Source organism: Triticum aestivum, chromosome 6B (genome assembly GCF_018294505.1).
Source record: "Triticum aestivum cultivar Chinese Spring chromosome 6B, IWGSC CS RefSeq v2.1, whole genome shotgun sequence".
Taxonomy (NCBI): Eukaryota; Viridiplantae; Streptophyta; class Magnoliopsida; order Poales; family Poaceae; genus Triticum; species Triticum aestivum.
Window position 1 is genome coordinate 295753104 of NC_057810.1, and position 72089 is coordinate 295825192.

The 72089-nt window shown below is 44.2% G+C and overlaps 2 protein-coding genes across 4 annotated transcripts; both read right to left on the bottom strand.

Moving 5' to 3' along the window:
* Nucleotides 1-37202: 37202 nt before the first annotated feature.
* On the bottom strand, nt 37203-41705 carry LOC123136995 (uncharacterized). The gene is made up of 3 exons (XM_044556525.1): nt 41505-41705; nt 38386-38755; nt 37203-38295 (listed from the first exon to the last, which is right to left on the bottom strand). Exons 2-3 carry the CDS (start codon nt 38455-38457, stop codon nt 37537-37539), a joined length of 831 nt encoding a protein of 276 aa, XP_044412460.1. The 5' UTR covers nt 38458-38755; nt 41505-41705; the 3' UTR covers nt 37203-37536.
* LOC123136994 (putative GPI-anchor transamidase) lies at nt 41150-52922 on the bottom strand. 3 transcript variants are annotated; one of them, XR_006467621.1, is made up of 11 exons: nt 52661-52922; nt 51630-51671; nt 51386-51530; nt 50581-50807; nt 50429-50486; nt 45773-45850; nt 45581-45669; nt 44746-44827; nt 44481-44660; nt 44169-44412; nt 41150-43271 (listed from the first exon to the last, which is right to left on the bottom strand). XR_006467621.1 is itself a non-coding variant. In XM_044556523.1 (10 exons), exons 1-10 carry the CDS (start codon nt 52858-52860, stop codon nt 44275-44277), a joined length of 1239 nt encoding a protein of 412 aa, XP_044412458.1. In that variant the 5' UTR covers nt 52861-52922; the 3' UTR covers nt 43788-44274. The 3 variants fall into 3 exon arrangements, 1 of the variants encoding a protein (XP_044412458.1); XR_006467622.1 differs by lacking the exon at nt 45773-45850; XM_044556523.1 differs by lacking the exon at nt 41150-43271 and having other exon boundaries at nt 43788-44412.
* Nucleotides 52923-72089: the final 19167 nt, after the last annotated feature.

Below are 72089 nucleotides of genomic sequence, written 5' to 3' on the forward strand. Positions count from 1 at the left end.
GGAAATATTTTCCAAATGAAATTCAAATATTTTCAACACCCCTTGTCATTTAAATAAATGGAAGAAGTCATGTCATCTTCTCTCCAGGGTTTTGTGGTGAAAAGAATTTGAATTCACGGAGATCACGAATGCAAAATGAAAGTTGGGAAAGTCCTTTTATTCCCTCTCATTTAACTTTCAAAAAGTTTCGAATTCACTCATTTTCAGTCAATCAATAAAACAATCAATCCAAAACTATCTATTTATTATAACATTTCAAAATTTAGAATTTTGGGATGTTACAAAACTACCACCCTTAAAATGAATCTCGTCCTCGAGATTCGGAGAGGCTAGCAAGAAATAGGTTAGGGTAGGGGTCTTCTAAAAAATCCATCGATCGGCTCCAGGGTCTTGGGTGCTACCACCCTTAGAAGCATGGTTACGGTTCCATCAAAACTCATATACTCCATCCTTATTGTTGACAGTATCGGTCTTCCCAGATCGTAAGGATAATTCCTTCTCTGGCTCTTCCGGTAGTGGCATAACCTTTTCCTCAATTCTTTTGTAGTTTCATCCTGGTAAGGTTATTCCGAGACTGGGTCTTCTTAGCTGACGGGTCTGGCGCCAATACTAAACAGCTAACGATATCTCATGGTGGTCAACCATTTATGGTTTCTCCTGCAGGAAATGGTTCTGGGTTGAACCTCACCGTATAACCTACGGTTGGCAAAAGCTGCCTTGTACAATGGAAAAAATACCTACACCATTCTAAGGTTTAAACAAGGTTTTGATCGTCGTCTCTCTACTATAGGTAAGTCACTCAGATTTACCATCCCACATAGCAAAGCGAAATAATAAGAGTAAGTCGGTATGGTGATCAATCCATCCCGCACCCAAATCATTACCTTGTATATGGTTTAGCGAATCTCGCAGTCTAACACTCGGTCATTCTCACAAGCATTGCAGAATTTCTCTTGTCGACGAACCAAGTTCGGATGAATCCATTGATTCTGCAAGCCAAACCAACATCTATCGGTCCTTCACAACTCTCAGGTTTTGCGTAAACTCCTATAAAATCATCGGTGATAATATCGTAACTTCTTCCAGGGTTTTTCCTTCAGCAAGAGTGTGCTTGCTTCTTAGCAGGTCCTGGAGCCTGTGGGTTATGGCCCATCTCATCACTTAAAATCCTTGAACACATCATCTGGGCAACTGATCATTATCCCAACATCCAACTTCCTGGCATACTTAAAATCCATCCAATTGTACTTTCCCTTTCCTTCTATTGTACCAAACTAAGACGTGATTAGTCCGACTCATCAGAGAGTCACCATTGCTCCATGTTACCAACATCATCTCTCCTTTATATCCAATGATACTTCTTCCCTTCTTACTCTTGGGGGTATCCAACATATCGAGATAAAACTCATACTTGTTTAGTCCGAAATCCACTATGTGGAATATCATTATCCTTTCCAAGGTCAAGCGTCCTTACAGGGGAATATTGGCCATCTCTGCATGGGACTTCTTCAACTGGGAAACGTGAAACACATCATGAACTCCTGACAGTCCTTCGGGTGACTCCAACTTGTTGGCCACTTCTCCCATACGCTCCAAAACTCGGTATGGTCCTACAAGTCTTGGGGCTAACTTTCCCTTAACTCCAAATCGTTTAAATCCTCGCAGAGGGGACACATGAAGGCATGCTCTGTCTCCAATTTCATAGACTACCTCCTTGCGTTTTTTTGAGTCTGCATAACTCTTCTGCCTGGACTGAGCTACCTTCAGTCTATCTCGAATCAACTTAACATTCTCTTCTGAATCCTTGATCACATATGATCCAAACAACTGACGGTCTCCAACGTCATCCCACACACTCTTGGGGTATCAACCATATCGAGACAAAACTCGTATTCATTTTGTCTGAAATCCATTCAGTGGAGTATCCTTATCTTTTCCAGGGGTCAACGGTTCTTACAGGGTACTACCACCCTTAAAATGTTCCAATATTCCATAGACCATATTTCTCATATCCTCGAAATTGGTCAACATCTTTCCTCATAGGATAACTCATAAATTCCAAAGCAGTACCAACACTGCTAACTTAATTGATTCTTAAAGTATTACAATCTATCTCTTTTCCATTACATGTCTCAACTCAACCCCTCAATATATAAAAGAAAAAGCTCTCACTTCTACTACTCCATTTCTTCTGTTACAAATTCAACTATTTATCACTAGTCTCCTTCTCCTTTGGACAATCTCTGGCAAAGTGCCCTGCTATGTTACAATGGAAACATATTACTTCTGACAAGTTTCGAGGTTTCCTTGTGATTATATAGCCTCCTTGGGTCCTTGGCTTCCTTTTTGGGCAAGTGTTGATGTAGTGCCCTGACTCCTTGCATTTGTAACAGGTGACATGACTCAGGTCCTTCCTGGAATCCAATCTATTCCTCTTCCTGGACTTTTCCGTTCCAATCAGGGCTTCTATTTCCTGTGGGTCATACTCTACTTCCTCTGTCAGGAATTCTACTAGATCTCCATTCAGACAATCTTGGGAGATGTGTCCTTCTTCTCCACATGAATAGCATGACTTGGTGCGGGCTTTAATTTTGTTTCCTTTGTGTGTGTCCTCGACATCTTCCTTCATTACCGGTTCTTCTAAAATTTCCATAAGGGCTCATTTCATTGCTTCTTTCTTCTGCTGGATGGTTCTTTGTACCATGGGGTAATTGTGACACTGAGCAGGGTAGTGGGTAGTTCCTTCACACAAGAAACAAGTAATCTGCCTAGTTGGGCATTTTTCAGCTAGGTGACTTCCTTCACAATTAGGGCATTCATCCTTGTGCTCCTTTATGGTTGTGTCCTATTTCTCCACAGAGCTTGCATGCACAAAATTTCTTCATAACCTTTCCATAAGGCTTCAACTCCTGGGACAAAAACCGAGACTTTGGCAAAAGTCAACTTAAATTCTTCTCAAGTGGTTACTCTTTGCCATCCATTGATGGTTTGGTACATCCCCCACCAAGTAGCAGCAACTATTTCAAAGCACTAAAGAGCATGCTGGGTCATATCCTTTCCGACTACAGGGTTATTCTTCATGTGATCCTCCATGTTCTGAATCCATTGATCCATCTTCAATTGACTCATTGGTCCAGAAAATACGAGCTCATCTCCATTCATCCTCTATTGGGTCCAAGGGTATTGGGGTGGGATAAGAGAGATAGAGAGGGATGCACACAGTACAAACAAAAGTTTTGAAAGACAGATTTTATTGTGGCTGTCGGAAAAACAACAAACAAATGACAGCTCACAATCGTCGCATCTAACGCAGGTATATAATAGGGGTTTGGGCTTCTAATGGTCAATAAATCTTCAAAGTCATCAAACTCTTCAAGTCTTGTTCATGTCTCCAATGGCTTCTTCCGGTCATGCTTGTCCTTCTCAAGTTCTTTTGCCAGATCATCTCTGTTGTCGCAAAGTCTATCATGACGTCCTTTAATATTTCTGGAGTTGCGTTCCAAACTTCTGGGTTTCAATATCCTTGGCATGCACCATGATCCTACTGTCTTTCAGTTTTTGACAAATCTCCGGTATCTCGAGGTTTAGCTCCTCCTGCTTGGCTATTTTAATCTTCTGGGACCTGACGAACTGCTTCCTTGTAAAATACGACTTCTTGTAGGTCCATCTTAACTTCTTGATGTAATTCTCCAGTTCCTGGTGATACACCAGCTAAGGTTAAAACTGCATCTTGTTGATAGGTGCTCCATCAGCCTTCTACCATCCAATCATTCCATGCATATGCATGCTTAACTCAGCACAGTGGCAATAGTATATGTGGGTGATAACCTCATGGATAGCCGTGTTTCTGCTCTTGTCATTTCCATGAGCTATCATTCCATAGTTGATATCTCCTGCCTTAGGGTTTTCCTGACAAAACTTTGAGTTTCTAACTCTCCGTGTTCCGGTCTTTCTCCGATACACCTTGATCTCGGGTATTGACAACTTCCTTAGTCTGTCAAATTCCATAAGCGTAACCTTCCTAGGTCATAAAAATCTGGGAATTCTTCAGAGCATTTAAATTCTCCTAGTCTTCGGAGTCTTCAACTGTTGTAGTTTCCATTATCATAATGTATGGTAAAATTCTCTTCATTCTAAATGGTCTTAGTTGCCCGATATCTTGTCCTTTTTGGAGTGGTCTCATCAGTCGAATCTTCGTGATCAAAAGGGAAAAGGGGTATGGTCTCACTAATAGGGGATATTTGAATAAGCTCAGAAGAGAAGAGAGGTAAAAGTTTCTTTTGAAAAGAAAGTTGTAGAGAAAAATCTTTCCTATGGGCTTGTCAGTTTCTAGGGTCATGTCCTACAGCCAACATGTGCTCTGATACCATCTTGTAGCGACCCGACCTGAATGGGTCAAGTCTCTGTGCTTACGTGTCATCCCTGGGTCGGTATGCTGACACACACAGTACTCGAGGATTTATAACAGAGGTAAATCACATGTATTAAGTAACGTAAATACTATTACCTCAATCCAAAATTGCGGAAGCAACAAGGTTGTGGATTCCCATCAACACCAACGGCAAAGTTGAGTGTAGAAATCGTAACCCTAACGTATCACTTACTCGTCGTCTGAAAAGTCTGCAACATGAAAAGCTGCAGCCCGAAAACGGGTCAGCACATGGAATATGATGGCAATGTAACACATAGAGAGTAATGAAAGAATAAGCTATACTACATGCATATATGGCTGGTGGAAAAGCTCTATGGTTACAGTTTTGCATAAAGCCAATTTTTCCCTACTGCAAAGGAATAAATTTATTTAACTAACATGGTGGTTGTTAAACATTGAGAATGGTTGACAGCATCCTCAATCCCAATTAAAAGTACTCATTTAAACCCCACAACATTAATTCAAAGTAACTTGATGAGATTCATGTGATATCCAAGTACTAGATACTCAAGACGTCCATAACCGGGGACACGGCTAACCATGATTAGTTTATACACTCTGCAGAGGTTTGCACACTTTTCCCCACAAGACTCGATCGCCTCCGTTTGGTTTCTCGCACTACATGGTGTTTGAGAGACGGATGACCGAGACATAGTCTTTCAGAAGCGCTAGCACCTTACATGTGGGTAGACCGTACCAACCTACAACCCCCACATCTGCTAGTCTACCCGTAAGAGTTTGCACAACTTAATCAACTATGCCAGAGCCCATAATGGCTTGTGGCTGCACACGGAAGTTTCTAGTTTGAATAATCTCATGATCCCTTTGAGCCTGGGTGGCGGTCCGAAGAAATACAGGCAAGTCCTGATAGAAACCAGGTGCCTCAATCCACCCAGATGTGTGTTTAAGTTGCCACCTTAAATAAACCATTAATTCAACAATCTCACATCAGTCATGGATACACTCACCCAATCCACGTCTACTAGCATAGCATGGCATAATAAGCAAATGTAGAAGTAACTCCCAAGGGTTTGATAATAAAACAAGTAATAGGTACTACCTCAATCTAGTTCCCAAAACCCACAATTTAATTAGATCCTAATCATGCAAGTGTTTGAGGATAGATCTAATGCATAAAAACTGGGTAGTAGAAAAAGTATGATCAAAGTGTTACTTGCCTGCAATGTTGATGAAGATGATTTGCACTCAAAACTCTTGATAGTTCTACTCGTCACACTCCGGTCAATCTATCGTAATCAAGCAATAGTAACCACACATAAGCAATCACTCAAAAGATCGGAGAGAACGAAGAAAACAATTCGAAAACATCAAAACCAAGCAAATAACTTTTGCAACATAAAACAATTTCTAACAGTCCCAAAATTATATGAATTAGGCCTTATCAGAAGGTTTAGGTCAAGAGCTTCGATTTGCAAAAAGAATCAACAAAATCGGAGTTACGAAACTCAAGTTATGATCAAACGAAGTTCAAATTCAAATCTGACGTAATTCAAATTTTAAACTTTCAAAAACATGTTTGAGTTGGATTACTGGAAAGAGGGGATCGTAACGAAGAAACTGGCATTGGTTTCACTGAATTTGGACTAACAGTTCAAAAGTTGTGGGCGTTTGAAGTAAAAGGACTAATCTGTAAGAAAAACCATCACAGGTAGGTCCCTGGCCGAAATTAAAAAGAAATAAGAAAGTTCTATCGAGCGAACGCTCGCTACAGCAACAAAACTAGCGAATCTGTTCACAATTAAAACCTAAACGAACGGGCGTTCGTTAATCAGCCGAAACGAAAAAAAACAAGACTGAATCGAGATCGTCGGATCTCGATCCGACGGCGGGGATCGGGGCTAGGGTTTACCCAAACTCCGGTGAGGTCGGGCAGACGGCGGTGGCTCGGGTCCGGCCGGGAAGCGGCTCCGGTCACCAAGGAGGGCGGCGAAGGGGTCGGGGAGGGGCGGCGCTGGGCGGCGGGGTCGATGGTGGCACTGGCGGCGGTCGGCGGCGGCGGTGGGGTGCGGGGCAGGGACGGCGGAGCTGCGGCGGCGACGGCAAACGGCGCGGCGACGGCGGCTCTGGCGAGGGGCGGCGGCGGCGGCGAAAACGGGACCCAGGGCCCCGGGTGCGGCTTTTATGGAGGAGGGGAGGCGCGGTGGCGTGGGGAAGGGGGCGGCAGGTGGCGGGGCGGCGCCGGACTGCGGGAGGAGTCCCGGTCGGGGACGACGGGCGAGGCGGCGCGGAGCTGGGCCTTGGCCTGGCTTCGGCTGGGCCGGCCCAGTTCGGCGGAAGGAGTTTTTTTTTAAACACACACAAACAAACTAAGAACAAACGAAAATAAAATATATTATATAGGCATATAATATATCAAAATTTTCAGAAAAACGATTTCCTACAGCATGAACATTATTCTAGCATCATATAAAATACACACAAATTCAAATAAAACAAAGAGTGCTTCTGCCCTAGTAAAATCCAACAAAAATCATTTTAAAAATACCAAAAGTAATTCAAATTCATTTATCTCCATTTTTCTGATTGAGGGAATCATGTTACCCTATTTTCCATATATTTTATTTTTTGGAGAAAAATAATTTGAATAAAACTCAATAACTCCAAATTGAAAATAAATTCAAAAGAACTTTGAATTTAATTCTTTGAAACTCCCAACTCATATTTCATACGTTTTGAAGAAGTCATTTTTTCTTTGCTCGTGAAAATCATTGGGTTGCATAAAGTTCCAGAATTGGAAATATTTTCCAAATGAAATTCAAATATTTTCAACACCCCTTGTCATTTAAATAAATGGAAGAAGTCATGTCATCTTCTCTCCAGGGTTTTGTGGTGAAAAGAATTTGAATTCACGGAGATCACGAATGCAAAATGAAAGTTGGGGAAAGTCCTTTTATTCCCTCTCATTTAACTTTCAAAATGTTTCGAATTCACTCACTTTCAGTCAATCAATCAAACAATCAATCCAAAACTATCTATTTATTATAACATTCCAAAATTTAGAATTTTGGGATGTTACAATAAGATATTCAAAAGCATGATGTCCAAACAAGAAGATGGCATTGCGATAGAGTAGAATGACTATACTTGAATTTGAAAACATGTTATCCCAAAAAATAGGAAGGCATGACATATTTACATGCATGATCAGCAGGCTAAGCACATGGCATTGCAACAGAGTAGATGCACTCCAGGACATTATATGCATGTTGTACCCATATCACGGGCCAAGTTAGAGCAAGGACCTTGTGGGGTGAAGAGGATTCATCATCTTTCTACAAGTCTTCTGAAGAACTGCCTTTACATGTTCCATCATATTGGGTATCATTGACATCAAGTTTGTTGGCCGTTACATTGCTCCGTGATGTTCTTGTGGATATATCAGTGTGTGCAATTATATCTAACATGCATGGAAGACAACTAATAGTTAGATCTATGTAACGAGTGCATGTAGGAGACGGCATAAATAGTAGGACTGGGTTAACTAGCAGCAACATGTCTCAAGAACTAAAGGGGAAACATAGATGAAAGCTACAAAATATGTATCATTTGTACTCGAGATTAACTAGATCGCACACAAAAGTATTAATGAACAACATAGGTAATACTAGAAGTGGTATAATACTATAATCACCAGCCTATGGGATAGCATTGGCTGATGGATGATAACTATGGAACAACGTTACCTAAAGAACAAGTCTCTTTGCTGAACTATGTGATACGTCTCCGTCGTATCTATAATTTTTGATTGTTTCATGCCAATATTATTCAACTTTTACACACTTTTGGCAACTTTTTATATGATTTATTTGGACTAACTTACTTATCCAGTGCCCAGTGCCAGTTCCTGTTTGTTGCATGTTTTAGTATCGCAGAAAGTCCATATCAAACAAAGTCCAAACATGATGAAACTCTACGGAGTATTATTTTGGGATATTTGTGAATTTTAGGAGGTGTAATCAACGTAAACGGAGGCCCGAGTCCACCACAAGCACCAGGGCGCGCCACCAGGCCTAGGAGCGCCCTGGTGTATTGTGCCCTCCTCGAACGTCGGTTGGAGCTATACTTTGGGCGCAAGGAAGCTTATATCCGGGAAAAAATCATGGAAAAAGATCAGCGCAATTGGAGTTACGGATCTCCGGGGATTTAAGAAACCATGAAGGGCCGGATCTGGGGAGCGCGAAATAGAAGAGAACAAAGAGGGAGATCCAATCTCGGAGGCGCTCCTGCCCCTCCGATGCCATGGAGACCATGGACCAGAGGGGGAACTCTCCTCCCATCTAGGGGGAGGCCAAGTAAGATGAAGAAGGAGGGGGCTCTCTCCCCCTCTCTCCCGGTGACGCCGGAGTGCCACTGGGGCTAGGATTGTGACGACAATCTACATCAACAATCTTTCTACTGTCAACACCAACTTTCTCCCCCTCTATGCGGCGGTGTAACATTTCTTCCCCCCGCTGTAATCTCTACTTAAACATGGTGCTCAACTCCATATATTATTTCTCAACGATCTATGGTTATCCTATGATGTTTGAGTAGATCCGTTTTGTCCTATGGGTTAATCGTGATCTTGGTTGGTATGATTGTATATTTTATTTATAGTGATGTCCTACGGTGCCCTCCGTTCTCGCGCAAACATGAGGGGCCCCTGCTGTAGGGTGTTGCAATATGTTCATGGTTTGCTTATTGTCTGTGTTGCAGGGGTGACAGCAGCCTAAATGCGGATAAGTGGGTTATGGCGTATGGGAGTAAAGAAGACTTGATACTTAATGCTATGGTTGGGTTTCACGACCTTAATGATCTTTAGTAGTTGGGGATGCTTGCTAGAGTTCCAATCATAAGTGCATAAGATCCAAGTAGAGAAAGTATGTTAGCTCATGCCTCTCCCTCATATAAAATTGCAAGTATGATTACCGGTACTTGTTATCGATTGCCTAGGGACAAATGACTTTCTTGTTGACAAAAGCTATCCACTTTTACTACCTTGCATTTTATTCATAGTATTATTCTCGCAAAGTACTCGTAGTTTTAATCTTGCAAAATAGTTTCATACTTGTTTTAGGTAAAGCAAATGTCAAGTGTGTGTAGAGTTGTATCCATGGTCGATAGAACTTGAGGGAATATTTGTTCTGCCTTTAGCTCCTTGTTGGGTTCAACACTCTTATTTATCGAACAAGGCTACAAATGATCCCCTATACTTGTGGGTTATCAAGACCTTTTTCCGGCGCCGTTGCCAGGGAGCAATAGCGTGGGGTGAATATTCTCGTGTGTGCTTGTTTTCTTTATCACTAAGTAATTTTTATTTTTCAGTTCTAAGTTGTTCTCTATCTTTAGCTATGGATATGGAACACGAAACACCAAAAAAAATTAGTTGTACTTGCTACTCATGGAGATGGGGAACCTCCTAAAACCCTTGATGCTCGTTATCATAAAAATATTATGCACTACTTTGATAATCCTGAGAAAACCCCATTCAACTTGATAATGGGAGTAATGTTGGATCAACGTGAATACTTTAGGGATTATCGTTTGACAAAAGGGAAACTTTTATGGGATCAAATTTATATGTTGCATTGGTTTGCTCGGGAGCTATGCTTGAGATATGATTATACTTGTTCCTCTAGGATGAATGCTTCACATCTTCCCTTTTCATGTGAATTTAATGATAGTGAAACCTTGGCTTCTTATGCCAATGGTATATATGATTACTATGATGTGGAACGAATAGAAGAATTTGTTGCTTTTAATGGTGCTTATGAAATTGAATCTTTGTTTGAAAAGTTTGAAGATTTTGATGATTCAGTTTATAGACCTGAAAATTTTGCCATCCTTAAATATTGCTATGATAACTATAAATACAATTCTGATATTGATGTTTTCATTGAGAAAGTCTCCTCTATCCAAGAAGAGACTAATGTTTTGCAGGAGTCTATGGAAGGAGTTGATGAAACTGTGAGCTCATTGGATGAAAAAGATGATTAGGAGAGCAAAGAACAAAAGGAGGAAGAGCGGATTAGCTAGCCATGCCCACCTTCTAATGAGAGTAACTCTTCAACTCATACATTCTTTAATGTCCCTTCGTTCTTACCGAAGGATGAATGCTATGATAATTGCTATAATCCCGTTAATTCGTTTGAAATATCCCTTTTTGATGATGCTTGCTATGCTTGTGGCCAAGATGCCAATATGAATTATGCTATTGGGGATGAACTTGATATTGTTCCTTATGTTAAACATGAAATTGTTGCTATTGCACCCACACATGATAGTCCTATTATCTTTTTGGATTCTCCAAACTACACTATATCGGAGAAGTTTGCTCTTATTAAGGATCATATTGATGGGTTGCCTTTTATCATTGCACGTGATAATTTTGATGAATATAATATGCATGTGCTTGCTGCTCCTACTTGCAATTATCATGAGAGAGGAACTACTTCTCCACCTCTCTATGTTTCCAACACGATAAAATTGCAAGAAACTACTTATGATATGTATTGGCCTTTACTTGATGTGCATGAATTGTTATTGTATGACATGCCAATGCATAGGAAGAGAGTTAGACTTCGTCATTGCATGATATATGTTGCTTTGTGCTCACTACTAAATGCCAAATCATTGTTAATTAAAATTAGCTTTGATATACCTTGCGATCCGGGTGGATTCATTACTTGAGCACTTTATGCCTAGCTTAATGGCTTTAAAGAAAGCATGCCAGGGAGACAACCCGGAAGTTTTAGAGAGTCATTTATTTATGTTGAGTGCTTTTATAAAGTTTAAAATCAAAAAAATATAGAGGGGAACTTAAAAACTTTTTCAGAAAGAGAAGAGATTGAAAGGTGATGCATTGCAGAAGTAAGGGTCGACCTTGAACACTTGTGTTCATGCTCATGGAAACAATGTAGAATTTTTCATGAAGATTCTCACAAACATAATTATCCCTTGTACAATTCCATTGTATTATAAAAATAATGTCCCAAGATTTGCCTTTAGGATGAGTAGATTGCTTGTTGGTACGTGTAGTGCAAAAATAGAAACTTTGGCTGTAGCGCGCGATTTTACATTTTTACTGGAACATCAAACTTTCTGAAACTTTTTGCAAAGTCTTTCTATACAAATTGTTTATGTTTCATAATTTTTTAATAATTTTTGGAGTACCATAAGTATGGTAGATGTTCACATTACTACAGACTGTTCTGTTTAAGACAGATTCAGTTTTTGATGCATTGTTTTGCTTGTTTTGATGAAACTATCTATTTTTATCGGTGGTATGAGCCATGGAAAGTTATATTACAGTAGCTACAATGCAAAAAAATATGAATTGGTTTGCAACAGTACTTAGAGTAGTGGTTTGCTTTATTATAGTAACGGATCTTACCGAGGTTTCTGTTGAGTTTTGTGTGGATGAAGTGATCAAAGATCGAGGAGGTCTAGATATGTGGAGAAGGAGGAGAGGCAGCTCAAGCTTGGGGATGCCCAAGGCACCCCAAGTAAATATTAAAGGAGACTCAAGTGTCTAAGCTTGGGGATGCCCCGGAAGGCATCCCATCTTTCTTCAACAAGTATCGGTATGTTTTCGTCTTTGTTTCATTCATGTGATGTGCAAATCTTGGAGCGTCTTTTGCATTTAATTTTCATTTTTATTTTATGCGCCATGCTGGTATGAGATAGTCCATGGTTGATTTATAAAATTCTCATTGCACTTCACTTATATCTTTTGAGTATGGCTTTATAGAATGCTTCATGTGCTTCACTTATATCATTTGAAGTTTGGATTGCCTGTTTCTCTTCACATAGAAAACCGATGTTCGTAGAATGCTCTTTTGCTTCACTTATATTTGTTAGAACACAATTTTTTATAAAGAATTAAACTTGCATGCTTCACTTATATCTATTTAGAGAGACAAATGGAATTGGTCAATTGCATGGTTAGTCATAAAATCCTATATAAAACTTATGGATCACTGAATATGATATGTTTGATTCCTTGCAATAGTTTTGCGATATAGATATGGAATATGTGGGAAGTACTAGTAAACGGTTGTGGTTAGTAAGAATATTTGTGTTAAGGTTTGTGATTCCCGAAGCATGCATGTATAGTCTCTCGTTACGCTGGGAAGTTGGAGCACAATTTATCCTTGATGGTATATCTTTGTGTGATGGTCAGGGGCGCGTGATGGTTAACTCGTACCAACCAACCCCCCCCCCCTAGGGGCATGCGTAGTATTACTTTGCTTCGAGGGCTAATAAATTTTTGCAATAAGTATATGAGTTCTTTATGACTAATGTGAGTCCATGGATTATACACACTCTTACCTTTCCACAATTTGCTAATGTCTATGGTACCGTGCATTTCCCTTTCTCACCTCGAGACTTGGTGCAAACTTCGCAGGTGCATCCAAACCCCGTGATATGATACGCTCTATCACACATAAGCCTTATTATTTCTTCCTCAAAACAGCCACCATACCTACCTATTATGGCTTTTCCATTATGATACGCTCATGTATTGCGTGAGGGTTGAAAAAGCTGAAGCGCGTTAAAAAGTATGAACCAATTTCTTGGCTGACACCAGGATCGTACATGATTTATACTTTGTGTTAGGAAGACAGAGCATGACGAGATTATCTGATTTTGTAGGGATAATGTTCTTTGGCATTGATATTTTGAAAGACATGATTGTTTATTGGGATGCCTGAGTATTGATGTCTTTATGTCAAATTATAGACTATTGCTTTGAATCACTTATGTCTTAATATTCGTGCCATGACTAGATATATGATCAAGTTTATGCTAGGTAGCATTCCACGTCATAAGTTATCTTTTTTATCATTTACCTACTCGAGGACGAGCTGGAATTAAGCTTGGGGATGCTAATACGTCTCCGTCGTATCCATAATTTTTAATTGTTTCATTCCAATATTATTCAACTTTTACATACTTTTGGAAACTTTTTATATGATTTATTTGGACCAACTTACTTATCCAGTGCCTAGTGCCAGTTCCTGTTTGTTGCATGTTTTTGTATCATAGAAAATCCATATCAAATGAAGTCCAAACGTGATGAAACTCTATGGAGAATTATTTTGGAATATTCATTGGTACGTGTCGGTGCTAGGCAAACGGTTTTTAACCCCTTTCCATGACGGCATTTGGAACCGTCGCCAAGTGAGTGTGGGTGATAGGGGGGTCCTTCCCACACGATATAGAAACCGTCAGGGATAGGCCCTCCTGGCACACAAGCTGGGGCAAAATGAGCTCATGTGCGATTGGGCGAGGCATCGAAACCCAATTGTTCCGTTGGTATGTACGTCCCACACGGTGAATCCCAGAAAAACATTCCGTTCGTATGTATATCACACATAGTCAATCCAAGGAGAACGCTTCCATTCTCATGTACATCCCACACAGTGAATCCAGGGAAATCGTTTCCGTTCGTATGTACTTCCCACACAGTCACTCCAGGGAAAACGTTTCCGTTCGTATGTACATCCCACACTGTCAATTCAGGGAAAACGTTTCCGTTCGTATGTACATCCCACATAGGTTTATGTATAGGCTCGTGTGTGATACGTGTAACTATCACACACGCTCTGCCTTGGTTAACCATTTGCTTTTATCAACTACTCACACACGATTTGATGAAGAAAACCATGTGGCATCGAGCTATCCATCACAAGCGCTTTTACTTCTAGAACCGTTTGCAAAGTTCCATGACCCATTTAGCAGGTTTATTAGTTTACAATTAATAATTCTAGTATTACGCAAATTCACATTTCATATCGAACAGCTGTTTGCCAACTTCATATCAGACACATAGATATATTTTAATATCACAGTATGATAGCTACCGGAAAACAACACAGTACAACATATAGATAGTTCAACTTCATAAGAACAATATTAGAACAATATATTAATTTCCCTAATCGAGATCATCCAGGCTCGCCTTATCCACCTCTATTTTCAGTTCAGTAAGTGCCTCCTCCTTCGCAAACACCATCTTAGCAAAGTCTGATTTAAAAAATCTGAGCTCATTCTCCACCTTCCTCTTTTTATCCCGCATCTTCAAATATTCTTCAATGTTGACAACACTTCCTCTAAGCCTACCTCTATTCTCTTTCTGATACATGCTCCAGAGCTTTGCTAGGCACATCTTCAAAGACCGTGGCCACTCTTGATCAACCCACTCCAAGTAAGAACACTTCCATTCATCCTATAATATTTAAAACTAGATTAGTAACAATTGTAGGGAAAATGGGTTTATAGCAACATAGAAAATCACCAATACTTATTTTGAAAAACTAAAGAAACAAGTTAATTATGACATATCTTCTCAAAAAGATCAATGTGCAAATGAATTAATTGCTACCGAGACAACAACCAAATCTGAAACATCAGAAGCTATAATTAACTACAACAACGCTACAAGTTCTTACTCATGTACTATAAATAACAAATTGAACATTTTAAGAGGAAGGTAAATATAACTGCAACAGCATAGTGACAGTGTTTGGATGACAGCAAATTGATACTAACGGGTGTGTACATGCACAAATTTAGTAACACGGAACTAATAGCACCAAGGCGTCCACTATGTATGCCAAAACCGGTGTAAAGACAACTGTTGCTACATCTCGCATCGCTGCCCTGCACTAGCGAGCCGATGTTGCGGAAAAAGACCCGAACTCCAGAGCACCTAGTTGCTCCGAGCCCAGTTCCTTCGTGCCATAAAGATTTAGTATTTTACTGCTTGGCTGCTTGGATGTGTGGACAAGTTGGCTCCACAAACTGCTGAAGTGGTGCCAAATAATTTTCTAATAGCACCTCTGATGAGATGGCAACATTTTTAGATACTAGGTACAAACTATGACACTGTCTGAATCACATCTAACAAATGATTTGTAACAACAAAAGAGGGTCTAACCTTCTCTGCAGATGCCAAAAACTTCCTCCCACTGTCCACAGATTCAAACGCAACTAGCTTCAGCCACCCGCTCCATTTGTTGCAACTGATGGTCCTAGGGAACTACAAGAGGAAGAAATGACTTAAATCGACTGCCGGGGGAAAATCCATCATTCCAAGTCATAGCCCAAGAGAGAGAAGAGAGGCATACCCGGGTGGTGAAGGAGTCATCGTCGAAGGAGGAACCGCTGGAGAGGTCTTTGGAGAAGACCATGGCAACCCCAGCGGTAGGATGCGAGACGGCAAGAGCGAGGAAGTAAGCGAGGAAGTGGCTATAGCTTAGGAAGGAAGGAAGGAAGGAAGGGGGAAATAGGGGAAATGTGACTTGTGGTCAAGGAGAAAAAGGGGGGAGGGTAGACGTTTCGGCGGTAGGCCAAAAATTTCTAAATGTGGAGGGAAACTTTGCGCGCGGTGCCGTCAGACACCATTCACTTTGAACGATAGTGTGCATCGCAAACGGTTTTCTGCTTAACGCGCATGGGATGAGTTTGATAATTGAAATTTTGGTGGAAATTTCCCTGCGTACGTCATTGCATAATTTAACATCGCTTGCTAATTTGGGCACACAAAAGAGCATACAACACACATACCAGACTTACTAAATCGAGCAATTTTAGTAATTAAACAGAGACAGTTCACCTAAACATTGCTCTAACAAAAGACCAGCACTAAAAACAAAGCCTAAGTACGAATAATTTTAACAAATCCGCCTCCGCGCCGGCCTATGCATCGTCTTTGTGAGATGAGATGTCAATGACTTGTCCTAGCGACATGCCACCGTTGGTGGACTCCGCGTCCCCCTGCTAAAGTTGACAGCGTCCTCGTCCTCGTCCTCATCCTCGGCGCCGCCCTCAAGGTTGTAGTATTCGTAGTAGTGGCTGCGCCAGAGCTCGCGTTGGTACTCCACCACCGATTCCTCGACGGAGAGACTCTTCTCTACCTCGACCTGGCCACGCGCAACTCCTCCTCCCGGGGCTCCTCGATCTTCGCCACCTCCTGCATATCCAGCTCCCTCTTGATGACCTCATGAGGAAGCAAGTGATCCACGACCACCGCCGCCTTTTTGGACGTGGGTTGCATGCTGGATTCCGAGGTGGCCTGGAATATCTTGGCGTGGATGGCCTCGACCCGGGCCAGGGCGACATCAGCGACACAGACAGCAGCTCAAGCGCTCCCGGCGTTTGTAGCCGCCATCGCAGCAGCTGCTGCAGCCGTCTCGGCTGCTGCAGCTGCCCTGTCAGTTGCCGCAGACGCCCTCTCGGCGGAAGTGGCCGCGCGCAATGCGGATGCAGCGACACTATCGGCATAGGCGGCGGCGCTCGGGGGAAGGGGGGACGCGGCCATCGTACGGGCCTTCGTGAAGCGTTTCCACGGCATCATATTTGCAAGAAGGGGGTGTGAGAATGGGGATCGGTATTTGTGGATTCGGGGATTGCTGGCACTGGAGCAGACGAGCCGACAAAGCTTAAGGAGGAAGACTTAAATAGACCCAGAAATTTTCGTCGCAAACGATTCCTACGAAACAAGTGTGTGTGATGTTGTAGATATTTTTTATTAGCTGTGAAAGACGAATTCGAGTAAAGTGGCAACAGATGGTGTTTTAAATGTACGAGAAAATTTGTAGTACTAATACAATTTTCATGTCAAATTTTGGAAAATTTCAGGGGTCATTTGACCTTTTAAGACATTTAAGTGATTTTCTAGCCATTTTTTAATGACCGTAATTGAAATTTGAACTACATGTACATGCAGCAGCTAATCAAAATGGTTTGAAAAGTCATATTTTGTGTACTTGTGTGCGATTTAACTCCACGTGCAGTAAATTGGAAGGAATTTTCAAACATATTGGTCTAATGGCTATGACACAATTAAGCATGGAGTGCCATGGCATTTAAATTCCAAAAAAATAAAAACATGAAACATTACTTGATGTAATGTCATACCACCAAGATGATGTGGTACAAAAATTGCCTGTTTGATGAAAGTATGGACACACACCCCTCACAAACCGGAGCAACTCACTAGAAGGCTCATGGTTCCGAGAGGGAACAATGCATCTTTGATGATGGATGACAGATAGCTTCCTCTTACGGCCTTCAAAAAATTTCTATGTATAATGTGCACTGATACTAACTGTCATGTGAAATTTGGAAAATTTCAAGGGTCATTTGACCTTTTGAAGACATTTAAGTGATTTTCTAGCCATTGAATGACCGTAATTCAAATTTGAACTAGATGTACATGCAACGGCTAACCATAACGGTTTGAAAAATCATGTTTGTGTACTTGTGTGCGAGTTAATTCCATGTGCAGTAAATTAGAAGGAATTTTCAAACATATTGGTCTCACAGCATGGACACATGCATGCAGTGCCATGGCATTTTAATCCCAAAAAATTAAAAAAATGATCAGGAAAACATGAAACCTTGCTTGATGTAATGTCACGCCACCAAGATGATGTGGTACAAAAATTGGCCTATTTTATGAAAGTTTGGACACATACACCCCTCACAAACCGGAGCAACTCACTAGAAGACTCGTGGTTCCGAGAGGGAACAATGCATGTTTGATGACGAATGGCAGATAGCTTCCTCTTACGGCCTTCAAAAATTGTCTACGTTTAATGTGCACTGATACTAATTGTCATGTGAAAATTTGGAAATTTTAGGGGTCATTTGACCTTTTGAAGACATTTAAGTGATTTTCTAGCCATTTAATGACCGTAATTCAAATTTGAACTACATCTACATGCAACGGCTAACCATAACGGTTCGAAAAATCATGTTTGTATACTTGTGTGCGAGTTAATTCCATGTGCAGTAAATTAGAAGGAATTTTCAAACATATTGGTCTCATCACATGGACACATGCATGGAGTGCCATGGCATTTTAGTTCCAAAAAATTAAAAAATGACCAGGAAAACATGAAACCTTGCTTGATGTAATGTCATGCCACCTAGATGATGTGGTACAAAAATTGGCATGTTTGATGAAAGTTTGGACACACACCCCTCACAAACCAGAGCAACTCACTAGAAGGCTCGTGGTTCCGAGAGGGAACAATGCATGTTTGGTGATGAATGGCAGATAGCTTCCTCTTACGGCCTTCAATAATTTTCTACGTGTAATTGCACTGATACAAACTATCATGTGAAAAATTGGAAAATTTCAAGGGTCATTTGACCTTTTGAAGACATTTAAGTGATTTCCTAGCCATTTAATGACCGTAATTCAAATTTGAACTAGATATACATGCAACTGCTAACCATAACGGTTTGAAAAACCATCTATGTGTATTTGTGTGCGACTTAGTTCCATGTGCAGTAAATTAGAAGGAATTTTCAAACATATTGGTCTCACTGCATGGACACATGCATGGAGTGCCATGGCATTTTAATCCCGAAAAATTAAAAAATGATCAGGAAAACATGAAACCTTGCTTGATGTAATGTCATGCAACCAAGATGATGTGGTACAAAAATTGGCCTGTTTGATGAAAGTTTGGACACACAGACCCCTCACAAACCAGAGCAACTCACTAGAAGGCTCGTGGTTCCGAGAAGGAACAATGCATCTTTGATGACGAATGGCAGATAGCTTCCTCTTACGGCCTTCAAAATTTTTCTACGTGTAATGTGCACTGATACTAATTGTCATGTGAAAAATTGGAAATTTCAGGGGTCATTTGACCTTTTGAAGACATTTAAGTGATTTTCTTGCCATTTAATGACCGTAATTCAAATTTGAACTACATCTACATGCAACGGCTAACCATAACAGTTTGAAAAATCATCTTTGTATACTTGTGTGCGAGTTAATTCCATGTGCAGTAAATTAGAAGGAATTTTCAAACATATTGGTCTCATCGCATGGGCACATGCATGGAGTGCCATGGCATTTTAATTCCAAAAAATAAAAAAATGATCAGGAAATCATGAAACCTTGCTTGATGTAATGTCATGCCACCTAGATGAGGTGGTACAAAAATTGGCCTATTTGATGAATGTTTGGACACACACACCCGTCACAAACCGGAGCAACTCACTAGAAGTCTCGTGGTTCCGAGAGGGAACAATGCATGTTTGATGATGAACGGCAGATAGCTTCCTCTTACGGCCTTCAAACATTTTCTACGTGTAATGTGCACTGATACAAACTGTTATGTGAAACTTTGGAAAATTTCAAGGGTCATTTGACCTTTTGAAGACATTTAAGTGATTTCCTAGCCATTTAATGACCGTAATTCAAATTTGAACTAGATGTACATGCAACAGCTAACCATAACAGTTTGAAAAATCATCTTTGTGTACTTGTGTGCGAGTTAGTTCCATGTGCAGTAAATTAGAAGGAATTTTTAAACATATTGGTCTCACGGCATGGACACATGCATTGAGTGCCATGGCATTTTAATTCCAAAAAATTAATAAATGATCAGGAAAACATGAAACTTTGCTTGATGTAATGTCATGCAACCAAGATGATGTGGTACAAAAATTGGCCTGTTTGACGAAAGTTTGGACACACACCCCTCACAAAGCGGAGCAACTCACTATAAGGCTCGTGGTTCTGAGAGGGAATAATGCATATTTGATGACAAACAGCAGATAGCTTCCTCTTACGGCCTTCAAATTGTTTCTACATGTAATGTGCACTGATACAAACTGTCATGTGAAAATTTGGAAAATTTCATAGGTCATTTGACCTTTTGAAGACATTCAAGTGATTTCCTAGTCATTTAATGATCATAATTCAAATATGAACTAGAAGTACGCGCAACGGCTAACCATAACGGTTTGAAAAATCATATTTGTGTACTTGTGTGCGAGTTAATTCCGTGTGCTGTAAATTAGAAGGAATTTTCAAACATATTGGTCTCATGGCATGGACACATGCATGGAGTGCCATGACATTTTAATTCCAAAAAATTTAAAAATGATTAGGAAAACATGAAACCTTGCTTCATGTAATGTCATGCCACCAAGATGATGTGGTACAAAAATTGGCATGTTTGACGAAAGTTTAGACACACACACCCCTTACAAACTGGAGCAACTCGCTAGAAGGCTCGTGGTTTCAAGAGGGAATAATGCATGTTTGATGATGAACAGCAGATAGCTTCCTCTTACAACCTTTAAAAAATTTCTACGTGTAATGTGCACTGATACAAACTGTCATGTGAAAATTTGGAAAATTTTAGGGATCAGTTGACCTTTTTAAGAAATTTTCTAGCCATTTAATGACCATCATTCAAATTTGAACTGGATGTACATGCAACGGCTAGCCATAACGGTTTGAAAAATCATTTTTGTGTATTTGTGTGCGAGTTAATTCTATGTGCAGTAAATTAGAAGGAATTTTCAAACATATTGGTCTCACAGCATGGACACATGCATGGAGTGCCATGGCATTTTAATTCCAAAAAATTAAAAAATGATCAGAAAAACATGAAGCCTTGCTTGATGTAATGTCATGCCACCAAGATGATGTGGTAGAAAAATTGGCCTGTTTGACGAAAGTTTGGAAACACACCCCTCACAAACTGGAGCAACTCACTAGAAGGCTCGTGGTTCCGGGAAGGGAACAATGCATGTTTGATGACGAACGGTAGATAGCTTCCTCTTACGACCTTCAATTTTTTTCTATGTGTAACATGCACTAATATAACTGTCATGTGAAAATTTGGAAAATTTCAGGGGTCATTTGACCTTTTGAAGACATTTAAGTGATTTTCTAGCCATTTAATGACCGTAATTCAAATTTGAACTACATCTACATGCAATGGCTAACCATAACGGTTTGAAAAATCATATTTATGTACTTGTGTGCGAGTTAAAAAATTATCAGACGATGTAAATATCTGGTGTTCAAAAAAGAAAATGTAAAATCTGGCAAGACAACCAGCCCCACACGATTGGCACTCTATTTCGCGCCTCGAGGTTTGGAAGGTGAGTGTCGGGCTTTATTAAGCAGACACGGTTCTGCATTGGGAACCGTCAGCTATTATGTTCACACACGGATTTTGTTGCGGGAATCGTGTGTAATTCACACTACAGTACTCGTAAATTCTGGTGACAGACGTGTGTATTGTTCCAGTCGATCTGGATTCCGGCCGCCAATAAACAGTACCTTGCTCACGTCGTCCCACCTGCATTCTCATCTAGATCCTCCCCTTGCTCTCTCTCTCTCTCTCTCAAATCTCTGCCATGGCGCCACCGGTCTTCCCATGCACCGAGGAGGAGTCGCCACCCCCCGAGGACGCTCACTCAAAGTGCAGTGATGAGGGCACCTATGCGCTGCCAGACAAGGTTGCGCCGGACCCCCCAACTTTGGATTGGTTTTGGGGCCAGTATGATCTTTGTCTTTGGAAGTCGCTGTCGCCGGCTGAGAAAGGCAGGCAAGTGGCTTTCAAGAAGGAGATGGCGGAGGAGGATGTCAGGTACCAGGCGGCCTTTGAAGCCCGTGATGCCGCCTGGAAAAATGAGGCGGTGGAGCTTTGGGGGCAGGCGCGTCATCGATGTGTACAAAGACGTGTACTTCGCGAGAAGCTGGGCCTATAAGCTCCAGCGTGCCATCGATGAGGAGCTCCGGTGGGCGCCCAACAAAATGGCAAGATCTTCGCACGCGTCCGCCTGCAAGAGGCAGATCGACACGTCAAGCGCTGCGGGGCGGAGGAGGCGGAGTACTGCCTCCGCTCTGGCAAGACGCCACGCACCAAGGAGCTGTTGGCGAGGGGTTGCCGGAATACCGGCCCCAGGAGGGATTATTAGTTTTAGTATTGTTCGTTTTCAATTTTGTGCATTGTACCTAGTAGTTAAGTATAATCACGTATATGTGATGATATTATATATATTCTATGATGAACTAATGAACAATTAATATTATATATATTATGAATTCCATTTTCTATCTATTTTTGTATACTAATTTGAATCTATCTATTATCATCCACATGTCCAGAATGGAAAGCGTATAAACACACATTGAAACAGAACATATAAGAACGGAAAATAGAATACACACATTGAAACAGAGCAATAGTATGATTGTTGTGAATACATAGTTGTCCACGTCGAAACGACTCAACAAAATAAAATGCATCCATGAGACCATGACCAGCAGCCCTTGCCTACGGTAGTTCTTGGCTCTGCCTGAACTCGTGCAGGCATTTGTCCAAGCGGTCGACACACTCGCAGTACATCTGGTGCGCGATCTCGAGCTCCAAGTTGGATATTTAATCGGAGATCACCACCTCGAGGATGCGATGGCCATGTTCCTCTACTGCGCCCAGGAGGCGGTCGAGCCTACCGACCAACGCGTTGGCATCGAACGGGCCGCGGACAAGGCGAACGGCGCGACCCATGCGAACGGCACGGCGGGCGTCCAGTGCAAGTAAAGTACGGCGCGGCCAGCCTCTGGTGCAAGTACGACGCAGAGGGCCTGTGTCCACTCTTGGCGAGGAATGGGGGTACTAACAGGACGTGTACCCAGCTGCGACGCCCTGTCGACAGCTGGCAAGCGCCGATGGATCCACTCTTGTTGTGCGGCGCACCGCGCCTCTCACTCTGCGGCACTCCAACGGTCTCGCCGTGCGGCGAGCCGCAACTTATCAGCGCGGATGCGCCTAGCTTGCTCTGCGGCGCGCCATCGATCATGTTGTGCGGCGAGCTGCAGCCTCTCGGCGCTGACATGCCTATCGTGATCCGCGGCGCTGAAGTGCCATGCACCAAAGGTCTACTCAACCCTGGCGATGACGCGCATCACGGCGTTGTCCATCGCGTTGCCGGGGAGCGTCGTGGCCTCAACGGGCCATGGTGCCTTCTGGTTTTACTCGTCGACGAGGTTGATGGCAGAAGCAACGCTTTGGTGCGTTGGCATGCTTGGAAAAGGTGGATGTGCTACTAGCTGCGCTTGTTGCCTCCGTGCATTGCGTCGGGCCTAGGTTTATGTGCAATATCGCTGGGTGGCGGGAAACATGTGAGGAAATGGCAGGAAATGGTGGCGTGTTCATAGAACGCCATCAATTAATGGGAACTTAGCATATAAGGAACATCGAGCTAGCACAAAAAGTAGATGATGATGAGATGAACAAGGACCACACTAGGAAACCCGTCGATGATGAATTCATCAATCACAAATGGTTGTACACTAGCAAGCGTTTGCCCACAACACACACGGCTTATTCCATCACAAACAGGTCGGATGGATCACCTGTATGCCATGTATACACATTGTCAAAAAGTAATGTTGTAGACCTTCTTTAATGTATGTTAAAAATAAAATAAAAATAAAAAACAAGGACCTCGAGGTTAAATTAGCTGAGGGAATGGGTCATTTTGGTCATTTGACCAAAATGACCCATCCTATCAGTTAATTTAACATCAACACAACTTCCCATCCAGTCACCCATCTGATGGCTGCTCCAGCCTGAGCACACTTAACTTGAGAGTTCTCTTAGATGAGCTGCTGGTGGAACAACTAGTCCTTGCTGATATAGGATGCCTCTTCGCATCCTTATGGCGTTTCCGGATGGCCGCCCGTCCCCCAATGGCCAATAGATGTTGTGTAGACAGAGCATATCACATACGTCTTATTAGAAGCAATCGTCTGTGTTATTATCGGTCTTCGCACACATTTCTGACATACCTGTTTGCCACGTATCACACACATCTTGTTATATTGAACCGTTTCTGTTCTCTTTCTCAATGCAAACAGTTCATCCTAGTGAACCGCATGCCGTATATCGCACACACCTTGATCTGCCTGACCGTTTCTTTTGTGTTGCCTAATCACAAGTAGTTCATCTGAGTGAATTGTATGTTGTATATCGCTCACACCTTCATCTGGATGCCCGTTTTTTGTTCCTCCTCATCGCAAATAGTTAGTTAAACTGAACTGTATGCCCTGCATCGCACACGGAACCAAAATCTGAACCGTGTTTGATGCATCCGTCATCACAAATGTTTTGCACCTTTTTTGACGGGTTTTTTTACACCACCGTTTGCGATTATTGCATCGCACACAGTTTCGTCAAAGCTCTCTGATCGTAGTGTCGCGTTAGCAGCATCCTGCACTAGTGATTTTTGAATTTTAGGAGGTGGAATCAACGTAAACGGAGGCCCGAGGCCACCGCAACCCACTAGGGTGCACCACCAGGCCCATGCGTGCCCTGGTGTATCGTGCCCTCCTCGAATGTCGGTTGGAGCTATACTTCGGGCGTGCTATGTCTTGAGCTTGCGTTGGTTTTCCTTGAAGAGGAAAGGGTGATGCAGCAATAGTAGCGTAAGTATTTCCCTCAGTTTTTGAGAACGAAGGTATCAATCCAGTAGGAGGCTCCTCAAAAGTCCCACGCACCTACACAAACAAACAAAGAACTCGCAACCAATGCAATAAAGGGGTTGTCAATCCCTTCATGGCCACTTGCGAAAGTGAGATCTGATAGAGATAGTATGATATGATAAATATATTTTTGGTATTTTATAATATAGATGCAAAAATTAAAGATGCAAATAAAAGTAGATTGAAAGCTTATATGATAAAAGCTAGACCCGGGGGCCATAGGTTTCACTAGAGGCTTCTCTCAAGATAGCATAAGTATTACGGTGGGTAAACAAATTACTGTCGAGCCATTGATAGAAAAGCGAATAATTATGAGATTATCTAGGCATGATCATGTATATAGGCATCACGTCCGTGACTAGTAGACCGACTCCTGCCTGCATCTACTACTATAACTCCACACATCGACCGCTATCCAGCATGCATCTAGAGTATTAAGTTCATAAGAACAGAGTAACGCATTAAGAAAGATGACATGATGTAGAGGGATAAACTCAAGCAATATGATATAAACCCCATCTTTTTATCCTTGATGGCAACAATACAATACGTGCCTTGCGACCCTTTCTGTCATTGGGTAAGGACACCGCAAGATTGAACCCAAAGCTAAGCACTTCTCCCATGGCAAGAAAGATCAATCTAGTAGGCCAAACCAAACTGATAATTTGAAGAGACTTGCAAACATAACTCAATCATACATAAAAGAATTCGGAGGAGATTCAAATATTTCTCATAGATAAGCTTGATCTATCATGGATCCTATCTCAGATTTCATGGCCTCAAGCCATCTGTTGGAATCTGGGCTCATCATAGCTTCTTCATAGTTCGTAGGTTTCCCTTGCTCTAGTAACATGACTTCAAGGACAGGATTACCGTACCACCCTGATGCAGATCATGTTCTGGTCGACCTATGAAATTCAGTAGTAATTTGATTTGAAGTTTCATGATCATCATCATTAGCTTCCTCTAGTTGGTGTAGGCATCACGGGAACAGTTTCTTGCCAAACCACAGTTCATACGGTGTCATCTCAACGGATTTAAATGGTGCCGTATTTAATGTGAATGCAGCTATCTCTAACGCATAACCCCAACACGATAGTGGTAAATCGGTAAGAGACATCATAGAACGCACCATATCCAATAGAGTATGGTTACGATGTTCGGACACACCATTACGCTATGGTGTTTCAGGTGGCGTGAGTTGTGAAACTATTCCACGTTGTTTCAAATGAAGACCAAACTTGTAACTGAAATATTCGCCTTAGCGATCAGATCATATAAACTTTAATTTCTTGTTACAATGATTCTCTACTTCACTCTGAAATTCTTTGAACTTTTGAAATGTTTCAGACTTGTGTTTCATAAAGTAGATATACCCATATCTACTTAAATCATCAGTGAAGGTGGGGAAAAAATGGTACCCGCCGCGTGCTTCAACACTCATCGGACCGCATACATTGGTATGTATTATTTACAATAAGTCATTAGCTCGCTCCTTTGTTCCGGAGAACGGAGTTTTAAGTCATCTTGCCCATGAGGCATGGTTCGCAACTATCAAATGATTCATAATCAAGTGATTCCAAAAGTCCATCCGCATGGAGTTTCTTCATGCGCTTTACACCAATATGACCTAAACGACAGTTCCACAAGTATGTCGCACTATCATTATCAACTTTTCATATTTTGGCATCAATATTATGAATATGCGTATCACTACGACCGAGATTCAATAAACCATTTACATTGAGTGTATGACCATAGAAGGTTTCATTCATGTAAACAGAACAACAATTATTCTCTGACTTAAATGAATAACTGTATTGCAATAAACATGATCCAGTCATATTCATGCTCAACGCAAACACCAAATCACAATTATTTAGGTTCAGCACTAATCCCGAAAGTATAGGGAGTATGCGATGATGATCATATCAATCTTGGAACCACTTCCAACACACATCGTCACCTCACCTTCAACTAGTCTTCGTTTATTCTGCAACTCCTGTTTCAAGTTACTAATCTTAGCAATCGAACAGGTATCAAATACCTTGGGGCTACTACGAGAACTAGTAAGGTACACATCAATAACATGTATATCAAATATACCTTTGTTCACTTTTCCATCATTCTTACCAAATATTTGGGGAACTTCCGCTTCCAGTGACCATTTCCTTTGCAGTAGAAGCATTCAGTTTCAGGCTTAGGTCTAGCTTTGGGCTTCTTCACGGAAGTGACAACTTGCTTGCCATTCTTCTTGAAGTTCCCTTTCTTTCCCTTGCCCTTTATCTTGTAAATAGTGGTCTTGTTAACCATCAACACTTGATTCTCTTTCTTGATTTCTACCTTTGCTGATTTCAGTATCGCAAAAAGCTCGGGAATCATTTTTGTCATCCCTTGCATATTATAGTTCATCATGAAGTTCTAGTAGCTTGGTGATAGTGACTAGAGAACTCTTTCAATCACTATATTATCTAGAAGATTAACTCCCACTTGATTCAAGCGATTGAAGTACCCAGACATTCTGAGCACATGCTCACTGGCTGAGCTATTCTCCTCCATCTTGTAGGCAAAGTACTTGTCAGAGGTCTCGTACCTCTCGACATGGGCATGAGTCTGAAATACCAATTTTAGCTCTTGGAACATCTCATATGCTCCATAGCATTCAAAACGTCTTTGAAGACCCAATTCTAAGTCGTAAAGCATGGTGCACTAAACTATCAAGTAGTCATCATATCGAGCTTACCAAACATTCATAACATTTGCATCTGCTCCTGCAATAGGTCTCTCACCTAGCGATGCATTAAGGACATAATTCTTCTGTGCAGCAATGAGGATAATCATCAGATCACGGACCCAGTCCGCATCATTGCTACTATCATCTTTCAACTTAGTTTTCTCTAGGAACATATCAAAAAACATAGGGGGGCTACAACGCGAGCTATTGATCTACAACATAATTTACAAATACTATCAGGACTAACTTCATGATAAATTAAAGTTCAATTAATCAAATTACTTAAGAACTCCCACTTAGATTGACATCCCTCAAGTCATCTAAATGATACATGATCCAAATCAACTAAACCATGTCCGATCATCACATGAGATGGAGTAGTCATCAATGGTGAACATCTTTATGTTGATCATATCTACTATATGATTCACGTTCGACCTTTCGGTCTCCAGTGTTCTGAGGCCATGTATGTAGATGCTAGGCTCGTTAAGTTTAACCTGAGTATTCTACATGTGCAAAACTATCTTGCACCTGTTGTATGTGAACGTAGAGCCTATCACACCCAATCATCACGTGGTGTCTCAGCATGAAGAACTGTTGTAACGGTGCATACTCAGGGAGAACACTTATACCTTGAAATTTTAGTTAAGGGATCATCTTATAATGTTATCGCCGTACTAAGCAAAATAAGATGCATAAAAGATAAACATCACATGCAATCAAAATATGTGACATGCTATGGCCATCATCATCTTGTGCTTTTGATCTTCATCTCCAAAGCATTGTCCTGATCTCCATCTTCACCGGCTTGACACCTTGATCTCCATCTCAGCGACGTGGTCGTCTCGCCAACTATTGCTTCTACAACTATTGCTACCGCTTAGTGATAAAGTAAAGCAATTACATGGCGTTTGCATTTCATACAATAAAGCGACAATCATAAGGCTCCTGCCAGTTGTCGATAACTTTTACAAAACATGATCATCTCATATAACAATGTATATCACATCATGTCTTGACCATATCACATCACAAGCATGCCCTGCAAAAACAAGTTAGACGTCCTCTACTTTGTTGTTGCAAGTTTTATGTGGCTGCTACGGGCTTCTAGCAAGAACCGCTCTTACCTACAACATAAAAACCACAACGGTGATTTATCAAGTTTGTTGTTTTAACCTTCAATAAGGACCGGCCACAGTCAAATTCGATTCAACTAAAGTAGGAGAAACAGACACCCGTCAGCCACCTTTATGCAAAACTAGTTGCATGTCTTTCCGTGGAACCGGTCTCATGAACGTGGTCATGTAAGGTTGGTCTGGGCCGCTTCATCCAACAATACCGCTGAATAAAAATAAGACATTGGTGGTAAGCAGTATGACGATCACCACCCATAACTCTTTGTGTTCTACTCGTGCATATCATCTACTCATAGACCTGGCTCGGATGCCACTGTTCGGGAACGTAGCATGCAATTTCAAAAAAAATCTTACGCTCACGCAAGATCTATCTAGGAGATGCATAGCAATGAGAGGGGGAGTGTGTCTACGTACCCTCGTAGACCAAAAGCAGAAGCGTTTGAGAATGCGGTTGATGTAGTCGAACTTCTTCTCGTTCTGACTGATCAAGCACGAAATATACGGTACCTCCGAGTTCTGCACACGTTCAGCTCGATGACGTCCCTCGAACCCTTGATCTAGCAAAGTGTCGATGAAGTAAATGATTCCGTCAGCACAACGGCGTGGTGACGGTGATGGTGAAGTGATCCGCGCAGGGCTTTGCCTAAGCACTACGAGAATATGATCAGAGGCATAAACTGTGGAGGGGGGCGCCGCACACGACTAACAATAGTTGATGTGTCTTCTAGGCGCCCCCTCCCCACGTATATATAGGTGGGAGGAGGAGGGGAACAGCCTTGGGCCGCCCCAAGTAGGACGAATCCTAGTTGGGGGCCTAGTCCAATTCCCCCCCCCCCCACCATATTTTCCGGAGGGGGAAGGGAGAAGAGAGGAGGGAAGGAAGGGGGCGGCTGAATCCCTCCCCTTCCTTCTCTCTTAGCCTCTTTCCTTCCTCCTCTGGTTCGGCCCATATGGGGGGTGCAGCAACCCCTACTGGCTATTGTGTTTCCTCTCTTGGCCCATTAGGCCCAGATCTTTGCCGAGGGTGCCTAGAACCCCTTCCGTGACCCGATATGCACCCGGTACCCTCCGGAACACTTCTCGTGTCTGCTACGTCTTGAGCTTGAGTTGGTTTTCCTCGAAGAGGAGAGGGTGATGCAGCGATAGTAGCGTAAGCATTTCCCTCAGTTTTTGAGAACCAAGGTATCAATTCAGTAGGAGGCTCCTCAAAAATCACACGGACCTACACAAACAAACAAAGAACTCGCAACCAACGCAATAAAGGGGTTATCAATCCCTTCACGGCCACTTGCGAAAGTGAGATCTAATAAAGATAGTAAGATAAGATAAATATATTTTTGGTATTTTATAATATAGATGCAAATAAAAGTAGATTGAAAGCAAATATGATAAGAGATAGACCCGGGGGCCATAGGTTTCACTAGTGGCTTCTCTCAAGATAGCATAAGTATTACGGTGGGTGAACAAATTACTGTCGAGCAATTGATAGAAAAGCGAATAATTATGAGATTATCTAGGCATGATCATGTATATAGGCATCACGTCCGTGACAAGTAGACCGACTCCTGTCTGCATCTACTACTATTACTCCACACATCGACCGACTCCTGCCTGCATCTAGAGTATTAAGTTCATAAGAACAGAGTAACGCATTAAGAAAGATGACATGATGTAGAGGGAAACACTCAAGCAATATGATATAAACCCCATCTTGTTATCCTCGATGGCAACAATACAATACGTGCCTTGCAACCCTTTCTGTCACTGGGTAAGGACACCGCAAGATTGAACCCAAAGCTAAGCACTTCTCCCATGGCAAGAAAGATCAATCTAGTAGGCCAAACCAAACTGATAATTCGAAGAGACTTGCAAAGATAACTCAATCATACATAAAAGAATTCAGAGAAGATTCAAACATTATTCATAAATAAACTTGATCATAAACCCACAATTCATCGGATCTCGACAAACACACCACAAAAAGAGTTTACATTGAATAGATCTCCACAAGAGAGGGGGAGAACATTGTATTGAGATCCAAAAAGAGAGAAGAAGCCATCGCTAATAACTATGGACCCGTAGGTCTGTGGTAAACTACTCACAACTCATTGGAGGGGCAAGGATGTTGATGTAGAAGCCCTCCGTGGTGATTCCCCCTCCGGCAGAGTGTCGGCGAAGGCTCCAAGATGAGATCTCACGGATACAGAAGGTTACGGTGGTGGAAATTGTGTTTCATCCTACTCCTGGATGCTTTCGGGGTACGTAGGCATATATAGGAGAAAGAAGTATGTCGGTGGACGCCTGAGGGGCCCACGAGACAGGGGGCGCACCCTCCTATCTCGTGGGAGCCTCGGCTGCTTCTTGACTTGCCCTCCAAGCCATCTGGATCACGTTCATTCCAAAAATCACGCTCGCGAAGGTTTCATTCCATTTGGACTCCGTTTGATATCCCTTTTCTTTGAAATACTGAAATAGGCAAAAAAACATCAATATGGGCCGGGCCTCCGGTTAGTAGGTTAGTCCCAAAAATGATATAAATGTGTAAAATAAAGCCCATAAACATCCAAAAGGGGTAATATAATAGCATGGAACAATCAAAAATTATAGATATGTTGGAGACGTATCAAGCATCCCCAAGCTTAATTCCTGCTCGTCCTCGAGTAGGTAAATGATAAAAAGAGAATTTTTGATGTGGAATGCTACCTAGCATAATTCATAATGTAATTTTCTTTATTGTGGCATGAATGTTCAGATCCAAATGATTCAAAATAAAAGTTCATATTGATAAAAGAAATAGTAACACTTCAAGCATACTAATCAAAGTAATCATGTCTTCTCAAAATAACATGGCAAAAGAAAGTTCATCCCTACAAAATCATATAGTTAGGCTATGCTTCATTTTCGTCACATAAAGATGTTCCCAACTTATATACCCCCGATGACAAGCCAAGCAATTGTTTCATACTTAAATAATCTCAAACTTTTTCAACCTTCACGCAATACATAAGCATGAGCCATGGATATAGCACTATGGGTGGAATAGAATATGATGATGGGGATTGTGTGGAGAAAACAAAAAAGGAGAAAGTCTCACATTGACGAGGATAATCAACGGGCTATGGAGATGCCCATCAATTGATGTCAACATGAGGAGTAGGGATTGCCATGCAACGGATGCACTAGAGCTATAAACGAATGCTCAACAAAAGAAAACTAGTGGGTGTGCATCCAACTTGCTTGCTCACGAAGACCTAGGGCATTTGAGGAAGCCCATCGTAGGAATATACAAGCCAAGTTCTATAATGAAAAATTCCCACTAGTATGAAAAAGACAACTTATGAGACTCACTATATGAAAAACATGGTGCTACTTTGAAGCACAAAAATATGAAACTCGCTACATGAAGAACAAGATGCTACTTTGAATCACAAGTGTGGAAAAAGAGATAGTAACATTGCCCTTTTTATTTATTTTTTTATTTTCTTTTTCTTTTTTTGGGCCTTCCTTTTTTTCTTTTGGCCTTTCTTCTTCTTTTCTTTTTTTTTCTTTGGGCAATGCTCTAATAATGATGATCATCACACTTCTATTGATTACAACATATGAGTTACAACTCAAAACTAGAACAAGATATGACTCTATATGAATGCCTCCGGCGGTGTACCGGGATGGTGCAATGAATCAAGAGTGACATGTATGAAAAATAATGCATGGTGGCTTTGCCACAAATACGATGTCAACTACATGATCATGCAATGGCAATATGACAAAAGTAAAGTATGTCATGATGATGATAAACGGAACGGTGGAAAGTTGCATGGCAACATATCTCGGAATGGCTATGGAAATGCCATAATAGGTAGGTATGGTGGCTATTTTGAGGAAGATATAAGGAGGTTTATGTGTGATAGAGCGTATCATATCACGGGGTTTGGATGCACCGGCGAAGTTTGCACCAACTCTCAAGGTGAGAAAGGGCAATGCACGGTACCGAAGAGGCTAGCAAAGGCGAAAAGGTAAAAGTGCGTATAATCCATGGACTCAACATTAGTCAAAAAAACTCATATACTTATTGCAAAAATTTAGAAGTCATCAAAAATCAAGTACTACGCGCATGCTCCTAGGGGGATAGATTGGTAGGAAAAGACCATCGCTCGTCCCCGACCGCCACTCATAAGGATGCACAAGCCAGGTACACTTCATCTTTCAAATTTGTTACACAACTTTAACCATATGTGCATGCTACGGGACTTGCTAACTTCAACACAAACATTCTTTAAATTCATAATCACCCAACTAGCATGACTTTAATATCACTACCTCCATATCTCAAAACAATTATCAAGTATCAAATTGATCATAGCATCCAATTCACTTCCTATGATAGTTTTTATTATACCCAACTTGGATGCCTACCATTCTAGAACCAAATTTAAAACCATAGAAAATACCATGCTGTTCTAAAAGACTCTCAAAAGAATATAAGTGAAGCATGAGAGACTAGAAATTTCTACAAAAATAAGTCACCACCGTGCTCTAAAAGATATAAGTGAAGCACTAGAGCAAAAACTATCAAGCTCAAAAGATATAAGTGAAGCACATAGAGTATTCTAGCAAATTCTAATCAAATAGGCTTCTCCCAAAAGGTTTGTACAGCAAGGATGATTGTGGTAAACTAAAAATCAAAGACTAATATAATACACAACGCTCCAAGCAAAACACATATCATGTGGCGAATAAAAATATAGCTCCAAGTAAAGTTACCAATGAACGAAGACGAAAGAGGGGATGCCTTCCCGGGGCATCCCCAAGCTTAGGCTTTTGGCTATTCTTGAATATCTTAGGGTGCCATGGGCATCCCCAAGATTAGGCTCTTGCCACCCTTTATTCCATGGTCCATAAAAGCTTTACCCAAAACTTGAAAACTTCACAACACAAAACTCAACAGGAAATCTTATAAGCTTCGTTAGTGAAAGAAAACAAAACCACCACATAAGGTACTATAATGAACTCATTATTTATTTATTTTGGTGTTAAACCTACTGTATTCCAACTTCTTCATGGTTTATAAACTATTTTACTAGCCATAGATGCGTCAAAATAAGCAAACAACACACGAAAAACAGAATCTGTCAAAAACAGAACAGTCTGTAGCAATTTGTAACTAACGCAAACTTCTGGAACTCTAAAAATCCTACCAAAATATGAAGTCCTGTACAATTTGTTTATTGATCATCAGAAAAACGAATCAACGCAAAAGCATGTTCCCGTGATTTAACAAAATTATATTCATGCGCGCAAAGTTTCTATTTTTCAGCAGAATCAAATCAACTAACATCATAGGTTATCCCATAGGTTCTACTTGGCACAAACACTAATTAAAAGATAAAAACACATATAAACAGAAGGTAGATGCAAGATTTATTACTAAACAGGAACAAAAACAAAAATCATAAAGAAAATTGGGTTGCCTCCCAACTAGCGCTATCGTTTAACGCCCCTAGCTAGGCATAAAAGCAAAGATAGATCTAACGAGTGCCATCTTTGGCACTAAATTTATAAGTAGCCCGCATGATAGATTCATAAGGTAATTTGACTTTATTTCTTGGAAAGTGCTCCATGCCTTTCTTTAATGAAAATTGGAATCTAATATTCCCTTCCTTCATATCAATAATCGCGCCAATCGTTCTAAGGAAAGGTCTACCAAGAATAATAGGGCAAGAAAGATTGCAATCTATATCAAGAACAATAAAATCCACGGGCACCAAATTTCTATTTGCAACAATGAGAACATCATTGATTCTTCCCATTGGCTTTTTAATGGTGGAATCCGCAAGGTGCAAATTGAAAGAGCAATCGTCAAGATCATGGAAACCTAGAATATCACATAAAGTTTTCCGAATCATGGAAACACTAGCACCCAAATCACACAAAGAAAAACACTCATGATCTTTAATTCTAATGTTTATAGTAGGTTCCCACTCATCATTAAGTTTTTTAGGTATAGAAACTTCCAAATTAAGTTTTTCATCATAAGATTGCATCAAGGCATCAACAATATGTTTGGTAAAAGCTTTATTTTGACTATAAGCATGAGGAAAATTAACGATGGATTGCAACAAGGAAATACGACCTTCTAAAGAACAATTATCATAATCAAATTCCTTGAAATCCGAGATAGTGGGTTCAATGTTATTTGAAGTTGTGACCTCTCCAATCCCACTTTAACCAAATTTAGCATCAAGATCTAAAGACTCCGAATTTTTGGGACGCCTTTTAGGCAAAGCTGACTCATCATCATTCCCATAATCATCAAAATTCATATTGCAAAACATAGATCTAATAGGAGACGCATCAATAACTTTAAGATCCCCATCGTTATTTTCATGGAAACTAGAAGAACACGCTTTTATAAAGCTATCTTTCTTAGCACGCAATCTAGCGGTTCTTTCCTTACACTCATCAATGGAAATTCTCATTACTTTGAGAGACTCATTGATATCATGCTTAGGAGGAGAAGATCTAAGTTTAAGAGAATCAACATCAAGCGAAAGTCTATCAACGTTCCTAGCCAAATCATCAACTTTGAGCAATTTTTCTTCAAGCAAAGCATTAAAATTCTTTTGAGAAATCATAAATTATTTCACACTATTCTCAAAATCAGAGGGCATATTATTAAAATTACCATAAGAATTATTGTAGGAATTTCCATAATTATTAGAGGAATTACTAGGAAACGGTCTAGCATTAAAGTTTCTTCTATAAGCGTTGTTTCCAAAACTATTCCTACTAACAAAATTCACATCAAAGAGCGGAAGGATTGATACGGTGTCACCAACTGAAGTTTCGCCATCGGAGTAGACAAGAGTGTCTCCGTCAGACGCGGAGTTATCCGCAAGATCGACTCCCTGAGTGAAGCCGATGAAGACGTGGTTCCGGGTGGCTTGAGGCCGGCCGGGTATGATGTCGGAGAAGATGTCCGGCTCGGGGCCTGATTCGCTGATCATGCCGATGAAGACGTGGATCTTGCCGAAGGGAACCCGATACCCGTACTCGATAGAATCAGCTTCTGGGCCCCAGCCTGAATCGTCAATGTAGAGCTTGCCACGACGACTCTTCATCATCCGGCCAATCGCGTATCCCTCGATCCCTGGGAGAGCTCCCTCCAAGAACTCAACACCACCGTGTGTTGTTCCTACAGTGTGCGCCAACTGTCGTGGTTTTGTCACGGCAGATGTCCTCGTAAAAGGACTAAGTCTGGAGGCCATCACAACTAGGAGGTCGCTTGAGAGGGGTTGATCAGGAAACGAAGGACACAAGTTTACCCAGGTTCGACCCCTCATGGTGGAGGTAAAGACCTACTTCCTTCTTGATTGATATTGCTGAAAATCTCGATTAGAAGGATGCGGATTCGCTACCTAGCTCTCTATTGATTATAACTTAACCCTTTTCGCCCTAGGACTCCCCTTTATATAATAGGTCGAGTCCCTAGGCTTACAATTGTCTCCGGTCGTACTACAACCTGTGCCATACTTTGTTTCCTACTTGTCTTATTCTCCAAGCAAGGACAATCTTCAATCATGGGCCTTCAACGAGCCGGTCCATCAGGCGCCTCCATGAGCCGGCCTTTACTCAATCTTCCAAGCCTCTTCCACATTATGATCCGTCAGGTCGAAGTGACCCACGAGTCGGCAGGCTCTGGGTCGGGTCATTTTCTCTACCGGGTCATAGCGTTGGGAAATATCACCAACACCGTGTGTAAGGTCAGGTCAGGTCATGGGTCCTGCATGAGAGTATTGGAACCGACATAAACATTCATGATTTTTAAATTCTATGATTTTCCAAAAATGTTCACAATTATTAAAACATTCAAGAATTTAAACAATTTTGTGAATTTTAAAGCTCTTCACGAATATGAAAAATATATTCATGAATTCTAAAACTATTCAGGATTTTTATATTTGTTCATGAGTTTTTAAAAATGGTCATATATTTTAAAAAGTTCACGAACTTAAAATATTTTTGTAAATTCAAAAGATGTTCAGAATATGAAAAAAATTCCTTATGTCTTTAAAATGTTCACAATTTTGAAGAAAACACTTTTAATTTAATTTAAATTATGTTTCTGAATTTCAAAAAGTATTCATGAAATTAAAAAAAAACAGTTAGAGAAAAAAGAAAGAAACGGTCAAACGAAACCTTCCCAAAATTGGAAGGACCGACCTACATGACCAACCCAATAGAGCCCGCAGGTGTCCGCGTTTGCTCGCTCGCCTCTGCGGTATGCACGGATTTTAGTTACCATAATAATCTTTGAAAGATTGCCGGAAAAAATAATCTTTGAAAAAAAAATAGAATTAATTCCAAAGCGAAAGAACGGCAAATCGGGCATTATCCTCTAGTATAGAGATCGATATCCTCCCAAGTCGGCCTTCAATTGTGCTGCTAGGCGTATATAGTGAGGGCATGGACGAAAGCTTCGAGATTTCCCTTCTCACTCCCTATCCGGCTATCCCACAATTACCCGCGTCCAGAGTTGGAACTGGGAGACTTGTCACCTAGGGCGTGTTTGGTTAGATTGCCGACTTGGCCCGGCGAGTCTGGCTCTATTGAGCCGGTTTGAGGGGATGCAGGCCAAAAAGCCCCAGATGCACATAGTTTGGTTGCCTGCATGTCCCTAGTTGCATGAGACAACCATTTTTGCCCTAGCATTTGGTTGCTCGCATTGCATTAGATGCACATATAACATGGTGTTTGGTTGCAACCTGCATAATGTGTTGTCACCACTTCTAACTAATGGTGACCTTACCACACACTATCTGAACATAGTGCTAGCTAGTTAAACAAATGACAGTTCATCCTAACTACAATCAAATGACAGTTCAAATTATTAAGAGCCATTGGCGAAATAGGGGATAGTTCATCGGTGTTGCTGCTTCATCTTCCTCTTTTGCTTCTGCTGCTGCTGCTGCTTCTTCTTCCTCTTCTTCTGTGCTTCTGCTGCTGCTGCTGCTTCTTCCTCTTCTTCAAATCCTGCACTGACCTCTGTTAAGCCACATTGCCTCTGCCCACTCCAACTTTTTGTTCTTCCAAGCGTCATTGTCAAATGCCTCCACACCATGGCCAGAGCTAACAACATCGTCAGGCTCGACCTCTTCCTCCTCAGGCACGTGTTCATCAAAGCCCCACTGGAGGATCCAGTTATGCAGAATGCAGCTTGAGTGGGGTATGGGTGGAATGGCTTCTGATCCAGGATCTTAAACCTATTCTTCAGAGCTCCAAATGCCCTCTCAACAGTTACTCTAAGGCTGGAGTGTCTGAGATTAAACAACTCCTGTGCAGTCCTAGGAAAGTTCCTACCATAGAACTCGTTGAGATGGTACCTTGTTTTTCTGAAGGGTGGAAAAATACCCGGCCGACATGCATAGCCAGCATCTCCAAGGTAGAACTTGCCGTCGGGGATGTTGATCCCATCAGGTCGACTCATGTTGTCAGTGAGAATGTTAGCATCATGCGTTGACCCCTCCCAGCCAGCCAGCACATATGTGAACTCCAGATCAAAGTCAACAACAGCAAGCACATTCTGGCTTGTGTAGTGCTTCCTCCCCCTGTATGCTGCAGACTGTGACCTAGGAACTCTGGAAGTGACATGAGTACCATCTATTGCCCCAATGCAGTCCTGAAAATAGCATCACAAGCCTGTGTTAGTGCTCAACTTGAACAATACAAGCATATCAAGCCATGAAAAGTGTGTATTGTCAATGCTCACCTTGAAGTATGGATACCATCTTGGGCTTCCGCGAATCTTGGGTGGAGTCTGACCAGATGGTCTCCTGATCATCTTTCATCTAAGCTCCCCAATAGCAAAAAGCACTTGCTTGAAGTACCTAGAGATGGTCTCCATTGATCTCCTGAACGTGTTGTGAATGACCCTGAACCTCTGGTTATGGCCAACAACATGGAGGAACATGGTCACTTGCTCTTCAGCACTGGTGTTGATGCTATCTTGTAACAGCCCCCTGCTCCTGAAGGTCTCAACAAGCCTGGCAAATGGTGCTCTTTTCATTCTAAGCATCCACAGAGCCTCGACGTCATTGCAGTTGTAGATGTAGTTCAGATTTTGAATCCTCTCCTGTTCCCTGGGAAACAATGGACCATAGCGGATCAAAGGTCTTCCAGCACGACGAACGGCTCTCTGGTGCATGAACATAACCCATGCCTGAATCACACTAATCAGTGTTGATGCCTGGATTATCAGCCTCATCCGTGCGTCCATAACCTAGTCGAATCGACGGTTCATTCAGTGGGTAATCGATCACCTAGCTTAACGGCCTAACCATTGAGCTAACAAAGGGGGCAGGGGGTGCTGCTTACCGGCATCGGAGACGAGGACGGCGTAGGGGGAGCCATGGCACAGACTAGGTCAACTAGACGGTGGGCAACAGCAGGGGGAGCACCAGATCCGCCGCAAACCCCGCCTATAGCGCAGATCTGAAATCGTAGCCGCCGCCGGTGGTGAGGCAGTAGCGAAGAAAGGGGGGCAGTGGCTATGAGTGAGCGAGTGAAAGGGGGTGAGGCTAATTTGACGCCGGGACGGCGCGCCAGATTTCCATCTCCCGCCATCGCCCCTCGCCCGCGCCTCGTTCCCGCACGTGCGACCTCGCGCCGCACTCAGCCTGGCTCGCGAGAAACTGCTGATCCCAGGGTTTCCAGCGAGCCAGACTCTGGGCTGCTTTGAGAATCATGCGGTGCAGGCCCAACAGGAAAAACAGGCTACCAAACAGACCTCTCCCTTCCCGCGCGGGCCTGATTGGGCTCCCACCGACCAATCCCACTGGGAGACTTGTCACCTATTATCTCCCACCTACCAATCGCGTGACTTGCCATCGAAATCTTGCACGACTTGACCTGCTAATCGAGGCATTTAGCTAGTTCGTTTACACGACTTCAGTGACATGCCGCATTGCCGCGCTACAGCCAGCCCCCTGCTGCTATGCACCATCATTCGGCAGCACTGTAAGTCCCAAAGAAGAAAGGAAGAAAGGATAGGTGAGACGAGGGGATGGGAGATGTCTATATGGAAACAAAAGAAAAAAGATCACAAGCTGCACTTTGGCAAATATTCCATGAGAAAGAAAGGGGAGGGGACGTCAGCGATCGACCGAGAGATCTTCCCAATAGCTTGGCGCACTCAGTATTCTAGTGCTCTCTCGTGCATGTGCTGCTTATTTTATGTTGGGGAGGAGGTGGACAAAGGAGCGATCTACTCATGCCGTCATGCGTGATCAAGGAAGGTGTCTGTACGCGAGCACTTGCCGTGTCATACCTGGGGCGCGCCTTCATTTTATCATTTCTTAAAAAAAAACACTGGAATTTTGAGTTTGTTTCCTTCTCGAAATCAAGCAAACGAAGAAGTTTCAACAAGTGAAGCCCAATAATACTTGCGGCTCCCAGACTTTAACAGGTGGCGTGCAAGATTGAGCATGTACTAGTACTACAAAGAAGCCTCGCTAGTTTTGCTGGGACCTCTTCCAATGCATCTGGTGTAACAATGATGCTGTTGTTTTCTAGGAAAACTGCCCAAAAATGGAATTCTGGCCTTTCTGGATTTGCCATATCCGTAGCAGTTACAAATCTTATAAGACTGGCAACAACATATCATCATTATCATCTGCAAGAGCAACGCTGAATAATTATCAAATGGAATGAAAACATTTCATCTTATATACCATCACAGACCACAACAATGCTTCCTTTGATAATGAAAAAGGAAAACCTTGACGTGCTGTCATGATTTCACCCCTCACACCTTCATTGGTAATCCTACGCTTCACACACTTCAACTAAGGCCCTGTTTGGTTCCAAATAAGTCACAAACTTATAAGTCGAAAAGTGAAAAAACCGACTCATTTTGCCAAACAGACCCAACTTATAAGTCACCCTAACTTATAAGTCATAAGTTGCTCCACCCCAACTTAAAACTTATAAGTCACCCCCTTTTGCGTGGGTCTCACCACCTGCATGATGTGGATTGGTGTGGGAAGGTGTGGTCAGGTGACTTATAAGTGAGGTGACAACCAAACAGGCGTAACTTATAAGTCACTGGTTTTAAGTCACCTAACTTATAAGTCAGGTGACTTATTGAAACCAAACAGGCCCTAAACCTCGAAAGCAAAGTCCACTAACGGCGACGAAAGAAAATGCCGCGAAGTGATAACGTGCAAGCAGCTTGGGTCAATGATAAAATTGCCATTTGCTCTTTAACCTTTGCCTTGGGAACAACCGCCGTCCTCAACTCCTAGTTGTTTGCTGCCATTGATAACAGTGCAGCAGAAAAGGCCGAACACCTAACAAAAACATTATACCAAACCCCAGACAGACTCGTCCTGTTTAACCATTCATCCAGACAAGCTAAGATGCAGTAGATATCTTTGCTGACCAGCCATGAAAATATAACTAAAGTAGCGATTTCGCAGCCACTCTGGGAGGTACCTTTTTGGCCTTTTCACTAGAGAAATATGGAGCACTACATAGATTGATAGATAGATACAATTATAAACAATAAATATGCATTGGTGCTGTCGTTATGTGGATCCACACCCAACAAAACCCAAAATGTATCGTGGACCTGGCATGCGCGTCGACCAGCACAAAGCAAACCTAGTATAGTATAATCAACCGCGGATCGCAGAGCGGCTCAAATCCAACATAGTTACTCACAAGATGAAAAGTGCAAGTGCAAGGCAAATCATGCAAGGCAGATCACCCTATCGCTCACCCACTAAACAACCTTGTAGGAGCATGGACCAGGACTGGGAGAACCGTGCTCCTTTTCTTTGCGTGATATTTCAGACAATCAAGGCAGAAAAATATCGAGCAGCGGAGTACCTTGTTAGCGTGTAGGTTTGAGCTATGAAAAAGCATGCTGCGAGAATGCATAAGACTCTGGCTCGGGCCCTTTTTGCCTAACTTCACACTCTATCAGATCACCTTTGGTTATCAAATATCAATAAATTTAGCTCATGCTTGCTTCTTCGGCAACAGAATTCAACCCCCACTAACAGTGACGAAAGAAGATGCCGCGCTGATGGCTCTGGATAAGGATATCATCTCATGCAACTGAACTCTTGCAAGCAACTTGCATAACATTATGTCCCTTCCAAGTTCCAACCGTCCATCCTCTTTACTTTAGGCAACTCTCATCGCCACGAAATCATTGTGCCCTTCCAGAAACCAACATCTTTGATAACACAGCCTCTTACCTCACTGGCAGAAACAGAAGAATAGACAATATGATCAGCCAATTCTTGGCATTTCCAGCATCCAACCCTAAGACAAGGATACCGAGCATCTGTGCATGCCAACATATTCCTGGAAATGCCCTGCACACTGACATCCGGGATACTGGTTCGTGGTTGATGTAACAGGGAGTTGGTGGCATGATGATCACTGATGTCTCATGTGTACTGCCCCAATACAACCAATTCAAGCTTCGGCTTCTTCCAAACTGAGCCAGCCACAAACCTTTCATAGCCAACAAGCCGGTATCTGAGTCCAGAAAATGCCACAGATCCATACCTATTGCTGTCATTATGGTTGGTCGGCCCTGCAGCTCGTTCACACCCTCATACATCTCCCTGCGACACACTGCCAACTGCTCAGTCAGTACAAGGAACAACTGAGCTCCAGAAAGGACAACACAATTAACTGCTATTACTGAGCAATGGGCATCCAGCAAAGACATCTAATATAGTGGCATCCAGACATTTCCTGAGGTGAAGTGTAGATCTCTGGGACCATAGCTTGAGAGAGAAAAGCTGAGACAGCAAACACGCTTTTGCTCAGATTTTCGATGTAACTCCAGTAATAACTTGCACTCACTATCGGATCTGATTTATAGAAAATATTATGCAGCAATGCATTCAAAATTACACCCTAAACCACCCACTGTGTTGTTATTGTACAATAAGTACTGGAGATGTCCTGAACTCAGGTCGCTCTAAGATCAAAATTGATCATGTATAACGGATCTGGTAGGTGTGCAATCAGAACTTTTTTCTTTTCATTGTTGCATACTCTTGTAGATGCATGGAAGTCCCCCAATAGGCATGACAATATCGATGTCTGTGATGGACTTTCGGCTACTGCCACAATGGACAACCATTCCCACTTTGTCACAACATAAATAGGACAGATACTAGGGCCAGAATAAAGTCAATAATAATTAATACAAAGGACCCCTCAAACATAGGTGATGACAAAATACATGGGCACAAACTTTTTATCATCGATTACCCATGTGAATTTTCTTCCTGAGCTAAATATATAGAGGAAGGATCCATCAGTGATATTCAAGAATTTTTCCCTTCTCTTGATCCCAGCCATGCATAGGTTGCAGCCACAAACAGTCAGCTCAGCCTGCTGAGAAGAAGCACCACAGACTTCCCCAGTCTTATCAGAGGAAATGCCAATCTTCTCATTGTTTAGTGGTTTACAAATGAGTTTATAACTGCTATTTGCCGTTTGACAGAGTTCTATAGCATATACCTCATAATTCCATAAGTTATAATAATCGGCATGTCATAACCGCTCAAAACAAGAGATACATGATTCTGGCATTAACATGATCAATAAAATAGCATCCAGCTGAAAACCCTGACATGACAAATAGCATAATCTTATGAATAAAGAAGGCTATCAAACATTTTCACAAAGGAAGGTAATTTTATGATGGCATGCCAACTAGTGGCATAGATGCCACTGAGCACATGCAGGTGTGCAATGCTCCCTAATGGAGCATAATCTATGCTCATTTCATTTGCCTTAGCAGCATGTCCACGGTTCTACTGGGTGCACAGCTTCTGTGCATACCGTCCTATGAGGCCCATGACCAGCTTATTAGTTCTGTACTTGAGCATAGAAAACACACCTTTCGGTTGTATTATGCCAGTAACGAAAACAATAGCGACACTTCACATACAGAGCAATGCATACAAAGATAAAATTAATCATGTATTACAAAAAAAATATCTTCATATGGATACACGTTTGACCTTAAGTAACCTCTTGTAGCACATAAGCAGGCATCAAGGCAAAAGTCGTTATAAGATACAATGGACTGCATAGGGAGGTAATGGAGTTTTTTTAAAACTGAAAATTGTAGGTGGTAAATGGAGTAAATATTGTAATATATCTAGTCCAAATAAAAGACGACCTGTCAAGTGCTGAACATTCCAGACCGAATGAAGTGTATTATCTTGGACTAAAAGAACACTCAACATTTGAGTTTGGAGTACATATTGATATCCAGATCTAGCTGGGATGATCAAACTCCAGATGCTATGCTACATGGAAATCTTTTCAAGTAGCAATGAGATAATCTGACAGGTACAATATGTGATGCAGGAGCACAGATGCATAAAAATGACTACGAAACATATCGAGCTACGTATCCAAAAAGTAGAGGGTACCATGCGAAAACTACATACAACAATTATGTTCCAAAATGAATGGATGCTATGATTACGTAAAAAGGAAATACAGAACGTTGACCTCCAAAGTATCTCTCTTATTTTCGTTCTTCTTGGTCCCATCCTGTGAAAGTTAGTATGACCAAGTTTTCTGCAAGAAGATGTGTTAAGAGCACACTTCAGAGTTCCTACATTGATAGCCAGGTTGAAATTGCCAGCAATATGCCCATAGTTCCCAGACAATACATCACAACAACATCAGAATTTTTGCCTTCCAGCTGCTCTAGCAGGACCTCTGTCCATCCATGGGACGTTAATTGTGCCTCCTGGATGTTGCAATTCACAAAGTATTAGTCTCTCAAATAAATGAAATGCAAAACTTACTAAAACTCACATTCATCTCTTCTATGTTCGATCTTCTTGCACTAGCCTCATTCTGCAACATGACATGATCAAGTATATTATTTCCGACAGAAAAGGGGAGTTCCGCATCATGTGCAGCTAGAAAGCCTGTGTAGGCTGAATCAGTGTGGATAGTCTTCATGACTGATCCAAAGAAATTTGTCACTGGGACCTGGTCAAGGACAGGATAGAAGGAAAAGAAGGCTTAGTCGTGGACAACATAGCAGCCATTAGAAATAGACATATCTTTCCATTACCTCGTTTAATGCACGCTTGTAAAGATCCATTCGATAATATGCAGTAGACAGCAGCATAGAAGGGTCGTATGAGTTGAAAAGACTGGAACATAAAAGGCAAGGTTGTAACACAAAATGATGAACATTGGATGCTACTGCAGAGAGCCACCCAGGTACATTGTGTTTAGAAACATAAGATTGAATCTAGTTGAGTGCTATTGCACGTAATTAAGAATAGAGGACACAACTGACTCCTAATTCTTGTGAACACAGAAAACAGTCTGAATTAAATTTTGAAGTTCACTGCAATCTGATTAGCCTGCAGTTACAAGCCATGAATTTCAATTATTTTATGTGAGTTCGAAAGAAAGTACATTAATACAGAAAGCACCCAAATGATGCAGACCATCTTTTCACATCGTATTACATAGAAATATGAAAGCTGAACAAGAACATCAACTATATCTTAATATAGAAACAGTGAAGTAAATTGTACACAAGTGTACCTGGCATAACACAAAGTTTAACACCAAAAAAAAAGTAAATAACTATTTTTCAGGAATTACATATTGCAGTAAGACCGGCACCTTCTCATATAGATAGCATAGTTAAAAAAGGCGCGCCTAAGCGAGCGCTTAAGCGCGCCTAGGCTCTAGGCGTTGGCAAAACGCATTGCGCATAACTACGCTTAATCTGTGCATAACTGCGCATAAGCATGCGCTTTGGTCAGTAAAGCGCAAGGCGGTGGCAAAACGCACAATTAACGCCTAACGCTTTTTTGAACTATGATAGATAGTTGATGAACTTTCAACCGAGATACATAATTCAAGAGAAGAGCATGTAAAGTACAATTTACCTGTTCAATGAAGCATTGCTATACATGTTCAGCTTCTCAAAGAAAGCAAGTGTATGGAAGGTAAATCTATCCACAACAGAAACACCAATCTGCCACCAGAAATGCATAACATTAACCAGCTTCATGACAAGTAATAAGGTAAAATAAGTTTGCAAATACTATCTGAAATAACTGTATAGGGCATGTTGTCACGTCTGAGTCGAGATGGTGAGAGTAAGAGTTTTCCCCCTTCATGCTGCTACCAATCGCCAAAACACCAGGTGATTGAAGCTGTGGATATTAAATATATCAGGTACAGCCTTTAGATAGAGTTTTTCAGATATACAAAAGGTCAAAAGGGTGAAGTCCACTCTAGCAGCGCAGATCATCGGCTGATTCTATAATTATGTGACCTATTATTCAAATCATGAAACACAAGTGGTTAGCTAGTAGAACCAGGGGTCCTACCGGACCTGCTCCGGAGGTTGTAGGGGAAGGATGGAGCGCGGCACCTCCAAGGGCTGAAGCAGACCAGCTGGCCGTAATGTCTCTGTCTTGTTGCGCTGGCACGTCATACAAGACCGAACCCAGTCACGGACCAGGGCTCGATCACCAGGAATGTAGAAGTCGGCGCGGAGGCGATGGAGGGTTTTCTACACACCCTCATGTCCAGCCGAGTGGGCTAGCAGCAACACCTGGTGACGGAGATCATCATGCGCCGGTACGAAGACGTGGCGCCCATGGAGGAGCAGGCCGTCGGTGAAGCGCCAAGGCTCCTCCAGGTCACCGGCCGCCAGCTGCTGTTGAAGAAGGACGGCGGCGACGGGGACCGGCGAATGTCGTCGAAGAGGCCGAAGGTCAGCCCAGAGCAGATGCACAGCGCCGCCCCCTCGGAGTCGCCGACAGTGGAGTCGAGGTCGGCGTCGCGGCGAGACAAGGCGTCGGCCACGGTATTAAGACGACCCGGGCGATACTCGACGGAGAAGTCGAAGCCGAAAAGCTTGCTGATCCACTGATGATGCGGCACGGTCGAGAGCCTCTGGTCCAGCAAGAACTTGAGACTGTAGTGGTCCGTGCGTATGCGGAAAGACCGACCCCACAAATAGGGCCGCCAATGGCGTACGGCATGTACCAAGCCAATGAGCTCCCGCTCGTACGCCGCGAGCTTAAGATGGCGCGGAGCGAAGGGCCGGCTGAAGAAGGCGAGAGGCCCATCGCCCTGATGAAGCACGGCGCCGAACCCCGCACTCGAGGCGTCACAGTCCACCATGAATGGGCGGTCAAAGTCAAGCATCTGAAGAACGGGACCCGTCGTGAGGGCCCCCTTGAGGGCCTCGAATGCTGCCGTCGCCTCATCGTCCCAGGCGAAGGCGCCGCGACGCAGCAAATGCGTGAGGGGCGACACGATGAGGCCGAACTCCCGGATAAACTTCCGGTAGTAGCCCGCGAGGCCGAGAAAACCGCGAAGAGCCCGCGGTGAGTGCGGCGTCGGCCAGGCAGCGACAGCCGCCACCTTGTCGGCATCCATAGCAACCCCGTCAGCCGAAATGACGTGGCCGAGGTAGGCGACTGAAGGCGTCCCGAACGAGCACTTCGAGCGCTTAAGATGAAGATGATGCGCCCGAAGCTCATTGAAGACGATGGTGACGTGCTGGAGGTGCTCCGCCCACGAGGCGCTGTAGATAAGAATGTCATAAAAGAAAACGAGCACAAACCGACGTAAGTAGGGACGGAGGACGTCGTTCAGGGCCTGGAAGGTTGCCGGCGCGTTGGCGAGGCCAAAGGGCATCACCAAGAACTCGAGGTGGCCGTGGTGAGTCCGGAACGCCATCTTGGCGATGTCGTCCGGGTGCATGCGCACCTGGTGGTACCCCGACCAGAGATCGAGCTTGGTGAAGAAGTGCGCCCATGGAGCTCGTCCAGTAGCTCATCGACCACCGGAATAGGAAACTTATCCTTGAGAGTGAGCGCATTAAGGGCGCGGTAGTCGATGCAGAAGCGCCACGTGTCGTCCGACTTGCGGACGAGGAGGACCGGCACGGTGAAGGGCGACGTGGAGATCCGAATGATGCCCGCGGTGAGCATGAGTGCACACTGCCGCTCCAACTCGTCCTTCTGCAGCTGCGGATAGTGGTAAGGACGAACCGCCACCGGTGCGGAGCCCGGCAGTAGATGAATACGGTGATCATACACCCGGGCCGGTGGCAGGCCCTGTGGCTCGTCGAAGAGGTCGTTGTGCTGCTGCAGGAGGTGATCCAGTAGGGGATGCTCGGCCTCAGAGGTTGCCGCAGCCAGCTGGAGCTGCGGCGTCGCCGGAGCGGCGCCCCCAATGCCGTCCCACCGGATGCGGCGGCCCAGTCGCCAGAAGGTCATCGTCAGAGCCTCGAAGTCCCAAAGGATGGGACCAAGGGTCCGAAGGAAGTCGACGCCAAGGATGAAGTCGAAGCAGCCCAAGTCGATGCCCGCACATGTGATAGAGAAGTGTTCGTCGCCGATGGTGATGGGGACGCCCCGGGCGAGTCCATGACACCGGAGACGATCGCCGTTGGCCACCGGGACCCGAATTTGCTCCCCGCCCGTCGGTTGAAGTGCTAAGCGCCGCATGGTAGCCTCGGGCAGGAAGTTATGGGTGGAGCCTGTGTCCACCAAGGCCACCAAGCGCTCGTCGTGGATCATCACCGGCAACAGCATGGTCCGCTCGTCGCGGATGCCCGCGAGCGCGTGGAGAGAGACCACGAGTGCCGTCACCGGGGCGGCGGTGGGTGCGGCCTCCGCAGCAGCTGGGGGTGACAGTGCGTCGGCCCCGTCGGTCAGGGTGTCCTCCTCGATGTAGTCGGCCGTCTCCAAGTAGAAGAGGCGAGGGCAGACATGGCTCGGCGTATAGGGCTCGTCGCAGTTAAAGCAGAGGCCCTAGCGCCGCCGCTCCATCTGCTCCGCCGGAGAGAGCCGACGGAAGGGCAATGTCGCGGCCGGGGTGGTAGTCGTCGAAGCGGGCGGGGGTGGCCGGCCCAGCGTCGGGGCCTGCCGGGTGGCCTGTCGACCTCCTCGAGCCGGGGCTGCCTGCTGCATAGCCTAGGCGTGACACTCGAAGGCACGGGCGTAGTACATGGCCGTCTGGAGATCCTGAGGTCCGCGAAGCTCCACGTCCACGCGGATGTGATCTGGAAGGCCCCCGATGAAGAGGTCGGCCCGCTGCTGCGCCGTCACGCCCGAAGCGTGGCACGCCAGGGCCTGAAAGCGGTCGGCGAAGTCCTGCACTGTGGAGGCGAAGGGAAGGCGACCGAGCTCCGCCAAGCGGTTCCCGCGAACCGGAGGCCCAAAGCGAAGGAGATAGAGCTCGCGGAAGCGCTCCCAAGGGGGCATGCCGCCCTCGTCCTGCTCGAGGGCGTAATACCACGTCTGTGCCGCGCCGCGGAGGTGGTAGGAGGCGAGCCAGGTACGCTCCGATGCGAGGGTTCGCTGCCTGCGAAAGAACTGGTCGCACTGGTTGAGCTAGTTTAGGGGGTCCTCCGTGCCATCATAGGTGGCAAAGTTGATTTTGGCGAACCGTGGCGGTGTCTGTGCCGGAGCGCCGTGTCGAACTGGCTCGAAGGAGCGGAGCAGGGCGGCCGGTGGTGCCTGGTCGGGGTACTCCGGGTAGCGACCTGTGGAGCCAGATGGCCCGCCAAACTGTGGGAACAGGGTCGGCTGCTCGGACGTCGCGGTGTAGACCGGCGATGGTGAAGATCCAGCCGCCCACGCTGGTATTGGCGACGGAGAGGGCGGAAACCGGACCTGATTGATGGGAAGGCCAGCCTGCGAGGGCTCCCCCGAGCTGGGCAGGGGTGGCGCGGGAGGTTGCATCGCACCCGCGGTGGTGCTCGGCCCCAGCAGCGTCGGAGCTTCGTTGGTGGTCAACGGGGGAGCGGATGGCGCGGCGGTGGTGCCGGTGGGCAGCAGCGGCGTGGGAGATGGGGAAGACATGATCGAACTGGAGTCTCTAGATACCAAATTGGTAGAACCAGGGGTCCTACCGGACCTGCTCCAGAGGTTGTAGGGGAAGGATGGAGCGGGGCGAGGTGATGAGCGGGCGCGCCGGCAGCTGGGCGCCGTCGCGTAGGAGGGAGATGGCGGCGGCGGCTAGCTATGTTTTTAAGGCGACGCCTTGCTTTAAGGCGCTGGGGGGGCGCTTCGACGCCTAGGCGACGCCTAGGCGCCTAAAGCGGACGCCTAGGCGCCTAAAGCGCAAAGCGCTGGGGGGGCGCCTCGACGCCTAGGCGTCGCCTAGGCGTCGCCTTACGGACGCCTTTAAAACATAGGCGGCTAGGGTTGGAGGCGACTAGGGTTCCGGCTCCTCTGGGAGCCGGGCAACAGGAAATAATAATATTCTTATTTCTTGATCTCAAAAGTGTTTTACATCTAGTATTTATAACCTCAATACGAATAGCCTAAGATAACTTGTGGGCCAAGCCCCTAACTACTGCCCAGTGGGCCTCCTCCGGTTATAAGCTAAACCGGTCATAACATTAGCATACCATGTAGCACAAACGCCATATGCAGCATTTGCACTCCCATATGCCAAACAACTATTTCATACTAAAAAGTGATGTACAGCAACAACGAATGTTACAAAAGTGTATACTATGATACGGTCATATGGAAAATAAATTCAGAATGATGAACCCGGAGCTAATTGTGCCAAAAAAATGTGAAGAAATTCATAGATGTACAACATGCTATAGTTTGCGCACTTGCTAACAATATATGAACATTTGCGAAGGATACCCAAAATGTAAAAGACATTTTGAGCGGTTACAAAATGAAATGGATAATATGTATAACAGTAATTCGGTATATGTCAAGAAGAACTTGTAGCAACTTGAAGTGAACCTGTGAAAAAAGAGTAGCAGCCTGGCAGGTATCTACCATTATCAACAACTCTTTAAATCTGAAAGGAAGGCCAAGGTGAAAGGTCAGTACACGAACTCAGAAACAAAGAGGCACAAGCCAACATCCAAATGTTGATGATTAAAAAATTCAACCTATGCTTCTTCATTTGCTTTACTGCATCTGCTAAATCATGGCTCTGAAGTTCTTCGTTATCTTGGAACTTCAAAAATTCATCCCCACCATGTCCAGTCATGTACAAAAGAATATGGCTTCCTTCATCACTTAAGAGACGCTTTGATCTTGGTACAGCGCTCTCATGTCTTCCAGTCAAAACTCGCAAAAAGTTTTCAACTGTAACCTCATAACCTCGGTAATCAACCTGTCATTAGAAAACCAAAAGAGTAACATCAGCGTAGCAAGATAAGATATTACTACTCTGTCGCATAATGTAAGACATTTTTTGGCACTAGTGTAGTGTCAAAAAACGTCTTATATTATGGGACGGAGGGAGTAGTTTTTAATAAGACCAGATTGCAAAGCATTATGAGTGGACAACTTTAAGGATTGCCAGCTGCCACCTTTCATAAATCACCTAACTGACCATATTGAACTGTGTCGATTGTCTTAATTATCCGTCACTTTGCAAAATTTGACCATCCTTTAGGAGGCGTTGTTTCATAATATTTTCAGTGAGAAAATCAGGATTGTAGGTATTGCAATATAACAATCATATGCCTATGGGCGTCTACTTGTTGTAAAAGAGGTTAAGAATCGTAGTGGGTCATTTACAATGGGTATGCATGCTTCAATATCATAAACTATTTCGTAGATTTGGTACCTCATTGGTATCAATGATACATGCACATCATGGGCTAGGAAAAATATTGCAAACCTGAGGGGTTATCAAACTACAATGTTATGATTCAGCAGCAATATTTTCAGAGTAAAGAGATTCACCTCAACATTGTCACCATAAAGATTAATCTGGTGGTTCTCATTGTTGAACACTTGGGCAGGATAATTGTTCCGAGGATTACAAGCCATATCATCAGCCAACATAAGTATTATCCTCTCGTCAGGTATTCCTAATCTCTTAACAGTCCTGGAAAAAATGGTATATTTACTAATAAGGAATAACCTTTACATAGGACATAGATTAAAATTTGCATATAACGGCATATGTCTATAATATGTATACTACCTGTACAAAGACAGCGTGTTGGCCATATGTCTATAATTAAACCTGCATAACATTTGGATAATAGATCAGATTTAAGTGACAACAGGGATAAGCAGCGGAACCCAACATCAACCAGATAATATAAAAGCATAAGCGACATATTCAAATGATATTGGTAGATGGGAACCAAACTTCCGTATCAAAGGGAAAACTTCTAAAAAATTAGCTGGCATTAACACAACTACAATTGTGTGCATATGTGCCTTCTTGGCGTTCTTCTTCTGTGTATTCAAGGAAAAACTACAATTGTGCAAGTGTTCATACCAAAATGTTTGTCAAAAGACACTTGTGTTTGCTGAACTTACATCACGGCTTAAAGATTTTAAGTCATCATGGTTATTATCACATACCAGCCATGAGAATGGATAAACTATATTTCAGTTACCAGTTGTACAACCACTGAGATCTCCATTCATACTGATAATCAATGATGGAGCCACCGCTGCCGACCCTGGGAGGCTGCCCAGGTTCAGCCTGGATCCTCTGTTGAAGTCATAACAGGGAAGGAGGATTCGATAGAGAGCTTCATGGGCAAATGTTTGCCAGCGCGGTCACCATTAGACCTTGCTCAGGCTCTACGAATAGGCTGGCTCCGCCATGATGACAACATTAAGCTATGTCGCAATCAGAAGAGTAAAGGTACTACAAAATGGATTCCAACCAGTGAGAAAAAAAATTAAATCACTCCATACACTGACATCGATAGAGTATACTACTTCGCAAACAGGGGATGGACAAACTCGTTGATACACAGATAAATTAATAAGCTGATTCATGCAGCAATTGGATCCAGATCCTTCTATCAATCGTGCGTACTTTTAGCACTTACATCAAAACCCTAGCTTCTTTAGACCTCTCACTGCTACATTTGGCACAGTGAACCTGAACCCACTACAATTGCGTTGATCCACAGCAAATTTATGACGATGCGACAAGTAGACAGCAACGAGCGGCGAGGCGGTAAGGCGCAGGCATGATAGATGATGGCTCACCAGAAGCGGGAGGTACAGACGAGCACGGCCCAGTTGTTGTTGTGCACGGCGGAGGGAGACGACGCCGCCGGGGGCTCTGCGGCCGAGGAGATGGCGAGGAGACCGAGCAGCGGTAGCATCTTGAGGAGGGGGATGACAGCGGGGTCCCGTCCGGCGAACGCCATGCTCGCCGCCGGAGCAGCGCGCGGGATCAGGGACATGCCGGTTGGGAATCTGGGGAAGAAATAAGAGGCTCGTCTCACGGACCCACCGTCACCGTCGCACGCAATGGTGTTTCTTATGGCGGGTGCTACAAATCGTCCGATTGATTTGTTACAAATATAGGCACCCCCAGAGCCGTTCGATCACACGCTCCCCAGCCCAGCCGCAGGATCAGCCAACACACCACACAGCAGTCCATGGCAACAGCCACGTGGCAGTGCCTCGCAGCACTTAGGCTGGTCATAGTGGGGAGTAAGTTAGACTAGTGTCATGCATATGACACTAGTGTAAATTACTATCTCCATAGTGCAAAGTAACATAGTAGTAGTATCACAGATTGCTTCATTTATTATCTCATAAACTCATTTTGCCTCGGAAAGCGCTATGTTACAGTAACATATTATGTTACCACAAGCACCCCTTTCCTCATTAAATACTTGCCACATAAGCAAAATTGTCTTGGGATATGTTAAGTTACTACCTAAGTTACTCCCACTATGGCTAGCCTTACAGTGCCCCGCAGGGCTCCATTGCAGCGCCGACGGCGCTTCAATGTAACCCGGCGAAGTTTCAACGGCCACCCCGCGGCGCTCCATAGCAGGCGCCCGAAGTCGTCGGTGATGTTTCACTACAGCCCGCACCGACGCGGCGAACTCCATAGCAGCACCCGACACCGTTGGTGATGATTCACTGCAGCCTGCACCAACGCGGCGAGCTTCATAACAGCATCCGACACCATCGGTGTTGTTTCAATGCAACCCGCACTGACAGAGGTGAGCTCCATCATAGCACCCTGCAGGGACCGTGGGATATCATAGAACCCTGTTAGCCTCCAATCAACCATAGTACCAGACATGATTAAAACGTGAGCAATGCTACATCTATGGGCTGGTTGTTACATATCCTACATAATGGATGACATGGCGGTGTTTAATTGAGTATTAATTGAGGTGTAGGGTCCATCCTGAAAATCAGGGAGGCGTTTAGTTAGGCGGAAGAAAGATTATGCTGCGTACGTAATAGAGTTATGTAGGTGTAGCATTTTTGTTGAAACATCTATGAAGTTTTCAGACTTATAGTTCACGATGATGATGGGGCGTGCAAGGTAAAAGAGGATGATGTGGTTGCACGAGCAATAGTAGCTGAGTGGGGATGTGTGGTGACATGGATAACTGCATGTTTAGATAAATAATTAATGATGATGAATCTTTTATGTTCTTAGGCTGGCCATAGTGGGGAGTAACTTAGACTTGTGTCATGCATATGACATTAGTCTAAGTTACTATCTTCATAATGCAAAGTAACATAATAGTAGTATCATAGACGACTTCATTTATTAGTTCATAGACTCATCTTGTCTTGGAAAGCGCTATGTTACAATAACATATTATATTACCATATCTCATTAATTACTTGTCACATAAGCAGATTTTTCTCGAAATACGCTATGTTACTAGCTAAGTTACTCCCACTATGACTAGCCTTAGGTACTTCCTCTGTTCATTTATGTAAGACATTTAAGCATGTTCAAACACAATTCAAAACCAGTTGTCTAAACCGCCTTATAAAAATGAACGGAGGGAGTATATAGGACTAGGGCATAGTAGCATCGGCCTTCGCTCCATCGGCAGTCTATTTCTGGCTTTCTGCGATTCAATTTGTAATCTTTCTCTGTTATACTTGTTTCAATTCAGGCACAAAGTGATAATGTGATGGCCTCTGCCGATCACCGTCGCCAACTTGCACTTGCCTGTACCAACGTCTGTTCGAGTGCACCCGTTAAGAGCATCTACAGCCAAATTTGGCAAATCCGGCCCCTCAAATGTCCATGGACGCGTCCGGGCACATTCGCGGCCACTGACCTGGCACCCCTCATATTTGTCACTCTGCATCCGTGTATCACATATCCGGTGCCTTATATCCATACTACACATACAAACGTTGATCTACTTACGTGATAAAACGATGAACAACAAAAATTGGCTGCAAAGGAACACAAGATCGGCTGCAAACGGACATTAACATACTTCACCACATCCAAAAGATCATAGTTCATCTCCGGACAAGTTCTTAAACTTCTATACAACTAAGAGCGATATAAACATTGAGGAAGAAGGGGCCGGAATCACCACTTCCTCGCCAGGCCTTTGTCCTTACGATCGCTGGCGCAGCTGTAGGCATCCGCGGCTGGTGGAGGGTCTTGGTCGTCCGATGAGGAGGTGCAGTTGTTGCCATCGTTGGAGTCGGAGTCGGAGAGGACGATGAGCCCCTTCATCTGGCGGACCGCATGTCCTGCTCCCGCTACAACCTTGCCACCTGAGCCTTCTCCGTTGCTGCCTCATTCGCCTCGCGCTCCGACTGCTCAATAGCAAGCCGGAGCGCCTTGGCGGTCTACCGTCAGAAGCCGCGAGCGTTTGTCTCGACCATCGTGATGGAGCGGCGGTAGACCCATGCGAGGAGACGCGTGTCCTCGTCGGCGTCCGCCTCCCTCCCGTGGTGGTGGCGCGTGGACTGCTCCGCCGCATCCCTCTCCCGTGCACACTGCCTCTCACGGCGCACGGTGCGCGCCTCCGGCTCCGGAGTGCGCGTGCGAGCCGGCGGTGCAGGCACAAGCACCCAGCGCTGGCCGCATGGAGGAGCGGCCGGCAAGGGAAGGAGATGGTGCGGGGCCAGCGTGGATTGTGCTCTCCTTGCATCGCTACGTGTGGGTCGGGAGGGTCCAGCTTCGGTGTCCGTGTTGGGCCGGCGCGGGCGACGCTCCAGATCTAGAGCTTCCGCCGGTCTCCACCTTGGACCGCTCCAGCGCAATGCGGAGGGTCATCTCCTCATAGTCGAGCTTCGAGCTGGAGTCGCTGCCGGAGCTGCTCATCGTGGTGGATGGGATCGAAACCGGAGAAGAAAGGAGTGGAGAGAGAGAGAGAGCTAGGGTTTGAGCTCACCGCCCGGATTGGAGTTTTTTGTGGGGTCAGTGATGGGTCGGGGTTGTCAGGCGGACGCGCTCGGGCGTGCCCTGACCGCCCCATATTCGTCCTATATTTGAGCTGGATATGAGGGATGCGGGTCAGCCCGGGTGTTTGTCCGCGATTTAAGAGGTTCGATTGCGTTGATTTTTTTGGCCGGTCAGTGACCGGATGACCTGTCCGGACGTTTGAGAGCGGTATGCGAGACCCGGCTGTAGATGCTCTAACAAATCAATTTCTCAAGGTATGTGTACTCCTAATCTCTATTACGTCGTGTGCTCATGTCTAATGACTTAGTAATAGTAATCATATGTCGTAATTATATGTTCGTGATTAGACGTAGAGATCTAGTTTATCTTTGTGTGTGAACTGTTTCAGTCTAGGTATGCTTCTCTAGTTTAATATAGAGAAAGAACGACAATTGTTTTTTCTGAACCTGATTCAATATCTAGGGCAGCTCTTGTGAGAGATTATTAATTCATACATAACTTCTAGATAATTATATGGCTAAATTAGACCCATAATTTTCAAACATACATTTATCGTTGTGCTTATGTATGACTTATGTCTTACACAAATATTAGCGTTGTTGCAAAAAAGTGATGATGTTACATGAGTCTTGATGTAAACGTTCTTTTGTCATCTTCGCTCTCCCTATCTTCAAATCCTAGCTCTGCCTTCTACTTTAAGGAGGCTCCGAGCGAGTTTCCCTCAATGCCACCAACACCCACTTAGTTTTCAGTTTAAGCTTTCATATACTTATATCTCTTAGTGCATCAATTGCATGGCAATCCCTACTTTTCTCATTGACGTCAATTGATGGGCATATCCATAGTCTGTTGATTAGTCGTGTCGATGATAGACTATCTTCCTTTTTTGTCTTCTCCACATTAATATCTACCATCGTACTCTATATATTAATTCCACCCATAGTGTTATATCCATGGCTTGCGCTCATGTATTGCGTGGGGATTGAAAAAGCTAAAGCGTGTTAAAAAGTATAAATACTTTGTGTTAAGAAAATTGAGCATGACAAGGCTATATGATTTTGTGGGATAGCATTCTTTAGCATTTTTATTTTAAAAAGCATAATTGTTTGTTGGTATGCCTGAGTATTGATGTCTTTTTGTCAAATTATAGACTATTGATTTGAATCATTCGGATCTAAATATTCATACCATAAAAGAAATATTACATGGTAGACATGTTAGGTAGCATTTCACATCAAAAATTCCTTTTTATCATTTACCCACTCGAGGATGAGCAGGAATTAAGCTTGGGGACATTTGATACGTCTCCAACGTATCTACAATTTTTACTGTTCCATGCTATTATAGTATCAATCTTGGATGTTTTATATGCAATTTTATATCATTTTTTGGGGACTAACCTATTAACCTAGTGCCCAGTGCCAGTTGCTGTTTTTTGCTATTTTTTAGAAAATCAATATCAGACGGAGTCCAAACAGAGAAAAAACTTTGGATTGATTTTCTCTGGACGAGAAGGGACCCATGAAGATTGGGGAGAAGACCTAAGGAATCACGAGGGAGGGACAAGCTCAGGGGCGCACCCATCCTAGGCTTGTGGGCCCCTCATGGCACCTCTTGACCTAATTCCACCGTTATAAATTCCCAAATATTCCCAATATACCATAGAGCCACTCAAAACACTTTTTCCCCGCCGCAAGCTTTGGTTCTTCCGTGATCCCATCTGGAGGCCTTTTCTGGTACTCTGCCAGAGCGAGAATAGATCATGGAGGGCTTCTACATCATCTTTGCTGCCTTCCATTGATACGTGAGTAGTTCACCATAGACCTATGGGTTTATAGTTAGTAACTAGATGGCTTAGTCTCTCTCTTTGATCTTCAATACAATGTTCTCCTCGATCTTCTTAGAGATCTATCATATGTAATCTTCTTTTGCGGTGTGTTTGTTGGGATCCAATGAATTGTGGGTTGATGATCAGATTATTCATGAATATTAGTTGAGTCTTCTCTGAACTTTATTATGCATGATTGTTATAGCTTTGTATTTGTCTCCGATCTATCGGTTTGTTTTGGCCAAGTAGATTAATTTATCTTGCAATGGGAGAGGTGCTTTCTGATGGGTTCAATCTTGCGGTGCTCCATCCCAATGATAGAAAGGGAAAGGACGCGTATTTGTATTGTTGCCATTAAGGATAAAAAGATGTGGTTTATTCATATTGATTGGGTTTAGGTTGTCTACATCATGTCATCTTGCTTAAGGCGTTACTCTGTTTCATACTTAAACCATAGATGCATGTTGGATAGCGGTCGATGAATGGATTAATACTAGTAGATGCAGGCAAGAGTCGATCTACTTGTCTCGGACATGATGCCTATATACATGATCATTGCCTTGAATATCGTCATAACTATGTTGTTTTATGTCAATTGCCCAACAGTAATTTGTTTGTCCACCGTATGTTATGGGCTCGAGAGAGAAGCCTCTAGTGAAAACTATGGCCCGCGGGTCTACTTTTATCATATATAAAAACAAAAATAGCACTTATATTTATTTTATTTTGTTTTTCAATTTATCGTATTACCTACCACTATGAGATTTGATCCTTGCAAATAACCGCCAAGGGGATTGACAACCCCCTTTTTGTGTTTGGTGCAACCGTGCAAGTATTTGCTTTTGTGTGTGCAGGTGCTGCTAACGAGGTTCTGTGTGGTTCTCCTACTGGATTGATAACCTTGGTTCTTAACTGAGGGAAATTCTTATATCTACTGTACTGCTTCATCATTTCCTCTTCAAGGAAATCCCAACACAGCTCACAAGTAGCACCACTAGGCCGCCAAGCAGCTCACAAACCCCGCCCGTACGATTCCTTACATTGTCGATGTTAACGCGACAATGCTCTCATCCAAGTATTATTCGTTCTGGCTTATCCGGGCGAGGACGGCGGGCGGAGAGCAGATGGGTGCCCATGCGTTGTTTGCTGCAATGCTGAGAGAGGGGGAGTCGACGTACGACACGAAAAGAGAGATGCTCAACATCATCTATGATAGAGGCGAGGGAGGATGAGGGGATATGAGAACGGGCAGGTGGAAGACTCAGATCCTAGCCTATCCAGCAACTACCAGCAGCAACAGTCCTACAACCAGACGGCCACACAACAGTCTTACACCCAAACCGGCGATGGCACACAACAACAATAGTATTGGGCCGCCAGAGAGTAGCATCCGGAAGGGGGAGTAGGACGAGGGGATGAGGGGGAGGAGGAGGAGGAGGGCGATGACGACGATGATCCGGATGATACAGTCGGTGATGCCAAGAAGAAGGATAGAGGAGAAAGCTTCAACATGCGGGAGGACGAGCTATTGTGCGACTCACCGTTGGCCACTAGCCTCGATCCTGTCCATGGCACGGTGGCCTAGTGGTGCACAAATCATCGAGCAAGTAAGTTGATCACTAGCCGGATATGCTTTAGTTTTGTTGATCACTAGCCGGATATGCTTTGGTTTTGTTGATCACTAGCCGGACATGCTTTATTTTTGTTGCTCACTACCTGGATATGCTTTAGTTTTGCTAATCACTATCCGAACATGATTTAGTTTTGTTGCTCACTAGCAGGATATGCTTTAGTTTTGTTGATCACTAATCGGATGTGCTTTAGTTTTGTTGATCACTAGTCGGACTGGTATTGTTTTGTTGCTCACTAGATAGAGTGCATTGTTTCACTTTTGTAGCCTAATCCTTCTCATGTGGTGTACAAGAAGTTGGAGAAGAAGTCATTCACCGTCATGCATTGTTGGCTGAAGTTGAATGGGCAGCCGAAGTGGAACCTTTTCATTGCCAAGACCGCCGCTCAAGCCAATGAGGAAGAAATCGGTGACCCTATCGGGACCGTCGAAGAAGGTTAGAAGAAATCTACGGAGCAAGACGTGGGAGGAGGAGAGGGTGAAGCGAGATGGTGCGGCGGTCAAGCTGACGGAGAGGTTCAAGGAGATCTTGGAGAAGAAGTAAGAGGCATGCGTGAGGCGCTCGGACATCAAGGAGGAGCGGAAGGCGGAAAATGTTCAAGTAGTTGATGGAGGCGACGGAGAAGAAGATCAAACTCAAAGAGAGGAGGACCATGATCGGAGAGTGGAAGGTGACACTCGAGGAGAAGAAGGCCGCGTGATACGTCTCCAATGTATCTATAATTTTTGATTGTTCCATGCTATTATATTACCCCTTTTGGATGTTTACGGGCTTTATTTTACACATTTATATCATTTTTGGGACTAACCTACTAACCGGAGGCCCAGCCCGTATTGCTGTTTTTTTGCCTATTTCAGTATTTCGAAGAAAAGGAATATCAAACGGAGTCCAAACGGAATAAACCTTCGGGATCGTGATTTTTGGAACGAACGTGATCCGGAGAACTTGGAGTGCAAGTCAAGAAGCAAACGAGGCGGCCAGGAGATAGGAGGGTGCGCCCCTGTCTCCTGGGCCCCACGAGCGGCCACCGACGTACTTCTTCCTCCTATATATACCTACGTACCCCGAAAACATCCAGGGAGCCAACGAAAAACAATTTCCCCCGCCATAACCTTCTGTATCCACGAGATCCCATCCTGGAGCCTTCGCCGGCGCTCCGCCGAAGGGGGAATCGACCACGGAGGGCTTCTACATCAACACCATAGCCCCTCTGATGAGTTGTGAGTAGTTTACCACAGACCTTCGGGTCCATAGTTATTAGCTAGATGGCTTCTTCTCTCTTTTTGGATCTCAATACTATGTTCTCCCCCTCTCTCGTGGAGATCTATTCGATGTAAACTCTTTTTGCGGTGTGTTTGTCAAGATCCGATGAATTGTGGTTTATGATCAAGTTTATCTATGAGAAATATTTGAATCTTCTCTGAATTCTTTATGTATGATTGAGTTATCATTGCAAGTCTCTTCGAATCATCAGTTTGGTTTAGCCTACTAGATTGATCTTTCTTGCCATGGGAGAAGTGCTTAGCTTTGGGTTCAATCTTGCGATGTCCTTACCCAGTGACAGGAAGGGTTGCAAGGCACGTTTGTATTGTTGCCATCGAGGATAAAAAGATGGGGTTTATATCATATTGCTTGAGTTTATCCCTCTACATTATGTCATCTTTCTTAATGTGTTACTCTGTTCTTATGAACTTAATACTCTAGATGCATGCTGGATAGCGGTCGATGTGTGGAGTAATAGTAGTAGATGCAGGCAGGAGCCGGTCTACTTGTCACGGACGTGATGCCTATATACATGATCATGCCTAGATAATTATTCGCTTTTCTATCAATTGCTCGACAGTAATTTGGTCACCCACCATAATACTTATGCTATCTTGAGAGAAGCCACTAGTTAAACCTATGGGCCCTGGGCCTATCTTTTATCATATAAGCTTTCAATCTACTTTTATTTGCATCTTTACTTTTTGCATCTATATTATAAAATACCAAAAATATATTTATCTTATCATACTATCTCTATCAGATCTCACTTTCGCAAGTGGCCGTGAAAGGATTGACAACCCCTTTATTGCGTTGGTTGCGAGTTCTTTGTTTGTTTGTGTAGGTGCGTGGGACTTTTGAGGAGCCTCCTACTGGATTGATACCCTGGTTCTCAAAAACTGAGGAAAATACTTATGCTACTATTGTGTCACGCCCAATATGCGATACTATCCTAAAGAGACTCGAAGGTCCCACCAAGGATAGAACCGCATATTGAAACGCTTTTGCAAGGTGGATATCATTACATCAACATTACATAATAGATGGGGATACATACAAGAGGCATACAATGCCACACGAATACAACATCAAAATAATAAGGGCATCATCCGACTACGGATGAAACACAAACAAAAACTCAAACGACATCCACCCTACTAGCCCAGGCTGCCGGCCTGGAACCTATCCCCTGATCGAAGAAGCAGAAGAAGAACTCAACGCAAGCAAGCATCGCTCTCGCGTCATGATCATCGCATAAACCTGTACCTGCAACTGTTGTTGTAGTAATCTGTGAGCCACGAGGACTCAGCAATCCCATTACCATGGGTATCAAGACTAGCAAAGCTTAAAGGGAAAGGAAGGGGTAAAGTGGTGAGGCTGCAGCAGCGACTAAGCATATATGGTGGCTAACATAGGCAAATAAGAGCGAGAAGAGAGCAAGCGGAACGGTCGTCAAGCTAGCAATGATCAAGAAGTGATCCTGAACTCCTACTTACGTCAAACATAACCTAGAAACCGTGTTCACTTCCCGGACTCCGCCGAAAAGAGACCATCACGGCTACACACGCGGTTGATGCGTTTAATTTCGGATCTGGTGTCAAGTTATGTACAACCGGACATTAACAAATTCCCATCTACCTATAACCGCAGGCACGGCTTTCAAAAGATTATACCCTGCAGGGGTGTCCCAACTTAGCCCATGACAAGCTCTCGCGATCAACGAAGGATATACCTTCTCCCAGGGAGACCCGATCAGACTCGGAATCCCGGTTTACAAGACATTTCGACAATGGTAAAACAAGACCAGCAAGACCTCCCGTTGTGCCGACAAATCCCGATAGGAGCTGCACATATCTCGTTCTCAGGGCACACCGGATGAGCCAGACGTCAGGTTGGCATAGACCCTGGTTGCCCAGGGGGCGCCGGACATCGCTCGGTTTGGACCAACACTTAGACAAGCATTGGCCCGGGGGGGCTAAAATAAAGATGACCCTCGGGTTGGCCGACCCAAGGGAAAGGTATAGGTGGTGGTGAGGCAAATGGTAAAACCAATGTTGGGCCTTGCTGGAGGAGTTTTATTCAAAGCAAACTGTCAAGGGGGTCCCATAAATCACCTGACCGCGTAAGGAACGCAAAATCCGGGAACATAACACCGGTATGACGGAAACTAGGGAGGCAAGAGTGGAACAAAGCACTAGGCAAAAGGCCGAGTCTTCCACCCTTTATCAAGTATATAGATGCATTAATAATATAAGAGATATTGTGATATCCTAACCAAAATCCTGTCCACCATGGAGCAATCTTCAACTTCACCTGCAACTAGCAACGCTATAAGAGGGGCTGAGCAAAAGCGATAACATAGCCAAACAACGGTTTGCATAGGAAGGGTGTCAAAGGTTAGAGGTTCATGGCAATATGGGAGGCTTGATAAACAGGTGATAGGTAGCGCAGCAAAGCGATAGAACGAAGCAACTAGCATAGCAATGATAGTAGTGAGATCCAGGGTAGCGGTCATCTTGCCTGAAATCCCGCAAGGAAGAAGAACGAGTCCATGAAGAAGACGAACGGATGAAGCCGAACCAAGCGTAGACGAACGAATCCTCACGATCGCAATGAAACGGGAACTATCGAGAAGAAGCACACAACATAGTAAACACAACACACATGAACATGACATGATGCACAACAAGCATGATGCAAGACAAGGCTACATGAAACTACTCATGGCAAGAGATGATGCAAACAAGAGCAACACAACAAGGCAAATTTAAATGAGGCCGGGAACAACATATAACAATTCCGGTAAGTCCTCATATGCATATTTTGAAGTTGGTCCAGATCTGAATAAACATTATGTTGAGGTTGTTAAACAGCAAGTTAAAATGCACCAAGATGATCTACACGAGATTATAGTCAAGTTACATATAAAGTTCATTTAGTTCGGAGCTATGGCCTAGAAGATATGAGCAAAACAAGTTAAACATGGCATTGATGCGAAATGCACCCAAACATCAAGCAAACACCTCAAAACAAGGATGCAACATGATAATATGAAACTACATGCAATTCTAAGCAAGTTTCATATAGAGCACACTCAAAACGGAGCAACGGTTCAACACGCACACATGAAACAAGTTTAAAGGACAAGCTGTCCAAAACAGCAACTAGGCATATTGCAAGCATCAAAACAATATGCTACAGCACCACAATATGAAAACAAAAGGCATGGGCATGATGTACAGGTAAAGCATTACAAAACATGAACACTGAGCTATCTCCTGAAATCACTAGAACATGCTCAAACACACATGGTAAGATTGCAAGTAATAACAATTCAGACTTTGCAGAAAATAATATCAGGTTGCAATGCTTAGAGCTATCAAACAACATGTTACAGGAACTTATCATGGCAAACAAAGGCATGGCATGAATCTACTAATTGCATAGATCAAAAGTCCCTTACTGACCATAAGCCAAAAAGGATCAGAAGACATGATGGCACCCACGTAAACATGGCAAGTTATATTACAGATTCAAACATGGCAGAAACAGAATTATGAAGGCATGTAGATGAGCTTGTGCAACTCTCTACAGGGCAAAACATGACATGGCAAGGTAACCAACAGTAAGAAGACATGTTTGTGAAGCTAAGCATGGCAAGAGCAAGTCCATAGGGTACATGGAACACTAGCAACAATCATGGAAACAACTGAACTTAATGTTAACAGGCTGACAGCAACATTATCAAGCAACTTTGGAGCAAGATTACAACAAGTTAAAGCAAGCTATAAATGCTACCAGGGGCATGGATGGATAGAGCATGACATGTGGAACAAAACACCTTTAGTGAACATCTCCAGATTATGCATAGAATGATTAGTAGCAGCAGGTTTACATAGCATCACGAAATAACAGATTCAGCCTAGCAAAACAGCAACATCAAGTACCCTACTTAACAAGCTCGATTCACTCACCACAAGTCATTGCATGACAAGATAAGCATAGCATCATCAAGAAGACATGTTTGTGAAACAAACCAAGGCAAGAACAAGTCCATAGCATGCAAGGATCAACTATAGCAACCTTGGCAAAATTGAATAACATGTAAACAATCTGCCAGGAAACATTTTGAAGCAAAAGTAGAGCACTAAAATGACATGCTAGACTACTCCATAATTGCAAACAGGGGCATGAATGGATAGAGAACAACCATATGTTCAAAACACCCTTACTGAAGTATCTCAAAATATGCATGGATCTCTCTGTGGCAACAAGTTTACATGACATCAAAATAACAGCAGAACAGGGACTAAAATCAGCAACATCACGATGCCTAGTTTGCATGCTTGTGCTAGTCACCACATTGATCACAAAATACATGGTAAGCACCCCTGTAAAGATGGCATGGCATATTTCAAAACACATGTAGACATCAACCTCATAGGATGCACACATCAATCATGGCAAAAATGACAAAAGAGCTCGTTCTGTTAACAGACAGCAGACAACATCATGAAGCACTCTTGCAACGATGATTCGGGCATCTAGATGACCTCAAATGAATATGATGCAATCGAATGAAATGATGTACTCGTCGAGATGAACAATTTGACATATTACACGCACGAAACGGAGCTACGGATGCAGAGATACGATGTGATGAACATGGCATGATAATTACGGCAGATCTGGGGACTTAGTGGAATTTACCCTCTCGAAAAGTCAACGGGACGGAGCGGTTCAGGACGGAGAGATCCGGGGCGGAGACGCGCGTTTGGTTGGGATCCCGGTGGATCTCGTCCAGATCTGGCCGGATCCCAACTTCGGCGAGGAGGAACTCCGACGAGGCGACGGGAGGAGCGGGCGGAGGCACGGGACGGCGGAGGAGCTCCGGACGGACGGGACGCGGGTCCGGCGCGGTGTGGGGCGAGCGGCGGCGCCAGTGAGGAGACGAGGCGGCCGGGCGCACGGCGGCAGGGGCGCGTGCTCCGGCGAGGCGAGGCCGGCAGGCGGCGGCCGCGGCCGCGGCCGACGCGGGAGACGCGCGGCGCGGGCTGCGAGGCGGAGGAGGCCGCGGCCGGCGGTGGGAGCGGTTACCGGCGCGGGGCGGCGGCCGGCGAAGGAGAGGCGGCGGGCGGCGGCCTCGGGCGAGCGGAGGGCGGCGACGGCAGCGGAGCATGGCGGCGACGACGCGGGCGGCGGGGCGCGGCCCGGTTCGGGCCCGGCGGGGGCCGGATCTGGGCCTCCCGGGCCCGCGGCAGCGGGAGGTGGCGGAGGGCCACGTGGCGGCGGCGGATTGGGCGCGGGACGGCGGCTGCACGTGTCCGGCCGGGGACGGACATGTCCGGCGCGGCGCGGAGGGAAAAGGCTAGGGTTAGGGGGAATGGACTACGAAATTTTCGGGAGAGGGCATATTTATAGGTAGAGGGAGCTAGGAGAGTCCAAATGAGGAGCGGTTTTCACCCACACGATCATGATCGAACAACCGAGAGCATGGAGGGGAGTTAGATGGGTTTTGGGCCACTTTGGAAGGGGTGTTGGGCTGCAAAGAGAGAGGGGCTTTACGGTTACCCGGTTAACCGTTGGAGTATTAAACGACCTCCAAATGGCACGAAACTTGACAGGCGGTCTACCGGTGCTATACCAAGGCCGCTTGGCAAGAAACGGTCCATTCCGAGAAAGTTTAACACCCGCTCACAACAGGAGACAAAAGGGGAACGCCAGAGGGCATAGGAGTGCTGGATCGCGAAACGGACAACAGGGAAAATGCTCGGATGCATGAGACGAACACGTATGCAAAATGAAATGCACATGATGACATGATAAAATGCAACACGCAAGAAAATGACATGGCAACGACGGCGAATAACTGGCAGACACCTGGCGCATCGGATCCGGGGCGTTACAACACTCCTCCACTAACAAGAGATCTCGTCCCGAGATCTTAGGACCGAGACGGAAGAGAAAAGGGATGAGGTGAAACAAGAACTCAAGAGAAGAAGCAAAGAATCGAGAGCACTCGAGAAGAAGAGGGGAACGACGAGAATGACGAGAATCGAAAGCTCACGGAATCAGATAGACTATGAAACCACTCCGGTTAGAACGAGATAAGAAACGAATAAGACTGAAAGGATTTAGGCAGAACTCTGACTGAACATGGAAAGAATAGAACACGAGCTTAAGAATATGGAATGACACTTGACGAGATGATTAAAGCAATGCCTTCGGAAGAACTGAAATAGTGGAATGAAAAGAACTTATAAGGAAGGATTGAATGGAATTGTTGAGAAAATCAACAACGAAAGAATAAGCTTGTCGTGGACTTATGGATAACATCTCAGAAATTATGAGGTGATAACCAGCCGCAAACAGAAATGATTGAATAGCTGAGAAGAACGAAGAAATGCAAAACTCCAATTCAAAAGAATACGGAGAATTAATTATACTTCGAGATGCGAGAACAAAAGCTACTTGAACTCCGCCGACAAGAATCTTGATGAACACTTGAAGAATGAACTAAATCAAGAAGAACCACCATGAAGAACTCCGGTGCAAAAGGATGATGAGATAGAATGAAGGACGAAAGAATAAGATGAGCCTTGCGATGATTTAGATGGAGGTTCCGACGAAATGACCGAGGAAAATTAGAACTCCGGAAAAGAAAAGATGAAAACACTAGGAACTAGAATTTATTCATCAAGAACAAACTCCGAAGAAAAAGGATTAATCACTTGGATAAAATAAGAATAAGATTTATTGTATGCTTATCCTTCATCAAATTAAATTGATGACCAACAATGGATTTTTACATACTACTTATTCTTCTTGAAAAGGATTGAGAAGTGACATGTCACAAACTTGAGAAGGTCTTCATGAACCACCGGTAGGATTGGAAAGAATGAATGAATTAAAATGATAATCAAGGAAAAAGAATCTTGAACGAACCACCGTAAGAACTGAAAAGAACATAGCAAAGGCACAATTCACCAGGAAGAATTGGAAAACGAATGAAGATACTTGAGGGGATTTAGATACATGAGAACGAAGAGATCATGAGCTGATTAAAGTATATTCGACAGATGCACCGGGATAAATAGAGAACGATAACTGAAATGATGGCCTCCGGTGAAAGGAAACGGGAAAGCAACTTCTGACATACTCCGGATGAGTGAGAAAAGGAATTTCCGACAAACTGAAATAAATCGAGAGGATGATACGAAGCTAGAATCACGAATATTCGAGAGAACGGACAAGATTTAGAGGAAAACTCTTCTTCGGTCTTCAAAACTGAGAAAGACGATGAGAAACAGCACCAATATTGTTGAGATACTCCGGGAGAATGAAAAACGAAGATGTTGAGCCAACAATGAAAAGAGTTTGAACACGATCTTGAAAGGCATGTGACTGATGGAAACCATTCTTATGTCAGACTTCGGAAAGGATTTGGGAATAGCTCCGGGAATAATTAGAAGAGTCAGGTAAGATCCTGGGAAAAGACCTGTGGGTTAGGGCCCACTGAAGAGAATACACCGTTGGAAAGGATTGTTGAAGAGATAGATGATGCACCGGAACAATAGATATATTAGAATGAGGTGACAACCTCGAATTAACTCGAACACAAACAAATCTCCTGAGATGTCTTGAACACTCCGGAAGGATAAACTGGCGAGAGACGAACGAGCACGGAAAACACTTGAGCTAAGGGAAAGAATACAATCAACACCGAAAAACTTGAATTGAATCCACCGGAAAGAAAAAGAGATGAAGAATGTCGAACAAAACGAGAATTCACCGGTTGAAATAATTGACGAAGAACTGAAGAGGCTCCGCACGAATAAAATAGATGGTCGAGAGAGAGTCAGACTCCGGGAAGAAAAGGGTGGGAGGGCGGGAAAACAAAGACAACTAGGAAGGGGAAATCGACGAATATCTTGAAGAGAAAACTCCGGTTGAAATCATTGAGGAGAGAGAGCAAAAACTTCGCACGAGTAGGATGGATACTCGATTACGGACTCCGCTTCCGAGACGAAGAAGGGTGGGCGGGTGGGAAAAGAAAACAACTGAGGATTGAACTTTGCAACGATGAAGAGGCTCAAGTCGACTTGACGAGAAATGCACCGGATCAAAGGAGCTGAGAACCAACGATCCGAAAACAAACTGCATGATCCTAAAGAAAAATTTGAAGGGGAAGAGGAGTAATTCAAAACACCTACGTCAAGATTCCTCACCAGAGCGACGAAGGGGCTGAGGAGTAAAAAGAATTCCTACTCTCCAATATAACTAGACTCAGAAAAACAATTTTCTTCTAGACTCAACATCGGCCAAACTACACGATCAATCAAGGGGGCTCCTAGGGTCGGTCGAGGCTCTGATACCAACTTGTCACGCCCAATATGCGATACTATCCTAAAGAGACTCAAAGGTCCCACCAAGGATAGAACCGCATATTGAAACGCTTTTGCAAGGTGGATATCATTACATCAACATTACATAATAGATAGGGATACATACAAGAGGCATACAATGCCACACGAATACAACATCAAAATACATAAGGGCATCATCCGACTATGGATGAAATACAAACAGAAACTCAAACGACATCCACCCTGCTAGCCCAGGCTGCCGACCTGGAACCTATCCCCTGATCGAAGAAGCAGAAGAAGAACTCAACGCAAGCAAGCATCGCTCTCGCGTCATGATCATCGCATAAACTTGTACCTGCAACTGTTGTTGTAGTAATCTGTGAGCCACGAGGACTCGGCAATCCCATTACCATGGGTATCAAGACTAGCAAAGCTTAAAGGGAAAGGAAGGGGTAAAGTGGTGAGGCTGCAGCAGCGACTAAGCATATATAGTGGCTAACATACGCAAATAAGAGCGAGAAGAGAGCAAGCGGAATGGTCGTCAAGCTAGCAATGATCAAGAAGTGATCCTGAACTCCTACTTACGTCAAACATAACCCAGAAACCGTGTTCACTTCCCGGACTCCGCCGAAAAGAGACCATCACGGCTACACACGCGGTTGATGCGTTTTATTTTGGATCTGGTGTCAAGTTATCTACAACCAGACATTAACAAATTCCCATCTGCCTATAACCGCAGGCACGGCTTTCGAAAGATTATACCCTGCAGGGGTGTCCCAACTTAGCCCAAGAGCTCGTTCTGTTAATAGACAGCAAACAACATCATGAAGCACTCTTGCAACAATGATTCGGGCATCTAGATGACCTCAAATGAATATGATGCAATGGAATGAAGTGATGTACTCATCGAGACGAACAATTTGACATATTACACGCACGAAACGGAGCTACGGATGGAGAGATATGATGCGATGAACATGGCATGATAATTACGGCAGATCTGGGGACTTAGTGGAATTTACCCTCTCGAAAAGTCAACGGGACGGAGCGGTTCGGGACAGAGAGATCTGGGGCGGAGATGCGCATTTGGTTGGGATCCTGCTGGATCTCGTCCAGATCTGGCCGGATCCCAACTCCGGCGAGGCGACGGGAGAAGCGGCCGGAGGCGCGGGACGACGGAGGAGCTCCGGCCGGACGGGACGCGGGTCCGGTGCGGCGTGGGGCAAGCGGCAGCGTCGGTGAGGAGACGAGGCGGCCGGGCGCACGGCGGCAGGGGCGCGTGCTCCGGCAAGGCGAGGCCGGCAGGCGGCGGCCGCGGCCGGTGCGGGAGACGCGCGGCGCGGGCTGCGAGGCGGAGGAGACCGCGGCCGGCGGCGGGAGCGGTTACCGGCGCAGGGCAGCGGCCGGCGAAGGAGAGGCGGTGGGCGGCGGCCTCGGGCGAGCGGAGGGCGGCGACGATGACGTGGGCGGCGGGGCGCGGCCCGGTTCGGGCCCGGCGGGGGCCGGATCTGGGCCTCCCGGGCCCGCGGCGGCGGGAGGTGGCGGAGGGCCACGTGCCGGCGGCGGATTGGGCGCGGGACGGCGGCTGGACGTGTCCGGCCAGGGACGGACATGTCCGGTGCGGCTCGGAGATAAAAAGCTAGGGTTAGGGGGAATGGACTGCGAAATTTTCGGGAGAGGGCATATTTATAGGTAGAGGGAGCTAGGAGAGTCCAAATGAGGAGCGGTTTTCGCCCACACGATCGTGATCGAACGACCGGGAGCATGGAGGGGAGTTAGATGGGTTTTGGGACACTTTGGAAGGGGTGTTGGGCTGCAAAGAGAGAGGGGCTTTACGGTTACCCGGTTAACCGTTGGAGTATCAAACGACCTCCAAATGGCACGAAACTTGACAGGCGGTCTACCGGTGCTATTCCAAGGCCGCTTGGCAAGACTCGGTCCATTCCGAGAAAGTTTAACACCCGTTCACAACAGGAGACAAAAGGGGAACGCCGGAGGGCATAGGAGTGCCGGATCGCGAAACGGACAACGGGGAAAATGCTCGGATGCATGAGACGAACACATATGCAAAATGAAATGCACATGATGACATGATAAAATGCAACACGCAAGCAAATGACATGGAAACGACGGCGAATAACTGGCAGACACCTGGCGCATTGGATCCGGGGCGTTACATATTGCTGCATCACCCTTTCCTCTTCAAGGAAAACCAACGCAAGCTCAAGACGTAGCAAGAAGGATTTCTGGCGCCATTGCCGGGGAGGTCTTCGCTCAAGTCAAGACATACAAAGTACCCATCACAAACTCATCTCCCTCGCATTTACATTATTTGTCATTTGCCTCTCGTTTTCCTCTCCCCCACTTCACCCTTGCCGTTTTATTTGCCCTCTCTTTCCTAATCTTCCTCCCTCTTTTTCGCTTGCCTTTTTCCTGTTTGCTTGTGTGTTGGATTACTTGTTGCCATGGCGCAAGATAATACCAAATTGTGTGATTTCTCCAATACCAATAATAATGATTTCCTTAGTACTCCGATTGCTCCTCTTAATGATGTTGAGTCTTGTGAAATCAACACTGCTTTGCTGAATCTTGTTATGAAAGATCAATTCGCCGGCCTTCCTAGTGAAGATGCCGCTACTCATCTAAACATCTTTGTTGATTTGTGTGATACGCAAAAGAAGAAAGATATGGATAATGATATTGCTAAATTGAAGTTATTTCCGTTTTCACTTAGAGATTGTGCTAAAGTTTGGTTTTCGTCTTTGCCTAAAAATAGTATTGATTCTTGGAGCAAGTGCAAAGATGCTTTTATCTCTAAATATTTTCCTCCCGCTAAGATCATCACTCTTAGGAACGATATTATGAATTTTAAACAACTTGATCATGAGCATGTTGCCCAATCTTGGGAAAGAATGAAATTGATGATTCGCAATTGCCCTACTCATGGTTTGAATTTATGGATGATCATACAAAAATTTTATGTCGGTTTGAACTTTGCTTCTAGAAATCTCTTAGATTCGGTCGCGGGAGGCACGTTTATGGAAATCACGTTAGGAGATGCTGCAAAACTTCTTGATAATATTATGGCTAATTATTCTCAATGGCACACCGAAAGATCTTCTAGTAAAAAAGTGCATGCTATAGAAGAAATCAATATTTTGAGTGGAAAGATGGATGAACTTATGAAGTT

Excerpts from the sequence above, each read along its gene's own strand:
- LOC123136995 (XM_044556525.1), bottom strand. The coding sequence starts at position 38,457 with ATGATCAGGAGACCATCTGGTCAGACTCCACCCAAGATTCGCGGAAGC. Across the intron at positions 38,296-38,385 it reads GATGGTATCCATACTTCAAG|GACTGCATTGGGGCAATAGA; the intron begins GTGAGCATTGAC and ends TGCTATTTTCAG.
- LOC123136994 (XM_044556523.1), bottom strand. The coding sequence starts at position 52,860 with ATGTCCCTGATCCCGCGCGCTGCTCCGGCGGCGAGCATGGCGTTCGCC. Across the intron at positions 45,670-45,772 it reads CTCACCATCTCGACTCAGAC|ATTGGTGTTTCTGTTGTGGA; the intron begins GTGACAACATGC and ends TTCTGGTGGCAG. Across the intron at positions 44,828-45,580 it reads AGCAATGCTTCATTGAACAG|TCTTTTCAACTCATACGACC; the intron begins GTAAATTGTACT and ends TTTATGTTCCAG.